Source organism: Hordeum vulgare, chromosome 2H (assembly GCF_904849725.1).
Source record: "Hordeum vulgare subsp. vulgare chromosome 2H, MorexV3_pseudomolecules_assembly, whole genome shotgun sequence".
NCBI classification, from domain to species: Eukaryota; Viridiplantae; Streptophyta; class Magnoliopsida; order Poales; family Poaceae; genus Hordeum; species Hordeum vulgare.
This window is the reverse complement of record NC_058519.1, coordinates 83,991,736-84,063,824: the sequence shown is the minus strand read 5'-3', so window position 1 is coordinate 84,063,824 and position 72,089 is coordinate 83,991,736. Positions and strand designations below refer to the sequence as shown.

General features: G+C 46.1%; 2 protein-coding genes and 1 non-coding gene across 3 annotated transcripts; 2 read left to right on the top strand and 1 right to left on the bottom strand.

Annotated features, from left to right (window-relative positions):
- Nucleotides 1-38,028: 38,028 nt before the first annotated feature.
- LOC123425608 (lysine-rich arabinogalactan protein 19-like) lies at nt 38,029-40,037 on the top strand. The gene is made up of 4 exons (XM_045109302.1): nt 38,029-38,051; nt 38,132-38,211; nt 38,300-38,542; nt 39,958-40,037. Exons 1-4 carry the CDS (start codon nt 38,029-38,031, stop codon nt 40,035-40,037), a joined length of 426 nt encoding a protein of 141 aa, XP_044965237.1.
- Nucleotides 40,038-52,484: 12,447 nt separating this feature from the next.
- Nucleotides 52,485-57,557, top strand: LOC123425210 (4-alpha-glucanotransferase DPE1, chloroplastic/amyloplastic). Its single transcript, XM_045108884.1, has 16 exons — nt 52,485-52,932; nt 53,491-53,553; nt 53,676-53,764; nt 53,846-53,906; nt 54,401-54,479; nt 54,782-54,918; nt 55,003-55,161; nt 55,259-55,335; nt 55,470-55,609; nt 55,730-55,761; nt 55,850-55,924; nt 56,322-56,394; nt 56,515-56,603; nt 56,715-56,759; nt 56,851-57,003; nt 57,108-57,557. The coding sequence occupies exons 1-16, from the start codon at nt 52,564-52,566 to the stop codon at nt 57,210-57,212; spliced, it is 1,746 nt and encodes a 581-aa protein (XP_044964819.1). The 5' UTR covers nt 52,485-52,563; the 3' UTR covers nt 57,213-57,557.
- Nucleotides 57,558-58,273: 716 nt separating this feature from the next.
- LOC123433660 lies at nt 58,274-58,375 on the bottom strand. The gene has a single exon (XR_006624999.1). It is a non-coding gene; the product is annotated as a U6 spliceosomal RNA (small nuclear RNA).
- Nucleotides 58,376-72,089: the final 13,714 nt, after the last annotated feature.

The following is a 72,089-nucleotide window of genomic DNA, read 5'->3' as shown; positions in this document are numbered from 1 at the left end:
AGCCTCAAAACCTAAAGGTTTGGCCGAAATTGGAGGTGGAGGAGTCCTACTCCAATCCTACTTGGAGTAGGATTCCACCTTCCCACTTGGAAACTCTTTCCACCTTGTGTTTTTCCTTCTCAAACCTTATGGGCCCTAGTGGGAACTTATTCCAGCCCACTAGGGGCTGGTTTATCTCTTCCCATAGCCCATGAGACCCCTTGGGGCGTGACACCCCTCCTGATGGTCCCCGGCACCCCTCCCGGCACTCCTAGTACACTACCGATGAGCCCGAAACTTTTCCGGTAATGCACGGAAACCTTCCGGTAACCAAATGAGGTCATCTTATATATCAATCTTCGTTCCAGACCATTCCGGAAACCCTTGTGAAGTCCGTGATCTCATCCGGGACTCCGAACAACATTCGGTAACCAACCATATACCTCAAATATGCATAAAACAACGTCGAACCTTAACTCTGCAGACCCTGCGGGTTCGAGAACTATGTAGAAATGACCCGAGTGACTCCTCGGTCAATATCCAATAGCGGCACCTGGATGCCCATATTGGATCCTACATATTCTATGAAGATGTTATCGTTTGAACCTCAGTGCCAAGGATTCATATAATCCCGTATGTCATTCCCTTTGTCCTTCGGTATGTTACTTGCCCGAGATTCGATCGTCAGTATCCGCATACCTATTTCAATCTCGTTTACCGGCAAGTCTCTTTACTCGTTCCGTAATACAAGATCCCGCAACTTACACTAACACACATTGCTTGCAAGGCTTGTGTGTGATGTTGTAACAACACTTGCCTATGTTCAGGAAACCTTGACCATCTTTGATCAACGAGCTAGTCAACTAGAGGCTTACTAGGGACAGTGTTTTGTCTATGTATCCACACATGCACTGTGTTTCCAATCAATACAATTATAGCATGTATAATAAACGATTATCATGAACAAAGAAATATAATAATAACTAATTTATTATTGCCTCTAGGGCATATTTCCAACAGTCTCCCACTTGCACTAGAGTCAATAATCTAGTTCACATCACCATGTGATTCCAACGAATCCAACACCCATATAGTTCTGGGGTCTGATCACGTCTTGCTCGTGAGACATGTTTTAGTCAACGGTTCTGAAACTTTCAAATCCGTGCATTCTTTACAAATCTTTATGTCATCTTATAGATGATGCTACTACGTGCTATTCGGAAATGCTCCAAATATCTACTCTACTATACGAATCCGTTTCACTACTCATAGTTATTCGGATTAGTGTCAAAGCTTGCATCGACGTAACCCTTTACGACGAACTCTTTAACCACCTCCATAATCGAGAAAAATTACTTAGTCCATCAGTTACTAAGGATAACTTTGACCGCTGATCAGTGATTCAATCCTGGATCACTCTGTGTAGCTCTTAACAGACTAGCTGCAAGGCACACATCAGGTGCGGTACTCAGCACGGCATACTTTAGAGTCTACGGCTAAGGCATAGAAGACGGCCTTCGTCTATTCTCTTTATTCTGTCGTGGTCGGGTTTTGAGTCTTACTCAAATTCACACCTCATAACGCAACCAAGAACTCCTTCTTTGCTGATCTATTTTGAACTCCTTCGAAAACTTGTCAAGGCATGGATATTGTTGAAACTTCCATTAAGCGCTTTCGAACTATCTCCATAGATCTTTGATGCTCAACGTTCAAGTAGCGCAATCCAGGTACTCCTTTGAAAACTCCTTTCAAACAACCTTGTATGCTTTACAGAAATTCTATATTACTTCTGATCCACAATATGTCAACCACATATACTTATCAGAAATTCTATAGTGCTCCCACTCACTTCTTTGGAAATACAAGTTTCTCATAAACCTTGTACAAACCCAAAATCTTTGATCATCTCATCAAAGTGTATATTCCAACTCCGAGATGCTTGCACCGGTCCATTGAAGGATCGCTGGAGCTTGCATACTTGGTAGTATCTTTAGGATCGACAAAACCTCCTGGTTGTACCACATACAATGTTTGCTCAAGGAAACCGTCAAGGAAACAATGTTTTGACATCCTATGTGCAATATTTCATAAATAATGCATCAACTACTAACATAATTCTAACAGACTTTTAGCATCGCTACGAGTGAGAAAGTCTCATCATAGTCAACTGTTTGATCTTGTCGGGAACATCTTTGCGACAAGTCGAGCTTTTCTTAATAGTGACTTATCACCATCATCGTCTGTCTTCCTTTTGAAGATCCATCTTTACTCGATAGTCCTATGACCATCAAGTAGTTCTTCCAAACTCTACACTTTGTTTTCATACATGGATCCTCTCTCGGATTTCATGGCTTCCAGCCATTTGTCGGAATCCGGGCCCACCATTGCTTTCTCCATAACTCGTAGGTTCACTGTTGCTCAACAACATGACCACTAAGACAGGGTTACCATACCACTCTACAGTAGTACGCGACCTTGTCAACCTACGAGGCTTGTAGTAACTTGATCCGATGCTCGATGATCACCATCATCACCTTTCACTTCAATTGGTGTAGGCGCCACAGGAACAACTTCCTGCGCCCTGCTACACACTGGTTGAAGTGATGGTTCAATAACCTCATCAAGTTCTACCACCCTCCCACTCAATTCTTTCGAGAGAAACCTTTCCTCGAGAAAGGATCCGTTTCTAGAAACAAACACTTTGCTTTCGGATCTGAGATAGGAGATGTACCCAACTGTTTTGGATATCCTATGAAGATGCATTTATCCGCTTTGGGTTCGAGCTTATCAGACTGAAACTTTTTCACATAAGTGTCAAAGCCCCAAACATTCAAGAAACGACAGTTTAGATTTCTCTAAACCTCAGTCTATACTGTGTCATCTCAACGGAAATACGCGGTGCCCTATTTAAAGTGAATGCGGTTGTCTCTAATGCATAACCCATAAACGATAGTGGTAATTCGATAAGAGACATCATAGCATGCACCATACCAAATAGTGCGTGGCTATGACGCTCAGACACATCATCACACTATGATGTTCCAGGTGGCATGAACTGCGAAACAATTTCCACATTGTCTTAACAACGTACCAGAGCTCGTAACTTAGATATTCATTTCTATGATCATCTCGTAGACAGTTTATCCTTTTCTTACGACGAACTTCACTCCGAAACAGAATTGAACTTTTCAATATTTCAGACTTGTGATTCATTAAGTAAATACTCTTGTATCTACTCAAATCGTCATTGAAGTAAGAACATAATGATATCCACTACGTGCCTCAGCACCCATTGGACTGCATACATCAAAATGTATCACTTCCAACAAGTTACTATCTTGTTTCATCTCAATGAAAACAAGGCCTTGCTCATGTGGTATGATTTGCATGTCACTAGTGATTCAAAATCAAGTGAGTATAAAGATCCATCAGCATGGAGCCTCTTCATGCAATTTATACCAACATGACTCAAGCGGCGGTGCCACAAGTAAGTGGTACTATCATCATTACCTCGTATCTTTTGGCACCAATATCATGAACATGTGTGACACTACGATCGAGATTCAATAAACCATTGGAGGTGATTATTCAAGCAAATAGAGTAACCATTATTCTATTTAAATGAATAATCGTATTGCAATAAACATGATCCAATCATGTTCATGCTTAACGCAAGCACCAAATAACAATTATTTAGGTTTAACACCAATCCCGATGGTAGAGGGAGCGTGCGACGTTTGATCATATCAACCTTGGAAACACTTCCAACACGTATCGTCACCTCGCCTTTAGCTAGTCTCCGTTTATGCCGTAGCTTTCATTTCGTGTTACTAATCACTTAGCAACCGAACCGGTATCCAATACCCTCATGCTACTAGGAGTACTAGTAAAGTACACATCAACATCATGTATATCAAATATACTTATTTCGACTTTTCCCAACCTTCTTATCTACCAAGTATCTAGAGTTGCTCCACCTCAGTGACCGTTCCCCTCATAACAGAAGCACTTAGTCCCGGGCTTGGGTTTAATCTGGGGTCTCTTCATTAATGCAGCAACTGCTTTGCTGTTTCATGAAGTATCCCTTCTAGCCCTTGCCTTTATCGAAACTTAGTGGTTTTACTAACCATCAACTATTGATGCTCCTTCTTGATTTCTACTCTCGCAGTGTCAAACATCGCGAATCGCTCAAGGATCATTGTAACTATCCTTGATATGTTATAGTTCATCACGAAGCTCTCACAGCTTGGTGGCAGTGACTTTGGAGAACCATCACTATCTTATGTGGAAGATCAACTCCCACTTGATTCAAGCGATTGTCGTACTCAGATAATCTGAGCACACGCTCAACGATTGAGCTTTTCTCCTTTACTTCGTGGACAAAGAATCTTGTCGGAGGTCTCATACCTCTTAGCAAGAGCACAAGCATGAAATCACAATTTCATCTCTTTAGAACATCTCTCATGTTCCGTGACGTTTCAAAACATCTTCGGCGCCTTGCTTCTAAGCCATTAAGTATTTTGTACTGAACTATCGTGTAGTCATCAGAAACGTGTATGTCGGATGTTCACAACATCTGCAGACGACGCTCGAGGTGCAGCACACCGAGTGGTGCATTAAGGACATAAGCCTTCTGCGCAGCAACGAGGACAATCCTCAGTTTTACAGACTCAGTCTGCAAAGTTTGCTACTATCAACTTTCAACTAAATTTTCTCTAGGAACATTTAAAAAACAGTAGAGCTATAGCGCAATCTACATCGTAATTCGCAAAGACCATTAGACTATGTTCATGACAATTAGTTCAATTAATCATATTACTTAAGAACTCCCACTCAAAAAGTACATCTCTCTAGTCATTTGAGTGGTACATGATCCAAATCCACTATCTCAAGTCCGATCATCACGTGAGTCGAGAATAGTTTCAGTGGTAAGCATCTCTATGCTAATCATATCAACTATACGATTCATGCTCGACCTTTCGGTCTCATGTGTTCCGAGGCCATGTCTGCACATGCTAGGCCCGTCAACCTTAACCTGAGTGTTCTGTGTGTGCAACTGTTTTGCACCCGTTGTATGTGAACGTTGAGTCTATCACACCCGATCATCACGTGGTGTCTCGAAATGAAGAACTGTCGCAACGGTGCATAGTCGGGGAGAACACAATTTCGTCTTGAAATTTTAGTGAGAGATCACCTCATAATGCTACCGTCGTTCTAAGCAAGATAAGGTGCATAAAGGATTAACATCACATGCAATTCATAAGTGACATGATATGGCCATCATCATGTGCTTCTTGATCTCCATCACCAAAGCACCGGCACGATCTTCTTGTCACCGCCGTCACACCATGATCTCCATCATCATGATCTCCATCAACATGTCGCCATCGGGGTTGTCGTGCTACTCATGCTATTACTACTAAAGCTACGTCCTAGCAATATAGTAAACGCATCTGCAAGCACAAATGTTAGTTTAAAGACAACCCTATGGCTCCTGCCGGTTGCCGTACCATCGACGTGCAAGTCGATATTAACTATTACAACATGATCATCTCATACATCCAATATATCACATCACATCATTGGCCATATCACATCACAAGCATACCCTGCAAAAACAAGTTAGACGTTGTTGTTGCATGTTTTACGTGGTGACCATGGGTATCTAGTAGGATCGCATCTTACTTACGCAAACACCACAACGGAGATATATGAATTGCTATTTAACCTCATCCAAGGACCTCCTCGGTCAAATCCGATTCAACTAAAGTTGGAGAAACCGACACTCGCCGGTCATCTTTGAGCAATAGAGTTACTCGTAGCGATGAAACCAGTCTCTCGTAAGCGTACGAGTAATGTCGGTCCGAGCCGCTTCGATCCAACAATACCGTGGAATCAAGAAAAGACTAAGGAGGGCAGCAAAACGCACATCACCGCCCACAAAAACTTTTGTGTTCTACTCGAGATTACATCTACGCATGAACCTAGCTCATGATGCCACTTTTGGGGAACGTCGCATGGGAAACAAAAAATTTCCTACGCGCACAAAGACCTATCATGGTGATGTCCACATACGAGAGGGGATTTCCGATCTACGTACCCTTGTAGATCGCACAGCAGAAGCGTTAGTGAACGCGGTTGATGTAGTGGAACATCCTCACGTCCCTCGATCCGCCCCGCGAACCGTCCCGTGATCCGTCCCACGATCCGCTCCGATCTAGTGCCGAACGGACGGCACCTCCGCGTTCAGCACACGTACAGCTCGACGATGATCTCGGCCTTCTTGATCCAGCAAGAGAGACGGAGAGGTAGATGAGTTCTCCGGCAGCGTGACGGCGCTCCGGAGGTTGGTGGTGATCTAATCTCAGCAGGGCTCCGCCCGAGCTCCGCAGAAACGCGATCTAGAGGAAAAACCGTGGAGGTATGTGGTCGGGCTGCCGTGGCAAAGGTTGTCTCAAATCAGCTCTAAAACCCCACTATACATAGGAGGGAGGGAGGGGAGGAGGCAGCCTCAAAACCTAAAGGTTTGGCCGAAATTGGAGGTGGAGGAGTCCTACTCCAATCCTACTTGGAGTAGGATTCCACCTTCCCACTTGGAAACTCTTTCCACCTTGTGTTTTTTCCTTCTCAAACCTTATGGGCCTTAGTGGGAACTTATTCCAGCCCACTAGGGGCTGGTTTATCTCTTCCCATAGCCCATGAGACCCCTTGGGGCGTGACACCCCTCCTGATGGTCCCCGGCACCCCTCCCGGCACTCCCAGTACACTACCGATGAGCCCGAAACTTTTCCGGTAATGCACGAAAACCTTCCGGTAACCAAATGAGGTCATCCTATATATGAATCTTCGTTTCCGGACCATTCCAGAAACCCTCGTGACGTCCGTGATCTCATCCGGGACTCCGAAAAACATTCGGTAACCAACCATATAACTCAAATATGCATAAAACAACGTCGAACCTTAAGTGTGCAGACCATGCGGGTTCGAGAACTTTGTAGACATGACCCGAGTGACTCCTTGGTCAATATCCAATAGCGGCACCTGGATGCCCATATTTGATGCTACATATTCTACGAAGAACTTATCGTTTGAACCTCAGTGCCAAGGATTCATATAATCCCGTATGTCATTCCCTTTGTCCTTCGGTATGTTACTTGCCCGAGATTCGATCGTCAGTATCCGCATACCTATTTCAATCTCGTTTACCGGCAAGTCTCTTTACTCGTTTCGTAATACAAGATCCCGCAACTTACACTAAGTCACATTGCTTGCAAGGCTTGTGTGTGATGTTGTATTACCGAGTGGGCCCCGAGATACCTCTCCGTCACACGGAGTGACAAATCCCAGTCTCGATCCATACTAACTCAACGAACACCTTCGAAGATACCTGTAGAGCATCTTTATAGTCACCCAGTTACGTTGCGACGTTTGATACACACAAAGCATTCCTCCGGTGTCAGTGAGTTATATGATCTCATGGTCATAGGAACAAATACTTGACACGCAGAAAACAGTAGCAACAAAATGACACGATCAACATCCTATGTCTATTAGTTTGGGTCTAGTCCATCACATGATTCTCCTAATGATGTTATCCCGTTATCAAGTGACAACACTTGCCTATGGTCAGGAAACCTTGACCATCTTTGATCAACGAGCTAGTCAACTAGAGGCTTACTAGGGACAGTGTTTTGTCTATGTATCCACACATGCACTGTGTTTCCAATCAATACAATTATAGCATGGATAATAAACGATTATCATGAACAAAGAAATATAATAATAACTAATTTATTATTGCCTCTAGGGCATATTTCCAACATTATCATGATGGCTTTGGTGACTACCGAATCCCGGAGGAAGGAGACCATGTTGACGACTCCGGTGACTGAATGAAGGAGGGACCTATTGAAAAGTCCGGATCGAGCCAAACTTCGGTAACGATACGAGGCCCGAAGTGAAGGTTGGGCAAGGATCAAAAGTTCACGATCACAGCATTCGCGGACGATGGCCTACCGATTGAACCCAAGCGGACCAAGGACGCATTTTCTGCTCAGTGCGGAACTATTGTCAGGGACAACATCCCGATCAGCATCAAGCAATGGAATAAGCCTGAGGGCGACGACGTCCGTGAAGGTGATTATGTCACCGATAGGCAGAAAGATGATCTTTGGACCACGCTGAAGAAAAATTTCACCCTACCGCGAGGGGAGGATCCGAATAAGCCAGTTATAGAGCCACTGGTCAAGGCGTGTGATCTTAAGAAGATGGCTAACCTATTCAGGAGGTGGAAGAATGAGTTCAAATCAAAGTTTGTCGACAAAGGGAAGACTTCAGAATTCGTCGGCCGATTTGAGAAGATGAGAGATCACTCGCCCGCATTTGTGGCCTACAAGACATCGGACAAGAGTAAGAAAATGTCACAGACAAACAAGAACAATGCTGCAAAGAAGAAGTATCACCATCACACGGGGTCAGGTGGCTACCTCAAAGGTCGTCTGTTGTGGGACAAAGCTGAGAATGACCTGATTGCTAAAGGGGTCCAACCACAGACATGGAACTGGCCCGACCGTTCAAGGAATTGGTTCTTCAGGGTTGGGGGAACTTTGGACCCTGAAACAGGGAAGTGTCGTTGGACGGACGAGCAACTTGCAACACCCATCAACAAGCTTCAGAAGTGTATCACCGCAGCGCAGGAAGGGACGTTCTTTCCCGACAAAGAGAAGGACGAGCTGACTGAGGCCCTAGGGAATGATGAGCACCCTGGACGAACACGAGGCACACCAGGCTTCGTTCAGTGGAAGGTTGGGTTTCCCTACGCAGCCGGTTACAGAAGCCAATAGAGAAAGAGGAAGGCGGAGCTGAGTGACATGCAGAAGATCAATGCAAGATTACAAATTCTAGAGGAACTTGAGAGCCAGCGAGCTACCGACCAACCATCTCAATGGCACAAAACTACCCCAGAAGTTACCCCACCATCTCAGCGGAGAAGCAGCGTGGCTTTCACGGAGCTCGTTCAGCCTAACTTCACGGCTCCTAGCTACCCCGTGGATACTATCACGGAGTCTCAACCTTGCGATCTTTTGATGAAATGACGGAACCTCACTTTCAAGGTTGCATCAGATTTGTTGCACCTCCTCAACCCAACGAAACTTTTCACTACCTTTCGATTCCACGTGGCTTTGCTGTTGTGATGGTGGATGAAGTAAAGGAGGGATTTGAGCAGCTCGAGCTTGACCACCCTACAGGTGAAGGGGAGAATAAGCTGGTTCATGCTGTGAGGAGTACATGTCTATGGCCGAAGGAGTGCATCAAGCTTCCAAACTGGACGCCTCCTCCTCCTTCTCCTCCGGCAAGTGATCAGGGCACTCCTAATCCTCCTCGGGTGAGTGATCAGGGCACTCCGGTTCCTTCGACGCGTGAGGGCACTCCGCCTCCTTCGCTTCCTCCTCCGCGCACGAGGGAACTTGATGTCTACTACGCAACCTTCACCTTGTAGACGTTGTTGGGCCTCCAAGTGCAGAGGGTTGTAGGACAGTAGCAATTTTCCCTCAAGTGGGTGACCTAAGGTTTATCAATCCACGGGAGGCGTAGGATGAAGATGGTCTCTCTCAAGCAACCCTGCAACCAAATAACAAAGAGTCTCTTGTGTCCCCAACACACCCAATACAATGGTAAGTTGTATAGGTGCACTAGTTCGGCGAAGAGATGGTGAAACAAGTGCAATATGGATGGTAGAAATAGGTTTTTGTAATCTTAAATTACAAAAACAGCAAGGTAACTAGTAACAAAAGTGAGCACGAACGGTATTGCAATGCGTGGAAACAAGGCCTAGGGTTCATACTTTCACTAGTGAAGTTCTCTCAACAAAGATAACATAATTGGATCATATAACTAGCCCTCAACATGCAACAAAGAGTCACCCAAAGTCACTAATAGCGAAGAACAAACGAAGAGATTATTGTCGGGTGCGAAACCACCACAAAGTTATTCTTTCTGATCGATCCATCATAGAGTTCATACTAGAATAACACCTTAAGATACATATCAACCAAGACCCTAATGTCACCTAGATACTCCATTGTCACCTCAAGTATCTGTGGGCATGATTATACGATATGCATCACACAATCTCAGAATCATCTATTAAACCAACACATAGAAATTCAAAGAGTGCCCCAAAGTTTCTACCGAAGAGTCAAAACGTGTGTCAACCCCTATGCATAGGTTCGCAATGTCACGAACCCGCAAGTTGATCACCAAAACATACATCAAGTACTCACATGAATCTACGTGTGCCAACCCATATGCATAGGTTCCCAATTGTCACAAACCCGCAAGTTGATCACAGCAGATAGACACGTGCAAGACATACATCAAGTGTTCTCAAAGACTCAATCCGATAAGATAACTTCAAAGGGGAAACTCAATTCATTACAAGAAGGGAGAGGGGGAAGAACATCATAAGATCCAACTATAGTAGCAAATCCCACGGTACATCGAGATCAAGACATCTCAAGAACACGAGAGAGAGAGAGAGATCAAACACATAGCTACTGGTACATACCCTCAGCCCTGAGGGAGAACTACTCCCTCCTTGTCATGGAGATCGCCGGGATGATGAAGATGGCCACCGGAGATGAATTCCCCCTCCGGCAGGGTGCTCGAACGGGCTCCAGAATGGTTTTTGGTGGATACAGAGGCTTGCGGCGGCGGAACTCCCGATCTAGGTTTCTTTTTGGGGGTCTCTGAATTTATAGGAATTTATGGCGGTGGAATTGCGTCAGTTGGGCCCACAAGGAGGTCACAAGCCCGCACGGTGCGACCAGGGGGGTAGGCTGCGCCCCATGGTCTTGTGACTCCCTCGTGGCTCTTCTGGCCTTCTTCCAAAGCTTCGGGGGTCTCTATTGGTCCAAAAAAATCATCGTAAAGTTTCATTCCATTTAGACTCCGTCTGAAAATGGGTCAAAAACACGGAAAAAACATAAACTGGCACTTGGCATTGAGTTAATAGGTTAGTCCCAAAAAATATATAAAATAGCATATTCATGCATATAAAACATCCAAAGTTGACAAGATAATAGCATGGAACCATCAAAAATTATAGATACATTGGAGACGTATCAACCATCCCCAAGCTTAACTCCTGCTCGTCCTCGAGTAGGGAAGTGATAAAGAATAAATTTTTGATGTGGAATGCTACCTAGCGTATTTGTCATTTGTAACTGTTGGAAATATGCCCTAGAGGCAATAATAAAATGGTTATTATCATATTTCCTTGTTCATGATAATCGTCTATTGTTCATGCTATAATTGTATTAACAGGAAACAGTAGTACATGTGTGAATAAATAGATCACAATGTGTCCCTAGCAAGCCTCTAGTTGGCTAGCTCGTTAGTCAATAGATGATCATGGTTTCCTGATCATGGGCATTAGATGTCATTGATAACGGGATCACATCATTAGGAGAATGATGTGATGGACAAGACCCAATCCTAAGCATAGCACTAGATCGTATTGTTCGTATGCTAAAGCTTTTCTAATGTCAAGTTTCTTTTCCTTCGACCGTGAGATTGTGCAACTCCCGGATAGCGTAGGAGTGCTTTGGGTGTATCAAACGTCACAACGTAACTGGGTGACTATAAAGGTGCACTACGGGTACCTCCGAAAGTGTCTGTTGGGTTGGTACGAATCGAGATCGGGATTTGTCACTCCGTGTGACGGAGAGGTATCTCTGGGCCCACTCGGTAGAACATCATCATGAGCTCAATGTGACTAAGGAGTTATTCATGCGATGACGTGCTATGGAACGAGTAAAGAGACTTATCGATAACGAGATTGAACAAGGTATAGGTATACCGACGATCGAATCTCGGGCAAGTTCTATACCGACAAACAAAGGGAATCGTGGAGCAAGTGGGAGCCACCATGGGTATCCAGACCCCGCTGATGGTTATTGGCCAGAGAAGTGTCTCGGTCATGTCTGCCTGTCTCCCGAACCCGTAGGGTCTACACACTTAAGGTTCGATGACGCTAGGGTTATAGGGAATTGTTATACGAGGTTACCGAAAGTTGTTCGGAGTCCCGGATGAGATCCCGGACGTCACGAGGAGCTCCTGAATGGTCCGGAGGTAAAGATTGATATATAGGACGGATGGTTTCGGACACTGGAAGTGTTTCGGGCGTCACCGGTAACGTACCGGGACCATCGGGACCACCGGAGGTGGCCCCGGGGGTCCACCGAAGGGGGGCAACGACCCCGAGAGGCTAGATGGGCCAAGTGCGGGAGGGAACCAGCCCCTAGGTGGGCTGGTGTGCCTCCCACACCCAGCCCAATGCGCTAGTGGTGGGGAGAGGGGGCAACCCTAGGCGCAGTTGGGCGTTAGGCCCACCAGGTGGTGCGCCACACCCCCTCCCACCCTAGCCGCCGCCCCCCTCTCCCATCTGGTCGCCGCCGGTCCCTAGGGAGGGAACCCTAGGGGTGGCGCAGCCCTCCCCCCTCCTCCTATAAATAGAGAGGGGTTTTGGCCATTGAGACACACGGCTTTCTCTCTCTCTCGGCGCAGCCCTGCCCCTCTTCCTCCTCCTCTCTGCCGGTGCTTGGCGAAGCCCTGCTGGGAGACCTTGTCTCTCCATCGACACCACGCCGTCGTGCTGCTGGAGTTCTTCCCCAACCTCTCCCTCCTCCTTGCTGGATCAAGGTGCGGGAGACGTCACCGGGCTGCACATGTGTTGAACGCGGAGGTGTCGTAGTTCGGCACTAGATCGGAATCGCTGCGAGTACGACTCCATGAACCGCGTTCTAGCAACGCTTCCTCTTAGCGATCTTCAAAGGTATGAAGATGCTCTTACCCCTCTCTCGTTGTTGGTCTCTCCATAGGAAGATCTGAATATGCGTAGGAAAATTTTGAATTTATGCTACGTTACCCAACAGTAACTTCTTTCATGTGACATGAATGTTCAGATCCATAAGATTCAAAACAATAGTTTGCTATTGACATGAAAACAATAATACTTCAATCAAACTAGCAAGGTAATCATGAACTTTCAAAATAACAAGGCCAATGAAAGTTATCCCTACAAAATCATATAGTGTGGCTATGCTCCATCATCCCCACACAACTAATTTAAATCATGCACAACCCCGGAATTGGCCAAGTAATTGTTTTTGCACTCTTACTTTCTCAAACTTTTTATAACTATCACGCAATACATGAGCGCGAGCCATGGATATAGTACTATAGGTGGAATAGAGTGTGGTGGTGGTTGTGAGACAAAAAGGAGGAGATGGTCACATTAACTCGGCGTATCAAAAGGCTATGGAGATGCCCATTAATAGATATCAATGTGAATGAGTAGGGATTGCCATACAAAGGATGCACTAGAGCTATAAGTATGTGAAAGCTCTAAAGGAAAACTAGTGGGTGTGCATCTAACCTGCTTGCTCACGAAGACCTAGGGCAATTTTGAGGAAGCCCAACATTGGAATATACAAGCCAAGTTATAAAATGAAGATTCCCACTAGTGTATATGGTGGTGAAAAAACGAGAGGCTCTCAATCATGAAGAACATGGTGCTATCATGAAGCACAAGTGTGGAAAAAGATAGTAGCATTGTCCCTTCTCTCTTTTTCTCTTTTTGTTCATTTGGGCTCTTAGGCCTCTTTTTTGTCTTTTCTTTTATTTTCTCTCTTTTTTGTTTTGGGCTCTTTGGCCTCTCTTTTTTTATTTCCTCACATGGGACAATGCTCTAATAATGATGATCATCACACTTTTATTTACTCACAGCTCAAAGATCACAATGATAATGACTCCATAGGAAATGCCTCGCGCAATGATCTAGCGTAGCAATGACATCAAAAAATGGACAAGCCATGAAAACATCATGCTAGCTATCTTACGATCATGCAAAGCAATATGACAATGATGGCACAAGTCAAGAGGCGGAATGGTGAAGGTTGCATGGCAATATATCTCGGAATGGCTATGAAAATGCCATAATAGGTAGGTATGGTGGCAGTTTTGAGGGAGGCATATGGTGGTTTTGTGCACCGGCGAGAATTGCGCGGCACTAGAGAGGCCAGCAATGGTGGAAGGTGAAAGTGCATCTATACCATGGGCTCACATTAGTCATGAAGAACTCACATACTTGTTGCGAAAGGTTTTATTAGTAATCGAAACAAAGTGCTAAATGCATACTCCGAGGGGAAGGGTTGGTAGGTGTTAACCATCACGTGATCCCGACCTCAACACGAAGGATGACAATCAATAGATCAATTATGCTCCGACTTCCTAACATAGCGGTTCACCATACGTGCATGCTACGGGAATCACAAACATCAACACAAGTATTTCTAGATTCACAACACCCTACTAACATAACTCTTAATATTACCGAATCCACATCTCAAAACTAATTGAGAGGAATCAAAACTACTCTTTCTATTCAATACACATGAAGATGGAGGTTTTTGTATCCTCTTTGGGTACCTATCACATTTGGTACTAATTTCATAGCATAAGCCAACTACCAAATCACGCACCGCCGTGCTCTAAATATATAAGTGAAGCACAAGAGCAAAAGTATCTAGCTCAAAAGATATAAGTGAAGCACAAGAGCAAAAGTATCTAGCTCAAAAGATATAAGTGAAGCACAATGAGCATTCTAGCAAAATCACGATAAGTGCATGTCTCTCTCTCTCAAAAATGTGTGCAGCAAGGATTATTGTGACCAAACAAAAAGAAAAGACTCCTAAGATACAAGATGCTCCAAGCAAAACACATATCATGTGGTGAATAAAAATATAGTCCCAAGTAAAGTTACCGATGGATTGAAGACGAAAGAGGGGATGCCTTCCCGGGGCATTGATACGTCTCCAACGTATCTATAATTTTTGATGGTTCCATGCTATTATCTTGTCAACTTTGGATGTTTTATATCCATGAATATGCTATTTTATATATTTTTTGGGATTAACCTATTAACTCAGTGCCAAGTGCTAGTTTCTGTTTTTTCCGTGTTTTTGGCCCATTTTCAAACGGAGTCCAAATGGAATGAAACTTTACGATGATTTTTTTGGACCAAAAGAGACCCCCGAAGCTTTGGAAGAAGGCCAGATGGGCCACGAGGGAGTCACAAGCCCTCATGCCGCCACCCCCCCCCCCCGGTGGTGGCGAGCAGGCTTGTGACCTCCTCGTGGGCCCAACTGACGCAATTCCACCGCCATAAATTCCTATAAATTATGAAACCCCCAGAGTGAAACCTAGATCGGGAGTTCCGCCGCCGCAAGCCTGTGTAGCCACCAAAAACCAATCTGGAGCCCGTTCCGGCACCCTGGCGGAGGGGGAATCCATCTCCGGTGGCCATATTCATCATCCCGGCGATCTCCATGACGAGGAGGGAGTAGTTCTCCCTCGGGGCTGAGGGTATGTACCAGTAGCTATGTGTTTGATCTCTCTCTCTCGTGTTCTTGAGATGTCTTGATCTCGATGTACCATGGGCTTTGCTACTATAATTGGATCTTATGATGTTCTTCCCCCTCTCCTTCTTGTAATGAATTGAGTTTCCCCTTTGGAGTTATCTTATCGGATTGAGTCTTTGAGAACACTTGATGTATGTCTTGCACGTGTCTATCTGCTGTGATCAACTTGCGGGTTTGTGACAATTGGGAACCTATGCATATGGGTTGGCACACGTGGATTCATGTGAGTACTTGATGTATGTTTTGGTGATCAACTTGCGGGTTCGTGACATTGGGAACCTATGCACAGGGGTTGGCACACGTTTTGACTCTCTGGTAGAAACTTTGGGGCACTCTTTGAAGTTCTATGTGTTGGTTGAATAGATGATTCTGAGATTGTGTGATGCATATCGTATAATCATACCCATAGATACTTGAGGTGACAATGGAGTATCTAGGTGACATTAGGGTCTTGGTTGATATGTATCTTAAGGTGTTATTCTAGTACGAACTCTATGATGGATCGAACGGAAAGAATAGCTTCGTGTTATTTTACTACGCACTCTTGAATAGATGGATCAGAAAGAATAACTTTGTGGTGGTTTCGTACCCGACAATAATCTCTTCGTTTGTTCCCTGCTATTAGTGACTTTGGAGTGACTCTTTGTTTCATGTTGAGGGCTAGTTATATGATCCAATTATGTTATCATTGTTGAGAGAACTTCAGTAGTGAAAGTATGAACCCTAGGCCTTGTTTCCACGCACTGCAATACCGTTCGTGCTCACTTTTACGATTTGCTACCTTTCTGTTTTTGTAATTTCAGATTTCAAAAACCTATATCTACCATCCATATTGCACTTGTATCACCTTCTCTTCGCCGAACTAGTGCACCTATACAACTTACCATTGTATTGGGTGTGTTGGGGACACAAGAGACTCTTTGTTATTTGGTTGCAGGGTTGCTTGAGAGAGACCATCTTCATCCTACGCCTCCCACGGATTGATAAACCTTAGGTCACCCACTTGAGGGAAAATTGCTACTGTCCTACAACCCTCTGCACTTGGAGGCCCAACAACGTCTACAAGGAGAAGGTTGCGTAGTAGACATCAAACTCTTTTCTGGTGCCGTTGCCGGGGAGGTTAGCGCTTGAAGGTATATCTTTAGATCTTGCAATCGAATCTTTTTGTTTCTTGTTATTTCGCTAGAAAACTACAAAAATGGAATTGAGGATGCCTCATATGCTCCATCTTTTCAATGTCTTTCGTGAGCATGATGGGAAGGAAAATTGTGCTCATGTGCTGAAAGAAGAATTACATAGAATGCTTGGCATAGAATATGTGAATGATGAGCATGATTGCAATGTTGTTAGCATGAATTCTATGAATACCCATGATGCTAATGATATGCAAAGCCACAATCTTGGGGATGCTATATTTGATGAAGATGATCTTTTCAGTTCTTCCACTTTGAATGATCAAAATTATTTTGATGAAAGCGTGCCCCCTATCTATGATGATTATTGCGAGGATACTTATGCTTTGAAGAAGAGGGATGATAAAGCTTGTCATACTCTCGAGAACCCCTTTGCGAAACCTTAATTTTTCATTGTGGACACAATTTGTAGTGCTCAAGTCTTTTACGATACTCCCACTACTATTCTTGAGAATAGATTTCCTTATGTGGAGAGTAGTAAAATTCCTATGCTTGTAGATCATGAAAAGAATGCTTTAGGTGCTGGTTATATTGTTGAATTCATTCATGATGCTACTGAAAATTACTATGAGAGAGGATCATATGCTTCTACTTATTGCAATAGTATCAAGCTTCCCCTCCATATGTTGAATTATTTGAAGCTATGCTTGTTTTGCCTTCCTATGCTAGTTGATTCTTGCTCCAATAAATTGTTTGATCACAAAATCCCTATGCATAGGAAGTGGGTTAGACTTAAATGTGCTAGCCATTCGCTCCATGATGCTCTCGTTGTGTTTCAATCCTTACCTTTTATGTGAGCATCATTCATTGGGTTGTCTCCCAACAAGCGCTATTGTTTAACGCCCTTAGCTAGGCATTGATTTCAATGATGCTCACATAAAAGGTAAGGATTGAAACACAACGAGAGCATCATGGAGCATATGGCTAGCACATTTAAGTCTAACCCACTTCCTATGCATAGGGATTTTGTGAACAAACAATTTATTGGAGCAAGAATCAACTAGCATAGGAAGGCAAAACAAGCATAGCTTCAAAAATTTCAACACATGGAGAGGAAGCTTGATACTATTGCACTAAGTAGAAGCATATGATCCTCTCTCATAGTAATTTTCAGTAGCATCATGAATGAATTCAACAATATAACCAGCACCTAAGGCTTTCTTTTCATGATCTACAAGCATAGGAATTTTGCTACTCTCCACATAAGGAAATCTATTCTCAAGAATAGTAGTGGGAGTATCATAAAAGACTTGAGCACTACAAATTGTGTCCACAATGAAAAAGCAAGGTTTAGCAAAGGGGTTTTCGAAAGTATGGCAGGTATCATCCCTCTTCTTTATAGTATAAGTATCCTCGCAGTAATCATCATAGATAGGGGCATGCTTTCATCAAAATGATTTTGATCATTCAAAGCGGAAGAACTAAAAAGATCATCTTCATCAAATATAGCATCCCCAAGCTTGTGGCTTCGCATATCATTAGCATCATGGGTATTCAAAGAATTCATGCTAAGAACATTGCAATCATGCTCATCATTCACATATTCTATGCCAAGCATTCTATGTAATTCTTCTTTCAGCACTTGAGCACAATTTTCCTTCCCATCATGATCACGAAAGACATTGAAAAGATGGAGCATATGAGGCATCCTCAATTCCATTTTTTGTAGTTTTCTAGCGAAAGAACAAGAAACAAAAAGATTCGATTGCAAGATCTAAAGATATACCTTCAAGTGCTAACCTCCCAGAAAAATGCTTCGTTGACGGGATGTTAGTGCCGCTTACCTAGCCTCCCTGGCAACGGCGCCAGAAAAATGCTTGATGTCTACTACGCAGCCTTCTCCTTGTAAACGTTGTTGGGCCTCCAAGTGCAGAGGGTTGTAGGACAGTAGCAATTTTCCCTCAAGTGGGTGACCTAAGTTTATCAATCCGCGGGAGGCGTATGATGAAGATGGTCTCTCTCAAGCAACACTGCAACCAAATAACAAAGAGTCTCTTGTGTCCCCAACACACCCAATACAATGGTAAGTTGTATAGGTGCACTAGTTCGGCGAAGAGATGGTGAAACAAGTGCAATATGGATGGTAGATATAGGTTTTTGTAATCTGAAATTACAAAAACACCAAGGTAACTAGTAACAAAAGTGAGCACGAATGGTATTGCAATGCGTGGAAACAAGGCCTAGGGTTCATACTTTCACTAGTGAAGTTCTCTCAACAAAGATAACATAATTGGATCATATAACTAGCCCTCAACATGCAACAAAGAGTCACTACAAAGTCACTAATAGCAGAGAACAAACGAAGAGATTATTGTCGGGTATGAAACCACCGCAAAGTTATTCTTTCTGATCGATCCATCATAGAGTTCATAATAGAATAACACCTTAAGATACATATCAACCAAGACCCTAATGTCACCTAGATACTCCATTGTCACCTCAAGTATCCGTGGGCATGATTATATGATATGCATCACACAATCTCAGAATCATCTATTCAACCAACACATAGAACTTCAAATAGTGCCTCAAAGTTTCTACCGGATAGTCAAAACGTGTGCCAACCCCTATGCATAGGTTCCCAATGTCACGAACCCGCAAGTTGATCACCAAAACATACATCAAGTACTCACATGAATCCACGCGTGCCAACCCATATGCATAGGTTCCCAATTGTCACAAACCCGCAAGTTGATCATAGGAGATAGACACGTGCAAGACATACATCAAGTGTTCTCAAAGACTCAATCCTATAAGATAACTTCAAAGGGGAAACTCAATTCATTACAAGAAGGGAGAGGGGGAAGAACATCATAAGATCCAACTATAGTAGCAAAGCCCACGGTACATCAAGATCAAGACATCTCAAGAACACGAGAGAGAGAGAGATCAAACACATAGCTACTGGTACATACCCTCAGCCCCAAGGCAGAACTACTCCCTCCTCGTCATGGAGATCGCCGGGATGATGAAGATGGCCACCGGAGATGGATTCCCCCTCCGGCAGGGTGCCGGAACAGGCTCCAGATTGGTTTTTGGTGGCTACAAAGGCTTACGGCGGCGGAACTCCCGATCTAGGTTTCTTTTAGGGGGTTTCTGAATTTATAGGAATTTATGGCAGTGGAATTGCGTCAGTTGGGCCCATGAGGAGGTCACAAGCCCGCACGGTGCGACCAGGGGGGTAGGCCGCACCCCATGGGCTTGTGACTCCCTCGTTGCTCTTCTGGTCTTCTTCCAAATCTTTGGGGGTCTCTTTTGGTCCAAAAAAAATCATCATAAAGTTTCATTCCATTTGGACTCCGTCTGAAAAAGGATCAAAAACACAAAAAAAACAGAAACTGGCACTTGGCACTGAGTTAATAGGTTAGTCCCAAAAAGATATAAAATAGCATATTCATGCATATAAAACATCGAAAGTTGACAAGATAATAGCATGGAACCATCAAAAATTATAGATACGTTGGAGACGTATCAACACTCCGCCTCCTTCTTCCACTCCTCCTCCGGCGCGTCGTTGCAGTCTGCCTCCTTATTCGGGTCCTCCTCCGGCACGTCGGAGCACTCCGCCTCCTTCTTCGGCTCCTCCTCCAGCGTGTTGGAGCAGTCCTCCTCCTTCGGCTCCTCCTCAGGCGCGTCGGAGCAGTCCTCCTCCTTCGGCTCCTCCTCAGGCGCGTGGGAGCATTCCGCCTCCTCTGCAACGGCGGAAGACAGACGTCATCGCCGCTCCGCCGAAAATTACACAAGTAAGAAAGATTTCGCCTCCTCCTCCTTCTCTCAAGAGGAAGACAGACTCTGCCCCCGCTCTGGCGGCTAGCAGTGATGCAAGGTTAGAAAAACAAAGAAGTGGGAAAACAATTCCCCAGCTCTGCCAACAGAAGAAGCTATCGTGCCCCCCGATCAAGGTGTCTAGCGATATCGTCGTTGCTAATGATCCGGGGTTGCTGCCCGGTACTAATCCTGGTGATTACATGAAGGATTCAGTAATTTTTGATATAGTTGAGGTAACAAATAAAGAAAAATAAGAATACGTGCCCGGGAAGCCCCTCGTCAAACCTGGTCATCGTCCCCTAACACCGAGGATGCACGAATTGCATGAGTGGTACATGAACATCTGCAGGGAGTCTGGGAAAGACGCTATCTATATGGCAGTGAAAAAAGATCACGATTTGATTGGAACTTCAGTGATGCTTGTTCAATTTGAGGAGTTATTTTAGTTATAAAATCAACTGCCCCTCGACAAACAACTCCTGACTTCCTACTGTTCGTAAGTATTACTTCTATAGTTAAGTCTCTAGCTCAGCTCGTTCATTGCATGTATATATAATTATCCTCACTATATATATTATGAAGATTGAAGATCATCGAATTAAAAAAAGCAGGAATCTTCGATGTTAGGTTCATTAGCCCAGAAGCCGTAAATGTATTGTCCATACGAAATGAATCCAAAGAGACCGAGGTTAGCTTGCTAAACTCGTTGCTTGCAAATCCAAACAAAAGGGAAATACTCTTTCCTTACAACTTTAAGTGAGTGTTGTTGTCTTCTCTATATAACCGGTTTCGCTTACTCGAGGTTAAGTAAATGTAATTGATGAGTTATATATGCGTGCGCAGTTACCACTTTATTCTTCTATCCATTAAGCTTGACGGGGCAAAAGTAACTGTCTTAGACTCGACACGTAAAGATCTCGAGGATTATGCGGACATGACTGCAATGCTCAAGAAATAAGTTCATTCAATACCGGGACCATACTGGCATGCCACTTTCGATAATTTCCTAATATCAAGTAATCATTTTCTTTTCCTGGCAAGGTTTGAAAGAAGTTCACCTCAAAGTCTCCCGGTCTAAACAAAGAGTTGCAATTTACGCACCCCCAGTAAGTAGTACTAGCTAGTTCCGCGCATCTCTAATTGATTCAAATTTTCATCAATATATCATTACCATGCTTTCTTGTCAGTTTGATTGAACTCTATTCTCATAAAGTTCTTGTACGAGGTAGCTGGGACTGAAAAATGTGCATACTATGTATGCGAGTTCATTCGCCTCTCGACCTATGGGCGGGGCATCTCTGACAAACAATTTGAAGTACTTAAATAATATTCACAATTTTATTTTATATATTACAATCAATTGTGTTGAGTTTTATTCATATATATATGCATGTATTGACCCCCTTCTTTAAATTAGATTTGGAAGAAGCGGGATGAACCCCTATCAGATGATGGCATACGAGTAATTCAAGAGGAATTGGCGGGATTCTTTCTTGACCACGTCTTACCTAAAGACGGAGAGTACCATGTGAGGTATTTGTGATTGGATCTTAGGTAGATGATGTTAGGCATTGTAAAAGATGTTATATTGCAAAAGATGGTAGGGATTGTAAATGATTTTCTTCATTTTCTTATTAGTTAGCGTCATGTTCTCTCTATATGTGTAGTAGATAGCGTCGACCAAGCACGGAGAAAGAGAGGAAACTTCTCTCTATTAGCTAGCTAACACAATATGAAACCACCAAATTAACCCTCCAAAACCCCCCAACCCCCCCCCATTCAAAAAAAACCTAGCTCCGGCCAGATGCAGACGTGTGGATGCCATGTTGTCCCGGTTGGTGTGACCAACCGGGACTAAAGGCCCTCCTACCCGGGCTCCCCGCAGCGGCCACGTGGAGACCCATCGGTCCCAGTTGGTAAGCGAACCAGGACTAAAGGTTTTGGGCTTTGGTCCCGACCCTTTAGTCCCGGTTCCGGAACCGGGGCTAATGAGCCTCTGGAACCGGGACAAATGGGCTTTTATCTACTAGCGAATGAGGAGCAGAAGGAAATGATAAGTAGTTTTCAGCAAGGTATTCTCTGCAAGTGTTGTAAATAACAGCGAGAGGTAGTTTTGTAGCATGGTCATTCATAACAAGCGACAAGTAACAATAGTAACAAAGGTGCAGCAAGATAGCCCAATCCTTTTTATTACAAAGGATAGTCCTGAAAGTACTCTTATATAAAGCAAGTTCTTCCGAGGACACATGTGAATTTCTTTACAGTCATGTTCATCATATTAAGTTCATTTGTGTTGGCTACTTTGATAATTTGATATGTGGATGGACCGGTGCTAAGGTGTTGTTCTTACTTGAACTAACAACCCATTTATGATTAACCCCTCTCACAAGCATCCGCAACTACAAAATAAGAATTAAGATAAATCTAACCATAGCATGAAACATGAGGATCCAAAGCAGCCCCTTATGAAGCAACACATAAATTGGGGTTTAAGCTTCTGTCACTCTCACAACCCATCATCTACCTGTTACTCCACAATGACTTCCTTTAGGCCCATAACATGGTGAAGTATCATGTAGTCGATGTTCACATGACACCACTAAAGGAAGTAACAACATACATATCATAAAAATATCTAATGAATGCCAACTCTATATGATTACATCTAACGAGACTTCTCCCATGTCCTCAGGAACAATGTTAACTACTCACACCTCATCAACATCTTCAACATATGATGTGTAACAAATATGATTAAGGATCTCAACATTATGTCTTCCACCAAGTAAAGATATGTCCTAATCCTACCCGAGTATGTGTAGAGTGAGTACGTTCTCCATGATCTACCCCATTCTGACACAAAATATCGACAACACCTCCCCACTGTTCTCCAAATACACGTCTCGGCAAAAAGCCGAGAGAATGTGCATCCGAAGAACAACGGGGAGGCGCTGCCAAATTTTTTTCTTGGAATTGGGTAGAGCATGGAGAACGTACCCAACCTACACATCCTTGGGCTGTCCATGGAAATCGCTGGACAATCTGAATGAGTTACAGTGATAAATATGCAAATGAATGCATATTTATCGATGCAACCCTTTTGGATGGGAGACGCCTAGGTTACGCGACTTAACATGAAAATGAAATCTACTGACATGATTAAAAGAGCATAGGAGGTGAAGGTGGATTTGTAGCTCACCCTCAGCTGTAGAGGAAGTAGTCGAACAACGATGATGACTCCAGAGCACACTAAATAGCACAAAGCCTGTAAATTGTAGCGAGTGAATATTTTTTAGTACATCACATCACATAAAGCATTGATAGTTCAAACTATGAAAAAAATCATATTGCTAATGACATCTCCTCTCCTCCTCCTCTTCTTTTCCTTCTTCTTCTTCTTCTTCTTCTCCTTCTTCTTCTTCTTCTTCTTCTTCTTCTTCTTCTTCTTTCCTTCTCCTCTTATTCTTCTTCTCCTCCTCTTCGTCCACTTCTTCTTCATCTTCTTTCCTTATCTTCTTCTTCTTATTCTTCTTCTTCTTCTTCCTTCTTTTCATTTTCCTCATCTTTCTTTGCCTCTTCTCCTCCACCACTTCTTCGTCTTCTCCTCCTCCTCCTCTTCTCCTCTTCTCCTCCTCTTCTTCTTCTTCTACTTCTTCTTCTTCTTCCTTCTTCTTCCTTCTTCTTCTAATTAACTAAACCTAGCACTAACCTACCACTAAATCTACTAACTAACTAAATCTACCAACTAAACTACCACTAAATCTACTAATTAACTAAACCTAGCACTAAATCTACCACTAATTAACAAAAACAACAAAAAGCAGCAAAAAAAGAACAAAAAAACCTAGCACTAACCTACCACTATATCTACTAACTAACTAAATCTACCAACTAACCTACCACTAAATCTACTAATTAACTAAACCTAGCACTAACCTACCACTAAACCTAGAACTAATTAACAAAAACAACAAAAAAACAGCAAAAAGGAACAAAAAAACCTAGCACTAATTAACTAAACCTAGCACTAAATCTAGTAAATAACTAAATCTACCAACTAAACTACCACTAAATAATGCAAAAAAGGAAAAGAACTCACTTGCATGGGCAGTGGGTGGCTGGGGCAGTGGGGGGCCGGGCCGGCGGGGGCCTGACCGGTGGGGCGCGGGGGCCGGTATGGACGCCGGGCGTGGTAGGGGCGTCGACACAGGGAGAGGGGTCTACGGGGTGGGGGGACGGTGCTGGGCGTAGAGGAGGAGGGGGCGCAGGAAGGAGGTGGTGCGCGGGGAGGAGGGCGGCGGTGGAGGAGGGGTTGCATGGTGGTGGAGGAGGGGGTCGCGGTGGAGGTGGAGGATGGGGTCGCAGGGAGGAGGGGGCCGGTGCGTGGGGGGAGAGAGAGCCGTTATGGGGAGAGAGGGGGTGTGGGATGGGGGCCGACGGACGTTAGGTCCCATACTCTTTGTCGTCTCCCCCCCGACGACAAAGAGGTATAAGGCAGACGGGAAAGAGGAGCACCTAACGACCGGTTAAAAAGTTGTCCAGTGAGCCTCTTTGCCGTCTACGTGACTTCTCTTTGCCGTGAGCTGGCAGATGGCAAAGAGTTCACTGATGGCAAATAGAACCTTTGCCAGCAGTTAGCTCTATGTTGTTTGCTTTCCATCTCTGTGTCGTCAGCTGTTAGACGACAAAGTGCTCACTAATGGCAAATAGAACCTTTGCCATCAGTCTGCTCTTTGTCTTCTAGTTTTTCTCAGTTGATGGCAAAGAGGCTCTTGGCTATCAGCCAGTAGACGGCAAAGAACAGGCTGATGGCAAATTCTCTGATTTCCACTAGTGTATACTTGTGGGTTATCATATACACATAGAGGAAAACAACCAGACAACTGGATTTCTGGACCAAAATTACAACATAAGAAAAAGTAATTTCCGAAGCTCCAAATGTAGCGGGGATTTTACCAAATGATTTCCAGAAAATATGAAGCCAGATGCTAGAAGAGGGGTCAGAGGGACCCACTAGGCCCCAAGTGGTCACCCCATGAGGGAGGGCCCTATGTCGCATCATGTGGTGTGTGGGTCCATGGTGGCTTGTCTTCTCATGTCCTTTAGCCATAAGTTTCCCTTTATCCTAGAAAAACATAGAAACTCATTGGGACTTTTCATCGCCGTCTGCGTGGAGGAACTGAGGTGGGGCACTTTTTATCTCCGACCGAGCAATTCTCTAGGGGAAATTCCCGCTCGCAGAGGAAAATCGAAGCCATCATCATCACCATCACTCTGTTCATCATCAGGATCATCATGTTCATCAAACATCTTCACCAATACCATCTCATCTCCAAATCCCTGGTTCATACCTTTTGTTCAATCTTTGTATCAAACCTTAGATTGGTAATTGGGAGTACTTGTATGTGTTTCTTATACTTTGTAGTAAAAGATTGTTGGGTTTAGATAGCTCGTCATGTATTTTTACCTACCGATCATGTTTGTATGATGTCTTGTGATCTGATCCATTAGTTCTTGAGGACATTGGAGAACTCTTGTTTGCTAGTAATCATGTGAATTTGACTATTGTTTAATGTTTTGATGATATGATGAGTGTTTCCTTCCTCTAGGGGTCTTATATGAACGTCGACTACATGACACTTCATCATTTTGGGTCTAGGGGAAGAGATTATTGAATTACTTTGTAGATGATGCTTGTGGAAGTGACAGAACCCAAAATCCAGTTTATGAATTGTTCTCTGAAGGTCTGTTTTGGATTCTATTTTTTTATGTTGCAGCTAGATTATGTTATTAATTCTCTTATATTTGCGGATGCTTGCATGGAGGGTACAATCATAAGTAGGTATTGTTCAAGTAAGAAATAATACCTTAGCTTGTGCCCACTCGTACAACACTTACTGAATCAATGAACGGTTTCTTAATGAGTCATGGTGAAAATAACTTGAAGAGATTCCTGTGTGTCCTCAAGAGCCCTTTAACTATTATAAGAAACACCATCAGCTTGGCCTTAACATACATAAGGATTGTGCACACTATTACTTTTGTTACTATTTATCTTGTCATAAATTATCTTCCTATCAAATTATGTTTACAACTATAGAGTGAAACCTTGTTGAAAATTAGTTGTTAATTCCTTCTTTTTGTTGTTGGGTTCGACATTCTTACTTATTAAAAAGGTTACAATAGATGGACGTGGATTTTTGGCTCTAGGGAGCATATGCTCCCTAATGAATCGTAAAATCAAAATAATTAGTAAATAAAATATATATTTTTTATTTTTTTGTGGATGTTCATATTAGTGTAGCAAGTGTGCTTGCCAATTTTCATGCCATATGGGATAGCGGCGCTTTGTCGGTGAAAAAACAAAATTAAGTGTATCATTTGAAGGTAATATTTGGCGTTTGACTTGTTTTTTTTTGCACGGTTCAAAATGCTTAAGATTTCCACCTATAAATTTGACTATACCATTTGGGTGTGACAATAGACACATCCATTTTTTTTTAAAAACATTGACATTTGTAAAATCCATTTTGACAAGTACTCCCTAGAGCTAGATTGAATATATGTATGATAGATCCCCTATACTTGTGGACCCTCATTCGTCCATTCCTAGCTCAGTGACGTGTTCACGTTTGTTGAGTACGATAAACCTGTGCAACTTTCAGAAGATATGGTTCATGCCCACCACCAAGTCAACAAGGAGGGGGTGGTGTTTGGGTTTTTGGCCTAGGTTGCAACCCCTTAGAGAATTTACAGCCGGTCCCCTCAAATTCTCCTTAAACATTCCCAGACGCGTCTGGTTAATCCCGGAACACGGGAGAGAAGAAAACATGTGACCTAACCATACCACTCATATATCATCCATATACGTCTCGATTGTCCGCAAACCCTTATATTCTTATCATATATGGGGAGGATATGAGGGATCATCGGCGCGCCCGGTCAGTTCGCCACGTATGACGCGAACCACCTGAGATCACCTTTCATTGTTCTTTAATGTTGCTCTCTCTTCATCTCCATTAATCACATGCATGTGACCGGGCATATAAGAAAGAAAACGAGAAGCATGGTTGCATGCATACACAAAATAGGGTCTCAAACCAAACACACCCGAACACTGACCGGACGCGTCGTGGGCGTTTGAGGAAACAAAATTGCCAAATTCGGTTGTACTACTTTAAACTTGTGCACAAGTAGCTTGGAGAATATATCACTGCTCAAAAAAAATGTCGACCATATTACTTATGAACTATGGAGAGATAACCTAGATCTGTTCCTTTTTTTCACGACCTCAACCAGTCGTAACAAGCTCGCATGAGGCACTTAATTTTCTAATGTGCGCCCCGACTACGTTAGAGGAGTGCTTGATGTGTGATGGTGCCCACGACAACTATAGAGGAGTGTTTGATGTGTGGTGGTGTTAGAAATATGCCCTAGACGCAATGATAAAATAGTTATCATTATATTTCCTGTTGCAAGATAATCGTTTATTATCCATGCTATAATTGTATTGAATGAAAACATAGATACATGTGTGGATACATAGACAAAACAGTGTCCCTAGCAAGCCCCTAGTTGGCTAGCCAGTTAATCAATGATAGTCAAGGTTTTCTGACTATATGAAAGTGTTGTCACTTGATAACTGGAACACATCATTAGGAGAATCATGTGATGGACTAGACCCAAACTATGAACGTAGCATATTGATCGTGTCATTTTATTGCTATTGTTTTCTGCGTGTCAAGTATTTATTCCTATGACCATGAGATCATATAACTCACTGGCGCAGGAGGAGTACCTTGTGTGCATCAAACGTCGCAACATAACTAGGTGACTATAAAGGTGTTCTACAGGTATCTCTGAAGGTGTCCGTTGAGTTAGTATGGATCAAGACTAGGATTTGACACTCCATGTGACGGAGAGGTATCTCGGGGCCCACTCGGTAATACAACATCACACACAAGCATTGCAAGCAATGTGACTAAGTGTAAGTCACGGGATCTTGTATTACGGAACGAGTAAAGTGACTTGCCGGCAACGAGATTGAAATAGGTATGCGGATACAGACGATCGAATCTCAGGCAAGTAACATACCAAAGGACAAAGGGAATGACATACATGATTATATTAATCCTTGGCACTGAGGTTCAACCGATAAGATCTTTGGAGAATATGTAGGATCCAATATAGGCATCCAGGTCCCGCTATTGGATATTGACCGAGGAGTGTCTCGGGTCATGTCTACATAGTTCTCGAACCCGCAGGATCTGCACACTTAAGGTTCGATGATGTTGTAGTATAGTTGAGTTATATGTGTGGTTACAGAATGTTGTTCGGAGTCCCAGATGAGATCACGGATGTCACGAGGCTTTCCTTAATAGTTCGGAAACAAAGATTGATATATAAGATGGTTTCATTTGGTCACCAGAAAGTTTCTGGCAATTCCGGCAGTGTACCGGGAGTGACGAATGGGTTTCGGGTGTTCACCGGGAGGGGCCCACCCACCCGGGAGTGAGCCCAAGGCCCTAGGGTGCCACCACAAGTACTTATTGGGCTGTTGGAGTCAGCTCAAGAGGTTGATGGCGCCACCTAATAAAATACCAAAATAAAAGAAGAAAAAAAAGGAAAGAGGGAGGTGGGAAGGAAGAGGAGGACTCCTCCTTCCCAAACCGAATTGGAGGAGGAGTCCTCCTCCTCCTGGCGGCCGGCGCACCTTGAGGCCTTGTGCCTCAAGGCTAGCCCCTCCCCCTCCACCTATATATAGTGGTGGTTTAGGGCTTTTTGAGACACAACTTTGCCACGTGCAACTCTAGCCTATTCCACATAGTTTTACCTCTAGATCGGATTTCTGCGGAGCTCAGGTGGAACCCTGCAGGAGTAGATCATCACCACCACCGGAGCGCCGTCACGCTGCCGGAGAACTCATCTACATCTCCGTCTTGATTGCTGGATAAAGAAGGCCGAGATCATCGTCAAGCTGTTCGTGTGCTGAACGCGAAGGTGCCGTCCGTTCGGCGCTAGATCGAAATGAATTGTGGGACGGATCGCAGGACGGTTCCTTGGACGGTTCGAGGGACGTGAAGACGTTCCACTACATCAACCGTGTTTCTTAACGCTTCCCGCTGTGCTATCTACAAGGGTATGTAGATCTAATCTCCACTCGTAGATGGACATCACCATGATAGGTCTTCGGGTGCGTAGGAATTTTTTTGTTTCCCATGCAACGTTCCCCAACAATGGTATCAGAGCCAGGTTCATGCGTAGATGTTATCTCGAGTAGAACACAAAAGGTTTTGTGGACGGTGATGTTCGATTTGCTGCTCTCCTTAGTCTTTTCTCGATTCGGCGGTATTGTTGGATTGCAGCGGCCTGGACCGACATAACTCGCACCCTTACGAGAGACTGGTTTCATCGATTGACATGCAACCTCGTTGCATAAAGATGACTTGGTGGGTGCCTGTTTCTTCAACTTTAGTTGAATTGGTTTTGACCGAGGCGGTCCTTGGAGAGGTTAAATAGCAATTTGCACATCTCCGTTGTTGTTTTTTTGCGTAAGTAAGATGCGATCATACTAGATACCCATAGCAGCCACGTAAAACATGCAACAACAAATTAGAGGACGTCTAACTTGTTTTGCAGGGTATGCTTGTGATATGATATGGCCAATGACGTGATGTGATATATTGGATGTACGAGATGGTCATGTTGTAATAGTTAATATCGACTTGCACGTCGATGCTACGGCAACCGACAGGAGCCATAGGGTTGTCTTTAGACTAACGTTTGTGTTTGGAGATGCGTTTACTATATTGCTAGGTAGTAGCTTTAGTAGTAATAGCATAGATAGCATGACAACCTCGATGGCGACACGTTGATGGAGATCATGATGATGGTGATCATGGTGTGGCACCGGTGACAAGAAGATCATGCCGGTGCTTTAGTGATGGAGATCAAGAAGCACAAGATGATGGCCATATCATGTCACTTATGAATTGCATGTGATGTTAATCCTTTTATGCACCTTGTTTTTCTTAGAACGACGGTAGCATTATAAGGTGATCTCTCACTAAAATTTCAAGACGAAATTGTGTTCTCCCCGACTGTGCACCGTTGCGACAGTTCGTCGTTTCGAGACACCACGTGATGATCGGGTGTGATAGACTCAACGTTCACATACAACGGGTGCAAAACAGTTGCACATGCGGAACACTCGGGTTAAACTTGACGAGCCTATCATGTGCAGACATGGCTTCGGAACACATGAGACCGAAAGGTCGAGCATGAATCGTATAGTTGATATGTTTAGCATAGAGATGCTTACCACTGAAACTATTCTCAACTCACGTGATGATTGGACTTGAGTTAGTGAATTTGGATCATGTACCACTCAAATGACTAGAGATATGTACTTTTGAGTGGGAGTTTATTAGTAATTTTATTAATTAAACTCTAGTTATCTTAAGCATAGTCTAATTCCACTTTGCAATATTTGTGTTGTAGATCAATGGCTCACGCAACTGTCACCTTGAATTTTAATACGTTCCTAGAGAAAGATAAGTTGAAAGATGATGGAAACAACTTTGTAGATTGGGCTCGTAATCTTAAGTTGCTCCTGCAAGCTGGGAAGAAGGATTATGTCCTTAATGCTGCGCTAGGAGATGAACCACCCGCTACGGTTGACCAAGATGTTAAGAACGCCTGGTTAACACGTAAGGAGGACTACTCAGTAATTCAATGGGCAGTCTTGTATGGCTTAGAGCCGGGACTTCAACGTCGCTTTGAGCGTCATGGAGCATATGAGATGTTCCAGGAGTTGAAGTTTATCTTTCAGAAGAATGCCCAGATCGAGAGGTATGAGACCTCTGATAAATTCTATGCTTGCAAGATGGAGGAGAATTCATCTGTGAGTGAACATGTGCTCAAAATGTCTGGGTACTCAAACCGTCTAGCTGAGCTGGGGATTGAACTCCCGCAAGAGGCTATCACTGACATAATTCTTCAATCACTGCCACCAAGCTACAAGATCGTTGTGTTGAACTATAACATGCAAGGGATGAACAAGTCACTCGACGAGTTATTCGCGATGCTAAAAGTCGCAGAGTCAGAACTCCGGAAAGAGCATCAAGTGTTGATGGTCAATAAGACCACTAGTTTCAAGAGAAATGGCAAAGGCAAGAAGGGTAACTCCAAGAAGAGCAGCAAGCCTGTTTCCAATCCGACAAAGAAACCCAAGGCTGGGCCTAAGCCTGAAACAGAGTGTTATTATTGCAAGGGATTGGGTCACTCGAAGCGCAACTGCCCCAAGTATTTGGCTGATAAGAAGGCGGCCAAGGAAAAATCAGGTATATTCGATATGCGTGTTATTGATGTGTACTTAACCAACTCTTGTAGTAGTGTCTGGGTATTCGATACCAGTTATGTTGCTCATATTTGCAACTTGAAACAGGAACTGTGGAATAAACGAAGGCTGGCGAAGGATGAAGTGACGATGCGCATGGGAAATGGTTCCAAGGTTGATGCAATCGTCATCGGCACAGTTTCACTTAAGTTACCATCAGGATTAGTTATGAACTTAAATAATTGTTATTTAGTGCATGCGTTAAGCATGAACATTATATCTGGATCTTGTTTATTGCGAGACGGTTACTCGTTTAAGTCAGAGAATAATGGTTGTTCTATTTCTATGAGTAATATCTTTTATGGTCATGCACCCGATGTGACAGGATTATTCATATTGAATCTTTATAGCACTAATACACATATACATAACATTGAGACCAAAAGAGTTAGAGTTAACAATGATAGCACCATGTTTTTGTGGCACTATCGCTTAGGTCATATTGGTGTAAAGCGCATGAAGAAACTCCATTTTGATGGACTTTTGGAGTTACTTGACTTTGAATCACTTGACACGTGTGAACCATGCCTCATGGGCAAGATGACTAAGACTCCGTTCTCCGGAACAATGGAGTGTGCAAGTGACTTGTTGGAAATCATACATACCGATGTGTGCGGTCCGATGAGTGTGGAGGCGCGCGGCAGATATCGTTATTTTCTCACCTTCACTGACGATTTGAGTAGGTATGGATATATCTACTTGATTAAGCACAAGTCTGAAACGTTTGAGAAGTTCAAGCAATTTCAGAGTGAAGTTGAAAATCATCGTAACAATAAGATCAAGTTCCTACGGTGTGATCGTGGGGGTGAATATCTGAGTTTCAAGTTTGGTGCTCACTTAAGACAATGTGGAATTGTTTCACAGTTGACACCGCCTCGAACACTACAGCGTCATGGTGTGTCCGAACGTCGTAATCGTACTTTGTTAGAAATGGTGTGATCTATGATGTCTCTTACCGATTTGCCGTTATCGTTTTGGGGTTATGCATTAGAGATAGCTGCATTCACTTTAAATAGGGCACCATCAAAATCCGTTGAGACGACACCATACGAACTGTGGTATGGAAAAAGACTGAAATTGTCGTTTCTTAAAGTTTGGGGATGTGATGCTTACGTCAAAAAGCTTCAGCCTGAAAAGTTGGAACCCAAAGTAGAAAAGTGCGTCTTCATAGCTTACCCAAAGGAGACAGTTGGGTACACCTTCTATCTCAAATCCGAGGGCAAAGTGTTTGTTGCTAAAAACGGAGCTTTTCTTGAGAAGGAGATTTTCTCGAAAGAATTCAGTGGGAGGAAGATAGAACTTGATGAGGTTGTCGAACCTCTAACCCCTCTAGATGGTGGCGCAGGGCAAGGGGAAACCCCTGTCATTGCGACGCCAGTTGAGGAGGAAGTTAATGATGATGATCATGAAACTTCGGATCAAGCTCCTATCGGACCTCGCAGGTCGACAAGATCATGTACTACTCCTGAGTGGTACGGTAATCCTGTCTTATCAATCATGTTATTAGACAACAATGAACCTCCGAATTATGAAGAAGCAATGGTGGGTCCGGATTCCAACAAATGGCTGGAGGCCATGAAGTCTGAGATAGGATCTATGTACGAAAACAAAGTGTGGACTTTGGAAGTACTAACTGAAGGCCGCAAGGCTATTGAGAACAAATGGATTTTTAAGAAGAAGACGGACGCAGACGGTAATGTGACCGTTTATAAAAGCTTGACTTGTGGCAAAGGGTTTTTCACAAGTTCAAGGAGTTGACTACGATGAGACGTTCTCACCCGTAGCGATGCTTAAGTCCGCCCGAATCATGTTAGCAATAGATGCATTTTTTGATTATGAAATCTGGCAGATGGATGTCAAGACGGCGTTCCTTAACGACTTTCTTAAGGAAGAGTTGTATATGATGCAACCCGAAGGTTTTGTCGATCCAAAGAATTCTAACAAAGTATATAAGCTCCAACGATCCATTTATGGACTGGTGCAAGCATCTCGGAGTTGGAATAAGCGCTTTGATGAGGTGATCAAAGCATTTGGGGTTTATACAAGTGGTTGGAGAATCTTGTATTTACAAGAAAGTGAGTGGGAGCTCTATGGCGTTTCTAATATTATATGTGGATGACATATTGCTGATTGGAAACAACATGGAGTTTTTGGAGAGCGTAAAGGATTACTTGAATAAAAGTTTCTCCATGAAGGACCTAGGAGAAGCTGCTTACATTCTAGGCATTAAGATCTATTGGGATAGATCGAGACGCGTGATAGGACTTTCACAAAGCAAATACCTTGATGAAGTTTTGAAGAAGTTCAAAATGGAACAGTCCAAGAAAGGGTTCTTGCCAATGTTACAAGGTATAAAATTGAGTAAGACTCTATGCCCAGCAAGTGCGGAAGATAGAGAACAAATGAGTTCTGTCCCCTATGCTTCAGCCATAGGTTCTATCATGTACGCAATGTTGTGCATTAGACCAGACGTCAGCTTGGCCATAAGTATGGCAGGCAGGTTTCAGAGCAATCCAGGAGTGGATCACTGGACGGCGGTCAAGAATATTCTCAAGTACCTAAAAAGGACTAAGGAAATGTTTCTCGTTTATGGAGGTGACGAAGAGCTCGTCGTAAAGGGTTACGTCGACGCAAGCTTTGACACCGATCTGGATGACTCTAAGTCACAAACCAGATACATATTTATTCTTAATGGGGGTGCGATAAGCTGGTGCAGTTCCAAGCAAAGCGTCGTAGCAGATTCTACATGTGAAGCGGAGTACATGGGTGCCTCGGAGGCAGCAAAGGAGGGTGTCTGGATGAAGCAGTTCATGACGGATCTTGGAGTTGTGCCGAGCGCACTAAATCCAATAACTCTATTCTATGACAGCACTAGTGACATTGCTCTAGCAAAGGAACCAAGGTTTCACAAGAAGACCAGGCACATCAAACGACGCTTCAACCTCATCCGCGACTACGTCGAAGAAGAGGACGTGAATATTTGCCAAGTGCACACAGATCTGAATGTAGCAGACCCACTGACTAAACCTCTTCCACGGGAAAAACATGATCAACACCAGAACTGTATGGGTGTTAGATTTGTTACAATGTAAATCGCATGGCGATGTGAGGACTAGATTATTGACTCTAGTGCAAGTGGAAGACTATTGGAAATATGCCCTAGAGGCAATGATAAAATAGTTATTATTATATTTCCTGTTACAAGATAATCGTTTATTATCCATGCTATAATTGTATTGAATGAAAACATAGATACATGTGTGGATACATAGAAAAAACAATGTCCCTAGCAAGCCTCTAGTTGGCTAGCTCGTTGATCAAAGATGGTCAAGGTTTTCTGACTATATGCAAGTGTTGTCACTTGATAACTGGATCACATCATTAGGAGAATCATGTGATGGACTAGACCCAAACTATGAACGTAGCATATTGATCATGTCATTTTATTGCTATTGTTTTCTGCGTGTCAAGTATTTATTCCTATGACCATGAGATCATATAACTCACTGGCGCCGGAGGAATACCTTTTGTGCATCAAACATCCCAACGTAACTGGGTGACTATAAAGGTCTTCGACAGGTATCTCCGAAGGTGTCCGTTGAGTTAGTATGGATCAAGACTGGGATTTGTCACTCCGTGTGACAGAGAGGTATCTCGGGGCCCACTCGGTGTCGTGGGTATAAGCCTGACAGTAGATGTGTAGGGTACGAATGAGATGGGCAGAGTCCTAGCTACGGCGAGGTTGTATGAGTTCAGGCCCCTCTACGGTGGAGGTAACAGCCCTACGTCTCAGTGCTCTCGGAGCTTGTTACCGAGTGTGATATGGAGTACAAAGATTTGCTAACCCTTTTACCAGTGGGGGAGGGTGTCTTATATAGAGTGCGCTGCCCTCCACAACGGTTCTGATTCAAGGGTGGAGTAGTGGCGATTGAATGCATACGTTACAGGTAACGTATGCTCTAAATGCTAGTAAATGCACCTGGAAACGTATGGCAGTTTCTCTCCACAGAGGTTACGACGCACCGAGTGTATCCAGTCGGTAGGCCCGGTGCTCTCCGAATGTTAGTCTCCGACTGGATGATTCTGGGCCAGTTACCGACTGGATGATGGGAGTACCTTAATATAGTCGGGGCATACTTAAGGTCCTGTCCTTTGTGTGGGGTAGTCTTTGGGTAGGACATGTAGGGCAGGCCTATGACCCTACCCTAGGACTATGACCCCATCATTAGTCCCCGAATGGATTGGGGTTGAAACGTCGAAGCAGTGCTTGAGGTTCAAATCTGACTGGACTAAGTTCGGCTTGGGCGTTGCTTGCCTCTATCCATTTTATCTCCTCTGACCAATGATCCGAGTGGAGGTGTTTTGTGAAACAGACTGTCGGGAACCGAGTGCTTTCGCGGCATCTTTTGATGCGACCGGACAACTGACAGCGGCGGATTTTCCGGGATCTCAAATTTCGGGTTCCGCGCGCTTAGCGGGGGCGACGTCAGCGCGTTCGAGTAGCGCCTGACTCCTCGATCCTCGCGCCTTCAACTCCTCCACTGATATCGCCGCAGCTGGTTGGGAAGATAAGATTCTGGGCCCGCTCGTCAGCGACCCAGTCGGTGCTCTATTTAACCCTGGACGACGAGATCTTTCGGTTACGCTCGCCGAATCCTTTGTTCTTGCTTGCTCCGTCTTCCTCGCCACCTCCTGCGCCTGTACGCCCTTCCCTTCCCCTCTTTCTCGAGAGCTCGCCGTCGCCGCCATGACCAAAGGTCAGACCAGCAAGATGGAGGCAAGGAAGAAGAAGAACAAGGCGGCGGCTGCTCAGCGGCGGCAGCGGCCGTTGCCGGCGGGGTGGATCCAGGGAGACTTTCTCCCCTCCACGGTGACGGAGGGGGACCTGCTGGAGCTGGTAGAGCATGGTCAGCTCATGCATAAGTCCTGGAGGCTGCCGGGGGACGATGAGGTCGAGCCGGCACCACGGGAAGGGGAGCGCGTCTTGCTCCTCAGCCATGTTCACAGAGGTTTCTCTCTGCCTCCGCATCCTTTCTTCAAAGGTATCATGAATCATTTTGGTGCTCAACTCCATCACTTCCCTCCGAACGCCATCGCCCACCTTTCTGCCTTCATTGTTTTGTGCGAGTGCTTTATCGGTTGCCCCCCCCATTGGGGTTTATTCAAACATATCTTCTCCGCCCGCTCTCAAACCATCAAACGTCTTAGTCAGTCGGATGATAAGACGCATCTCCTCCAGCTCTGCGGGGGTTTAGGGTTTCAGAAAAAGAGTCGGAGTAGCTACCCTGCTCTCCAGTTGAGCGAGTCGGTTAGGAACTGGCAGTCGACGTGGTTCTACTGCCAGGACATAGCCTGTCCGAACGCGTCGACTGGGCTGCCTCCATTTAGTCTAGACCGCCCCGCTCCACCCAAGCAACTCGCCCTCTCGAAAGCCGAGAGGAACGACATCCAGCCTTTGGTCGAGGCACTCGTGGATGTTGTCAGGAGGGGGTTCACCGGTATTGATCTGTTGGAAGTCTTCATCGGTCGGCGAATCCAGCCTCTGCAAGCCCGCCACCATGCTATGTGCCACTACTAGGGCCCGAGGATTCCACTCGGACCAACGTGGAGGGCATTCTCGAGGAGAAGGTGACCTCATGGGTGCTCCAAATCACGGGTCCCTGTGAGAACCCCAAAGGAGCCCGCCGAGTGACGCCCTACAGCGCGGACAACCCTCCACCGAATCAGGTGAGCAGCATTAGCCGAGTGCGTTGAACTGTCTTGATTTCAGTCGTTTATTTATATCTCCGTGTGATGCTTTATGTTTCCGACTGAACCTCATGCAGGAGTGGACCAACTGGTCTTCCCCCGTCTCGAACGGGAATCCGGAGGAGGAGGAGGAGGAAGGCAGCCAGGAGGGGAGCGTGGAGAGCGCCGAATACGTCTCCGACAGCGGGGATTCGAAGAAGAAAACAGCGAGGAAGAGGAAGAGGACGAAGAGTCAGATTCGCCACCTCCGCGGCCAGAGCATCAGAGTAAGCGTCGGCATGAGCCTGCCGTCCCTTCAGCCCCTCCTACGTCGTCGGGTGCTCCGCCTGCTGCCCCGGCGGTACCGAGTGTTAGAGGCACCAAGAGGGCCAGGGACGCAGCCGCTGAACTTGCACGTCAGTCCTCCAGGGCGCCCAAGCCAAGTGGGCCCAAACCTAAGAAGGCTCTGCCGTGGATGAGGATGGCCGTCCCCGTCACCTCTACGTAAGTGAATCTAGCTTTCGGCTCTTTCTGTTGACCGAGTGAACTCCTGTTTTACAAGTCGAATGGACTTCACTCGACAGGGTTGCCACTTCTGCGACCTCGCCGGCCCGCCAAGGGGACGACCCCATGGACACGGACGACGTCGTTTCGTCTCAACCAGGTATGCTGTGGGAGAGTCGGGTATTTTATTTCTGTAGACTGCGCCATCCTTTTCTTTTTCTGAGGCGTTATGTTATTTGGCTTGTCAGGGGCGATCTGCCTGGACGAGGGTGACCACGGGAGAGCTGACCCCATCGTGGAGCCTGCCCAAGAGCCTGTCCTGGAGCCTGTCCTTGAGGCCGCTCTTCCTGCTGCCGCCCCCGCCGCCAACGCTCCCCCGACCGAAATGCCTCCCCCGACTGAAGTGCCTCCACCGACTGAACCGGTGCCGGTGGGTGAAGAACCTACTAGGGCGAACCTTGGGATGCCCCATGAACTTTCCACGATTCCTGGTTCGTCGAATGCTGAATTCAGCATTCGGCGTGTCCCAGAGGAGCAGGTGGGGGCGGCCAAGGGGGCCATGATCCAGGTGGAGCTGATGGCCGGAGAGGCCAAGAGGGCTTACGACTCCGTTGCGGCCTTGTATCGGCAGAGCTTGGAGCTGCGCGATGACATCCGAGTAAGTAGCCTAGTAAGTACTTACTTTTCTTCTGTAGCCCACTGGGTGGTATTGTTGTTGCAATGGGTTCACTCCGAGTGAACCCAGTGGGTGTAGTCCCCGAGACTTCTGTCGAGTGCTTGCATCGACAGTTGTCTTTATATATTTGGTCTTTATTGTAGTTGTGTCCGTAGACAAGATTTCCGAGTGCGAGTACTTAATGCAGTCGGAGCGCTCTTGCGGTAAGAGTCTCCGAGAGTAAGTTGTACACAGGTAGAGTAGTATTAGCCCCTGAGGCGTAGGTGAAAACATGCATCTCAATAGGGCGGGCCTGCTTGAGGTGTATGCCAGTGGGGTCACTCTTAGTGAACCCGCTGGGTGTAGTCCCCGAGACCGCTGTCGACTGCTTGCGTCGGCAGGGGTCTTAAGAACTTAGCCTGTGAACTGATAAACTTGCTTATTACCCTTTGTTTCTTGATGCAGAAAACTTGTGAAATGGGAACTGCTTATGAAGCCTTGAGAGCGGAGAGGAACCAGTACGCTGGTGAACCAGAAGCTGCAATGCTCGCCATGGCCGACATGAAGAGTGCACTGGAAGTACGAGAGAAGTCCTTGGAGGAGGCGCTGGAGGCAAACAGGGTCTTGGTGGCGGAGGTGGAAAGGCTGAAGAAACAGAGGACCGAACTGCACAATCAAATGGCTGTTCGGAACAAACGATGGACAGCTCAGGAGAAGTATGTCAACGACTGGGCTGTCCAGATGATGTCTCGTCTGGCAGGTAAGTCTTATGCTTTGTCGAGTGGTTGTACCGTGTGACCAACACTCGGTTTTTACTGTCTATTTGCTCGTTTGGTGCAGATTTTTGTACTGATGCCGAAGCTGAAGCAGCGGCTGTGGAGCGGTCCATGAAGGACAATGTGCCACTCAGCGAGGATGCCAACCGGGATCTGCTCCGTGCGCATATCCGCGTAGGCAAAGTGGGTCCTTTCATCAGCCGATTGAGAGAAGTCTTCGGCCGCATTGAGAAAGAGCTTTGGCCTGAAGACAAGTCGCGCCAGGAGATGGGGAGTCTGTTGGGGTGACTAGATGAGATTCCGGCCCGAGTGCAATCCTGGAAGAAATCGGCAGCACGTTGCGGTGCTCACGTTGCGCTGTCTTTGGTCCGAGTCCATTGCAAGGAGGTGCGGGAAGATAAGCTGAAATCATTGAAGGTCGCCAACACGAAGAAGCTTCAATTCAAAGACTTCATGGAGACGTTCCTTGAGACAGCTACCCGCATCGCGGATGGAATCGACTTGGACACTTTTGTGGAACCCTCCAGTCCAGACACCGGCCTAGCTGACGCATGATCGAACTTTATCCTCGGTATGCCGAGTGTTTACCTGTAATATACTCTTGCCACTTCTGTTGGCGGTCGTACTTTTAAATCGGTGTGGGTAAGCTTGATCCGCACCGAGTCAGCCATCATTTTTGAACTTATGTTGTCGGAATGAAAACATTTATTCTTTTGTTTGAATGCTGTTTCGAGTGCAACACTTAGTGCGTACTCGGAGAAGATTAAGACTTAGGTGATTCTTGGTCACGTCTAAGTCCCCGAGTGCAACGTATAATGCACACTCGGAGGAGGTTAATACTTAGACGATTCAGAATCGTAGCTAAGTTCCCGAGTGTGACGTATAGTGCACACTCGGAGGAAGTTAATACTTAGGCGATTCAGGATCGCAGCTAAGTCCCCGAGTGTGACGTAGAGTGCACACTCGGAGGAGGTTAATACTTAGGTGATTCAGGATCGCAGCTAAGTCCTCGAGTGTGACGTATAGTGCACACTCGGAGGAAGTTAATACTTAGACGATTCAGGATCGCAGCTAAGTCCCCGAGTGTGACGTATAGTGCACACTCGGAGGAAGTTAATACTTAGGCGATTCAGAATCGCAGCTAAGTCTCCGAGTGTGATGTATAGTGCACACTCGGAGGAAGTTAATACTTAGGCGATTCAGGATCGCAGCTAAGTTCCTGAGTGTGACGTAGAGTGCACACTCGGAGGAGGTTAATACTTAGGCGATTCAGGATCGCAGCTAAGTCCCCGAGTGTGACGTATAGTGCACACTCGGAGGAAGTTAATACTTAGACGATTCAGGATCGCAGCGAAGTCCCCGAGTGTGACGTATAGTGCGCACTTGGAGGAAGTTAATACTTAGACGATTCAGGATCGCAACTAAGTCCCCGAGTGTGACGTATAGTGCACACTCGGAGGGAGTTAATACTTAGGCGATTCAGGATCGCAGCTAAGTCCCCGAGTGTGACGTATAGTTCACACTCGGAGGAAGTTAATACTTAGGCGATTCAGAATCGCAGCTAAGTCCCCGAGTGTGACGTAGAGTGCACACTCGGAGGAGGTTAATACTTAGGCGATTCAGGATCGCAGGTAAGTCCCCGAGTGTGACGTATAGTGCACACTCGGAGGAAGTTAATACTTAGGCGATTCAGGATCGCAGCTAAGTCCCCGAGTGTGACGTATAGTGCACACTCGGAGGAGGTTACTACTTAGGCGATTCAGGATCGCAGCTAAGTCCCCGAGTGTGACGTATAGTGCACACTCGGAGGAAGTTAATACTTAGGCGATTCAGGATCGCAGCTAAGTCCCCGAGTGTGACGTATAGTGCACACTCGGAGGAAGTTAATACTTAGGCGATTCACGATCGCAGCTAAGTCCCCGAGTGTGACGTATAGTTCACACTCGGAGGAAGTTAATACTTAGGCGATTCAGAATCGCAGCTAAGTCCCCGAGTGTGACGTAGAGTGCACACTCGGAGGAGGTTAATACTTAGGCGATTCGGGATCGCAGCTAAGTCCCCGAGTGTGACGTATAGTGCACACTCGGAGGAGGTTAATACTTAGGCGATTCGGGATCGCAGCTAAGTCCCCGAGTGTGACGTATAGTGCACACTCGGAGGAAATTAATACTTAGGCGATTCAGGATCGCAGCTAAGTCCCCGAGTGTGACGTATAGTGCACACTCGGAGGAGGTTACTACTTAGGCGATTCAGGATCGCAGCTAAGTTTTTTTTTGTGTGTGAGAACTCTGAATCTGCACAAAACTGAATCTGCTGAATATATTATTTCTTCAAACTTGTTCGTTACACTGCTTCAGTCGACGATCACGTGTAAAAACGCTTGAGGAGATCTCCGTTCCATGCGCGCGGCTCATCTATCTCCCTCTGAATATTGTAGAGTCTGTATGCTCCGTTGTTCAGCACCTTGGAAATGATGAAAGGCCCTTCCCAGGCCGGAGCCAACTTGTGTGGTCTTTGCTGATCCACTCGGAGCACCAAATCGCCAGCTTGGAACGTGCGACTCCTGACGTGACGTGCGTGGAAGCGTCGCAAATCTTGCTGGTAAATTGCCGAACGAGTGAGTGCCATCTCGCGTTCCTCCTCTAGAAGATCGACTCCGTCTTGCCTTGCTTGTTCAGCTTCGGTTTCGGAGAAGAGTTCAACTCTCGGGGCGTTGTGAAGCAGGTCACTCGGAAGGACCGCTTCTGCTCCATAAACGAGGAAGAACGGTGAACGCCCCGTTGATCTGTTCCGAGTGGTACGGAGGCCCCAAAGCACTGAAGATAACTCGGTGACCCATGCACCTGCAGCATGTCCTACCTCGCGCAAGAGTCGGGGCTTCAAACCTTGAAGGATAAGTCCATTCGCACGCTCAGCTTGTCCATTGGATTGCAGATGTGCTACAGAAGCAACATCCACTCGGATACCCTGACTCGTGCAGAAACCTTTGAACCTGTCCGAGTCGAAGTTTGTCCCGTTGTTCGTGATTATGCTGTGAGGCACTCCGAATCTGGAGATGATGTCCCTGACAAACTTAACGGCTGTGGAGGCGTCGAGTTTCTTGATGGACTTGGCTTCTATCCATTTTGTAAACTTGTCGACTGCCACCAACAGATGTGTGTAGCCCCCTTGGCCTGTCTTAAATGGTCCGACTGTGTCTAATCCCCAAACTGCAAATGGCCACACAAGTGGGATTGTCTTTAGTGCAGATGTTGGCTTGTGGGACTTGTTGGAGTAGAACTGACAGCCTTCACATCGGTCGACCATAGCTTTGGCCATCTCGTTAGCCTACAGCCAGAAGAATCCAGCTCTGAATGCCTTGGCGACGATTGCTTTCGAAGAAGCGTGATGGCCGCAGGTACCCGAGTGGATTTCCTCTAGGATCAATTGTCCTTCCTCCGGGGAAATGCAACGTTGGAAGACGCCTGAAACACTCTCCTTGTACAATTGACCGTCAATGACAGTGAATGCCTTCGACCTGCGAACTATTTGCCGGGCTTGGACTTCATCTTATGGAAGTTCCTGTCTCAGGATATATGCCATGACCGGCACAGTCCAATCGGGAATGACTACCAGAATCTCTGTGACTAGATCAACCACAGCAGGCACATCGACTTCAGTCGGATCTGTTGTGCTCTTAGGTTGTACTGGTTCTTCCGTGAAGGGATCTTCTTTGACTGAAGGAAGATGAAGGTGCTCGAGATAGACATCGCTCGGGACTGGTCTCCGAGTGGATCCGAGTTTTGCCAACTCGTCATCTGCTTGGTTCTTCAGTCTTGGAACATGATGAAGTTCTAGACCTTCAAACTTATTCTCCAGCTTCCTGACTGCATTGCAGTATGCCATCATGGTGGGGTTCCTTACGTCCCACTCTTTCATTACTTGATTGACCACCAAATCCGAATCGCCGTAGACCATCAGGCGACGGACGCCGAGTGAGATGGCCATGCGCAATCCGTAGAGGAGAGCTTCATACTCTGCCTCGTTGTTGGAGGAATCAAAGTGTATCTGGAGCACGTATTTGAGCTTGTCGCCTTTGGGCGATATGATCACAACACCAGCGCCGGATCCATTCAACATCTTAGACCCATCGAAGAACATTGTCCAATGAGCCGAGTAGATGTGAGTCGGTTGCTGTTGTTCTACCCATTCTGCTATAAAGTCAACCAGGGCTTGTGACTTAATAGCTTTCTTGGCCTCGAACTTGATGTCACAGTACAGCATCTCCATCGCCCACTTCACCACTCGGCCCGACGCGTCTCGATTGTGGAGAATTTCCGACAAAGGAGCATCAGAAACGACAGATACCGAGTGGTCTTGGAAATAATGGGCAACCTTCTTCGCAGTTAAATAGATCCCATAGATAAGCTTCTGATAATGGGGATACCTCTGCTTGGAAGGGGTCAGGACCTCGGAGACGTAGTACACTGGCCGCTGAACTTTGTAAGCTTTGCCTTCCTCCTCTCGCTCGACTGTAAGAACAGTACTAACCACTTGATTTGTGGCCCCGATATATAGAAGAAGGGGCTCTTTACTGAGCGGAGCAGTAAGAACCGTCTGGGTGGAAAGTAGGACTTTGAGGTCGTCGAATGCGATTTGGGCTTCGTCTGTCCACTCGAAGGTATCTGACTTCTTCATGAGTCGGTACAGAGGAAGTGCTTTTTCGCCGAGTCGACTGATAAACCTGCTCAAAGCCGCTAGGCAACCTGTGAGTCGTTGAACATCGTGTATTCTGACCGGCCTATCCATTCGGACGATGGTCCCGATCTTTTCGGGGTTAACATCGATCCCTCGTTCGGAAACGAAGAAACCGAGTAACTTTCCGCTAGGAACGCCGAATGAACATTTGGCTGGGTTTAGCTTGATATCATACCTACGAAGGTTGGCGAATGTTTCTGCCAAGTCAGTCAGCAGGTCGGAACCTTTGCGTGACTTGACTACGATATCATCCATATATGCCTCCACATTGCGACCGATCTGGTCGAGGAGGCATTTTTGGATCATGCGCATAAAGGTAGCTCCTGCATTCTTCAAACCGAAAGGCATGGTGATGTAGCAGAAGCACCCAAACGGGGTGATGAAGGCTGTTTTCAACTCATCGGGACCATACAGACGGATCTTATGATAACCCGAGTAGGCATCAAGGAATGACAAACGCTCGCATCCCGCAGTCGAATCGACAATTTGATCTATGCGGGGGAGCGGAAAATGGTCTTTCGGGCAGACCTTATTGAGATGCTTGAAGTCAATGCACATTCAGAGTGACTTGTCCTTCTTGGGCACCATGACGACATTGGCGAGCCACTCGGAGTGGTGAACCTCGCGAATGAAGTTGGCAGCCAGCAGCTTGGCCACCTCTTCTCCGATTGCCTTCCTCTTGTGTGCGGCGGACCTACGCAGGCGCTCTCGGACGGGTCGAGCGACGGGATCCACATGCAGTCGGTGCTCAGTCAACTCCCTGGGAACACCCGGCATGTCAGAAGGCTTCCATGCGAAGATGTCCCAGTTCTCACGGAGGAATTGGGTGAGCTCGGCTTCCTATTTAGGATCGAGGGTGGTGGAGATGTTCGTCGGGGCGGCAGCGTCGTCCGTCGGATGGATGCTGATTTTCTTTGTCTCTCCCGCCGACTGGAACGCAGACTCAGAAGCTGGTTTCTTCGAGCGCATCAAGTCGGCAAGGTCGACTGTCTTCTTGTATTCGTCGAGCTCGAGCACCGCCATCTGATGGTCGGCGATTCTCAATCCCTCTTGCAGACACTCCTCGGCTCGCTGGCGGTTGCCGATGATGGTGATAACGCCTTTTGGGCCCGGCATCTTCAGCTTCAAGTACACATAGCATGGGCGTGCCATGAAACTCACGTACGCCGGGCGGCCCAGAATCGCATGGTAAGCGCTCTGGAAATCCACCACCTCGAATGTGAGCTTCTCCTTGCGAAAGTTTTTGTCAGAGCCGAAAGTGACGTCCAGCGCGATCTGGCCGAGTGACTTGGCCTTCCGCCCGGGGACGACTCCGTGGAACTGCATATTGCTCTCGCTGAGTCTGGACATCGGAATGCCCATTCCCTTGAGGGTGTCGGCGTACATGATGTTTAGTCCGCTACCGCCGTCCATGAGGACTTTGCGCAGACGGACTCCCTCCACCACCGGGTCGACGACCAGAGCCTGTCTTCCTGGAGTGGGGACATGCGTTGGATGATCCGACTGATCAAAGGTGATCGCAGTCTGAGACCATTTCAGAAACTTGGGAGCAGTCGGAACGGCCATGTTGACCTCTCTGTTCACTACCTTCAGACGACTCTTGCTTTCGACATCAGCAAAAATCATGAGGGTTGCATGGACTTGGGGGAACGGATCCTCCTTGTCTTCCTCGTCCTTCTCGGGATTCTTCTCACTCGATTGTCCTTCGCTGAACCCCTGGATGAGGAGACGACACTACCGAGTGGTATGCTTTGCGTATATGGGATTGCCTTCTTCGTCCATCTTCGTGTGTATTGGACAAGGTTGATCCAGGATGGGATTGTTGAACGGCTTTCTCTTGGGGGCAGACTGCGCTTTCCCCTTGCCCTTGAACTTGGCGGTGGTCACAGCTGCAGCTTCTGCCTGCGGTGTGGGTGGAACTTTCTGTTTCTGCTTCCGAGTGTTACCTCCGTCAGCATCGCCGACTGTCTTGTGTTTGCCGCTCCGGATGCGGTCTTCTTCCTCGCCATTTGCATAACGAGCAACTATCTCCATCATCTTGCTCATGGAGATGTTGCCTGTCCGGCCGAACTTTAAGTACAACTCTCTGTACCGTACGCCTGCCTTGAATGCGCAGACCGCTTGATGCTCGGTGACGCTCTCCACCGTGTGGTAAAGAGTCGTCCATCGCTGGATGAAGTCGCGCAAGGGCTCATTCGGCTTCTGGACACAATGTTGAAGCTCCACAAGGCCTGTAGGGCGTTTGCACGTCCCTTCGAAGGTCCTGATGAACACTCGGGCAAGATCTGCCCAACTGTAAATGCTTGAGGGGGCTAACTGGTTCAGCCAAGCTCGCGCCGAGCCATCGAGCATCAGAGGGAGATGCTTCATAGCGACATAATCGTCCCCTCCTCCGATCTGGACTGCCACTCGGTAGTCGTCTAGCCATGTTTCAGGCTTGGTTTCCCCCGTAAATTTGCCGATTCCCGCTGCCAATCGGAAGTTGGGCAGGATGTCAGCCGAGCGGATGGCTCGACTAAAACACTCGGGGCCGGACACGATGGTCCTGCCGTCACTTGGACGATCCAGATTGTGGCCATCGCGGTGGGCTCGACCCCTGTCGACTCTTCGCTGGGCGATTCGCCCTCTTGCGTCGGGTCTCGGGTCGTAGGTGTCGCCGACTGAACGCCGATCATCATGATGTCGGGACCCATAGGGCCTACCCCGCGGAGGGGTGCGTGAACGGCGGCGATCTTCACGGATCATGGAACGACTGCCTCCCCTGTGGTGCTGATAGGAGCCGGGGCTGTGAACCGACCGATGCGTGTTTGCATGGGCGGAACTGTTGTGGATCCGATTGTGTGACTGGGAGACCGCCGAATTCTGCTGCTGCGCCATGTGCAACAGAGCACGGATCTGCTCGATTCCTCTTCCTGCCTCTGAATCAGTCGGCTGGAGGGAATCGGCGATCTTGGCTGCCGCAGCCAAGTTGAGGAGAGGTGTGCGGAACAACTCTATGTTGATCTGCCGGGTGTGCCGACTGGCAGAACGGCGAGGCGGACGACGTGCACCGGATGCTTCACCGACTTCGCGCTCGTTCCAGCCGGCCTGATGGGGATCTTCATGGGTGTTGGCCATGTGAACTTCTGCTGCAGGCCCGCGGCCCACGTACTCGGAAGGGAGCTCAGTCGGAACCGAGCCCGAGCACTGGGGACGCGGGGCAACCACAACAGACTCCAAAACCGCCACTTGAGAGGACGCGAACTGGCGCGCTCGGGCATGCTGCACCCAACGTTGTAGACGCGGACTGCGAGATTGCCTGCTGCGGCGCGTGATGAAGGTGCAAGCCGGCAATGGAGCCGATTGTTGAAGAAGAAGAACGTCGCGAGCGCCAGCACGGAAGTGCGTGGCCCCGCGACGGGGAAGCGCCTCGACGTCAAGAGGTGCATCCCGAAGCCACGTCGAATCGTCGACGATGAAGGAGAGAGTGCCGAAGAGGATCTGGTGACCCATGCTCGAACCTCCACCGGACGACATGACGAAAGGAAGTAGTCGCAAACTCGCCGGAAGTCGCTTAGACGCCTGGCCCACGGTGGGCGCCAACTGTCGTGGGTATAAGCCTAACAGTAGATGTGTAGGGTACGAATGAGATGGGCAGAGTCCTAGCTACAGCGAGGTTGTATGAGTTCAAGCCCCTCTACGGTGGAGGTAACAGCCCTACGTCTCAGTGCTCTCGGAGCTTGTTACCGAGTGTGATATGGAGTACAAAGATTTGCTAACCCTTTTACCAGTGGGGGAGGGTGGCTTATATAGAGTGCACTGCCCTCCACAACGGTTCTGATTCAAGGGTGGAGTAGTGGCGATTGAATGCATACGTTACAGGTAACGTATGCTCTAAATGCTAGTAAATGCACCCGGAAACGTATGGCAGTTTCTCTCCACAGAGGTTACGACGCACCGAGTGTATCCAGTCGGTAGGCCCGGTGCTCTCCGAATGTTAGTCTCCGACTGGATGATTCTGGGCCAGTTACCGACTGGATGATGGGAGTACCTTAATACAGTCGGGGCATACTTAAGGTCCTGTCCTTTGTGTGGGGTAGTCTTTGGGTAGGACATGTAGGGCAGGCCTATGACCCTATCCTAGGACTATGACCCCATCACTCGGTAATACAACATCACACACAAGCCTTGCAAGCAATGCGACTAAGTGTAAGTCAGGGGATCTTGTATTACGAAAGGAGTAAAGAGACTTCCGAGTAACGAGATTGAAATAGGTATGCGGATACCGACGATCGAATCTCGGGCAAGTAACATACCGAAGGACAAAGGGAATGACATACGGGATTATATGAATCCTTGGCACTAAGGTTCAACCGATAAGATCTTCGGAGAATATGTAGGATCCAATATGGGCATCTAGGTCCCTCTATTGGATATTGACCGAGGAGTGTCTCGGGTCATGTCTACATAGTTCTCGAACCCACAGGGTCTGCACACTTAAGGTTCGATGATGTTGTAGTATAGTTCATTTATATGTGTGGTTACCGAATGTTGAGATCACGGACATCACGAGGGTTTCCAGAATGGTCTGGAAACGAAGATTTATATATAGGATGGTTTCATTTGGTCACCGGAAAGTTTCGGGCAATTCCAGCAGTGTACCAGGAGTGACGAATGGGTTCCGGGTGTTCACCGGGAGGGGCCCACCCACCCGGGAGTGAGCCCAAGGCCCTAGGGTGGCGCCACAAGTCCTTATTGGGCTCTTGGAGTCAGCCAAGAGGGCTATGGCACCACCTAAGAAAATACCAAAAGAAAAGGAGAAAAAAAAGGAAAGAGGGAGGTGGGAAGGAAGAGGAGGACTCCTCCTTCCCAAACCGAATTGGAGGAGGAGTCCTCCTCCTCCTGGCGGCCGGCGCACCTTGAGGCCTTGTGCCTCAAGGCTAGCCCCTCCCCCTGCTCCTATATATAGTGGTGGTTTAGGGCTTTTTGAGACACAACTTTGCCACGTGCAACTCTAGCCTATTCCACATAGTTTTACCTCCAGATCGGATTTCTGCGGAGCTCGGGCGGAGCCCTGCAGGAGTAGATCATCACCACCACCGGAGCGTCGTCACGCTGCTGGAGAACTCATCTACGTCTCCGTCTTGCTTGTTGGATCAAGAAGGTCGAGATCATCGTCAAGTTGTTCGTGTGCTGAATGCGGAGGTGCCGTCCGTTCGGCGCTAGATCGGAACGGATCGTGGGATGGATCACAGGACGGTTCCTTGGACGGTTCGAGGGACGTGAAGACGTTCCACTACATCAACCGTGTTTCTTAACGCTTCTCGCTGTGCTATCTACGAGGGTATGTAGATCTAATCTCCACTCTTAGATGGACATCACCATGATAGGTCTTCGTGTGCGTCGGAAATTTTTTGTTTCCCATGCAACGTTCCCCAATAGGTGGTGCCCTGAATTAACGTTGCATGAGGTGAAGACGGTGGATAGCAACACCGATGATGGACAACGACGATGCTAAACCGAACGGTGATGTCGCGGGAAAGAAAGAAGGGAACTCGTGAGCCTGTCGGAGACATTGATAGCACGAGGTGGGACAAAAAAAGATGAACTATCAAATGAGAAAGAAGGGTGGCGAGGAAGAAAGCTTGTGTAGTTGAGTCGAGCTAAAGGGGAATCAGATGAAGTCGTGTGGGGCGCACACAACTCTGTGGTGAAGGACATCCATATGCGTTTTCATGGGAGGAAATAGTGCTTTGTAAACTCTGCCTTGTACATTTGTTGTACTTTATACATTCCCTTATGCAAGCCCACTGTAAGATTTTACTTTTATATAAGTACATCTATATAAGGCTACTGCTAACAGTAACCGAGGCAAATATTAGTGGTGTTTTCTTATAGTAGAAACTTATTTAATACTTACATGTAGGTAGACATAACGACACTTGGAGCAACTCTAGGAGACCCTGCATCCCGCCGGCCTGCAAAACGTGTTTGCAGTTCGCGCAAAACAGCTTTTGCGGGCTGGCACAGATGCAGACCCCCCAAACGGATCCGTAAAAAAATATATTCGCGGAATATTCTTTTTTACGGGTCGGATTTGCGGGGTTTGCTCTTTGCGCCGCTGCTTCCCGCATATCATCAGCCCGCAAATATCAAATACAACATAATTCAATAGTCAAAAACAAACTGAATTATTCAAATGAAACATAATACAATAATCATCCGCATTACAAATAATTATTTAAAACTTGTCACGAATACAAATACAAATGAATACAAAAATAAGTCATTGTCCAGCCTTTTGCCAATGATGTTCAATGAGATCTTTCTGAAGTTGAAAGTGGGTGTCTGCATTTTCAATCTCCTTATATGTCTGAAGAAAAGCTCTAATGCGGTTTGGGTCTCTAGCTGGTTTGACACGGCTACCCACATTGTTGTAAAAGAACTCTAAGTTCAATCCTCTCTCATCTTCAAGAATCATATTGTGCAGGATAACACAACATGTCATGATGTTCTTCAAGGTTTTCTTATCCCAAAAACGAGCAGGACCATGGACAATGGCAAACCTAGATTGCAAAACACCGAATGCTCTTTCAATGTCTTTGCGGGCTGCCTCTTGCACCTTTGCAAATTCACATTGTTTTTTTGTTTTGGGTTCTTTGATGCTCTTGACAAATGTGCGAGGGTATACACCATCTGCAAGATAGTACCCCTTTGTGTATTCATGCCCATTGATAGTGTAGTTGCAAGCAGGAGCATCACCACTAGCAAGTCTAGCAAACAAATGAGACCGTTGCAACACATTGATATCATTGAGAGTGCCCGGCATACCAAAAAAGCAATGCCAAATCCATAAATCCTCGGATGCTATGGCCTCTAGCACAATTGTTGCATCAGAGACTTGCCACAATACATTCCTTGCCAAGCCTTGGGGCAATTTTTTCAATTCCAATGCATACAATCAATGCTACCTAGCATGCCAGGCCAACCTCTCCTCTCATTAGATGTCATCAATTTCTTTGTGTCATCTTCATTGGGTGCCCGAAGATACTCAGGACCGAAGACACGGATGATCACTTTCGCAAATCTACGCACAAACTCAATTGTGGTATCTTCACCAATGCGAAGAGGGATCGACGCATTCGGTTCCTTCTCTAGAAGAGCTGCGGAGGATATGTAGGATTCTCCGCGAAATAGTCTTGCATCAACATCTCGTTCCCAAGATGGCGATTCCGAGGAATGCACAAATGCCCGACAGTCGATCCTTGCCTCCTCTTTCGGTTCTCGTATGCATGCTCCTTCACGGAAAGCGCCATGACTAATGTTTGCTGACGAAAGGTCGCAAGCATGGTCTCAACATCCGAGCCATCCGAATCGGACGAATCGGATAGTAGGAACTTCTCGCACGGGGTCAACTCCATCTTCTCGCACAGCTCGCAAAAACTACAAAAAGGTACTAACCGGTGGCGGGTGATCCCGGGCGGCGACGAGGCGGTGGTCGATCCCCGGCGGCGGCGACGACTCTTCTTGCCGGATCCGGAGGGGCGGTGCAACGGCTCACCTGCAGATATGGCCGGAATCGCCGGTGGCGGGCGGGTGGAAGCAAGGGCGGGGCGACGGCGCAAGGAGGGGGAAAATAGCGCGGGCTGAAATGTCCCTCCCGCCAACTGCTTCACTGTGATGCAGGGTACCGCAACCGCGAGGGGGAAACCCGCATTTTCCCAGGTTGGGGTCGGGAATTTGCCGCGTGCCCTAAATTTTTTTGTGGACCGGGACGGGATGCGGGGTCTGATCGGGCAGACTTTTTCGCCCCGACCCGCATTTTGGCGGTTATTTTGCGGGTCGGGGGCAGATGCGGGGTCTGCTAGAGTTGCTCTTAGCTTCTTTTTTTTATTTCTTGCTTACATACATGTGACGATATTAATGATTTCGGTTAACAAAAAAATTAACTTACAAAATAATAATTAATTTTATCTTGATGCCTGTAATTTGGGTTTGTGACTTTGTATAAGAAAATGGCTGCTGTAAGTTTTGACGAGAAGAAATGGTGTCGACTGGAAAAAGGGGGAAGGGAGTTGAGTATGGACTGTGGATAACGTAAGGTAAGGAAGTGTGTCCCTTCGAAGAAGACGTCTTTCGGAAGCACGCAGATCCCCACAGTACGCACGGCGTGTCAACGGCGGCACGTCATCCCACCGGACCGGAATAGGCCTTGACCTCGTGATCCGGCGCCTCGTCTCACGCGACGCCATCCACCCCGCGCCCCCGACAAGTGGGGCCCACGTTCACCCCGCGCGCCCATATCTCCCTCTCCCTCTCCCCTCTTCCTTCTTCCTCCCCTCCCCGCTCCGCCACCCCCTGCCGCATGGCGCTCGCGCGAACCGTCCCGCTCCCGCAGCTCGCCTCGGCCTCGCCCCTAGCCCGGCACCGCCGCTGCCGCCTCCTCCTCCCCGCAATGCCGAAGGAGCGCGGGCTCCCCGCGCGAGGGATCGCCTGCCGCGCCGCGACGACGGCGACGACGACGCCGGCCGCGGTGGCGGCGGTGGGTGTCGGGGAGGACCTGCCCGAGGGGTACGAGCAGATGATGCCGACCGTGGATGCCTCCCAGCGGCGGCGCGCAGGGGTTCTGCTGCACCCGACGTCGCTCCGCGGCCCGCACGGCATCGGCGACCTCGGCGACCAGGCGCTCGCGTTCCTCGACTGGCTCCACGGCGCCGGGTGCACGCTCTGGCAGGTGATTACTGTCACGCATTGCCCTTGGCGTTACCAAACTGCTGGCCTGTTAGGTGCCATTGGCGTGCAACAGTGAACACTCGCTCATCGATTTCCTTTTTCTGGTGTGGATTTGGGTTGTCACTTGTCACATATAGGGACGATAGAAACACTAGACTGTTTAGAAATTTGATTGACGAATCACAAATAAGATGGAGGGGTTCAACCATTTCTACTGTGGTTACAAACATACTACATTGTGGTACAGTTTAAAATTCCTGCTGCAAGTTGCAATGCTGATTGATTTTTTTAATATTCTCTGCACTGCGATAAACGGTGATGGTGTGTGAAACCTTGATGGGGCTGTATGATGAAATAAGCTGAAGGACATGAAACAACACAAAAGCAATTTCTCTCTGTTCTCTCTGACCATTAAAATTAATTCAGTGATTTTGTTGCTGTTGCAACATGTCTGGGTTTTCCTATGCTATTTTGGTGTCGTGGTTGTGTTATTTTAATTGCCTTCTGCATTAAACTTAGTTTCTGAAATGCTGATTGTCGGTTTGATCCATGTCCACAGGTTCTTCCACTTGTCCCCCCCGGAAGAAAATCCGGGGAGGATGGTTCTCCTTATTCAGGACAGGTGATGCTTTATGTTAATTAGAATTTTGTTTGCCTATTTCAGAGTTAACTTTGTACTAGGTACTTTAACCTATTTATGGCAGTAATTCAATGGTAATAGGGAACATTCATTGAAATTTGCAGGATGCAAACTGTGGTAGTACACTATTGATTTCTCTTGAAGAGCTTGTTAAAGATGGACTGTTGATGGAAAACGAACTTCCTGATCCTTTGTGAGTTTGAGTTTCTTCAGTCACTTGCAAAGACACCTATAAGTTTGCCGTTGACCCTTTGTGTGTTTAAATTAATGACAGAGATATGGAATATGTTGAATTTGACACTGTTGCTAATCTGAAAGAACCACTTATTGCCAAGGTTAGTTATTAATGGTTGTTATATCAGTCATGTCCTTTCCGCCAGAAAAAAAACGCGTCATGTCCTCTCTGTTTAATGTGCAAGCTTATGCATACTTCTGTTTTTCTCCCTTGAATTTGCCATCCTACCAGCCTGGTACAATATGTATATGTTTGGATGACTTATTGCATTTGTAGAATTGTTGGCTGCTTCTACATTTTGAGAACGCCAGAATAAAGTTATTTTTCATGATATTACCTTGGCCTATCAACAGCCTGAGTACTACTGTATGGTAGCATGTACAAATAGTTGCTTCATTTCATTTTTAGACGGGCCATACAAATCATTATTTTTCATTCTGGCTACATGGACATTCTTTGGTGATAAAGTTTAATATTCTTGGTTTGAGAACATATTGTAAGAACAAAATTAGTGCTCATCGACAAAAGAAAAACACTTCTCTATCATGAAGATTGGTTTCAGTGAACAGTTTATAGATAAATCTTTTATTCTAGGCAGCAGAGAGGCTCCTACAGAGCCCTGGAGAGCTCCGAAGGCAGTATGACGAATTCAAGAAAAATCCAGATGTTTCAGGCAAGAGATCTCTATTTGCTGTCGAAACAATGCTTTTGCGTCTTTCATATTCTTATTGGGAAAGACACATCTGCGTCTACTGTTAACATAAGGTTGAAATTTTCTAATTATAAACCATAAACTACTCAATTGAAATGTTGGGCAAGCACCAAGACTCAGATGACAGTCTTAATTCAGCTGGATTCCGCTTACAAATACATGCCTTTTCTGTTTAAAAGGGAATATAGCAATGGCGTTGATGTCTGAAGTGATAACATTAATACATAGTATAGTCTATAGTGCTTATCTCCTCTTCCTGCCAGGTTGGCTTGAAGATGCTGCACTTTTCGCTGCTATCGACAATAGCATCAATGCAGTGTCCTGGTCTGAGTGGCCTGAACCGCTGAAAGATCGCCATCCTGGAGCCTTGAAAGATATGTATGAAAACCAGAAGGACTTTGTGCGTAGCTCAAACTATTCATTTTGCAATTCAATTATGTTGTACAAAAATACTGGCACATTTATATATTGAAGTGTTATGCAGATAGAAAATTTTATGGCACAACAGTTCTTATTTGAAAAGCAATGGAAACGGGTTCGTTCACACGCACAGAAGCTGGGCATCAGCATAATGGGTGATATGCCTATATATGTTGGCTACCACAGTGCAGATGTTTGGGCAAACAGGAAATCATTTTTGCTGGTATACCTCACTGGTTTCTCCTAACGAATATACTTCTACTGATGAAGAATATAAAATTTCGAAGTTGTTATTTTTTTATTGTTCTCTGGTTGTAAAGGACAAGAATGGTTTCCCCACATTTGTTAGTGGTGTTCCACCTGATGCATTCAGTGAAACTGGTCAGTTATGGAACAGGTAGACGCTTCAGTTCCTGTCAATTTGATTTTTCCTAGTTCTTGTCTGTTGTGTTTCCAGTAACCCTACACTCCATGTGACATGAGAAAAGGTTGAAAATACTGTTTCCTTTGCTAAACTTGCTATGTTTGCAGCCCATTGTATGACTGGAAATCTATGGAAGCAGATGGCTTTGCATGGTGGGTAAAGAGGATTAAACGTGCCCTTGATTTGTATGATGAGTTCCGTATTGACCATTTCCGGGGGCTTGCTGGTTTCTGGGCAGTTCCTTCGGGTAAGCTAAGAACATCACTGCGGTTACCTGTCTGCATAATAAATATTATACTATAAGTAAATTTGTTTTTTTGGAAAAATGGAGTTCATTATGCTAATTGATTACGCTTGGACAATGTAGGATCAGAAGTAGCGATGTTTGGAAGCTGGAGGGTGAGCATTGACTTCATGAATGATACCGTTTCCTTTTCTTCACAAAATCTTTGATGCTGATCTTATCTCCCGTTTTCTTTGTCAGTAGGCTGGACCAAGGAATGCCTTTTTTGATGCGCTCTTCAAAGCTGTTGGTAAAATAAATATAATCGCAGAAGACCTGGTAAACACTGGAGCCTTTTCTTTTAACTGCTGAAAGTGAAATCTGGAATCAAATGTATAGGGTTTTTTGGTGGATTTGTGCAAACCTAGAAACTAAAAGAAGTACTAGGCATGATTTAGTCATAATATTAGTGGATTATTAAAATTGGATCTGAGAGCGGTTGAAGTATAGTTGCAGTCAGCTGATTCGCTTATGTTGTGCTCACTGGCGGTGCAACCCTGTGGGTCAAATAAACAATTATCTATAAATTTACACTGTGTTTAGTGTTAATCTCATGAAATTTGATAACTATAATGTGGTTTTGCAAAAAAGCTGTCTGGTCAGCTGGCCCCATAATCTTAATGTGGCAACCATTTTCATGCTTATGGTTCTCTTTTCATTCCAAAACTAATTGTAGGGGGTGATAACTGAAGATGTCGTTGAGTTAAGGAAGTCTATTGGGGCTCCGGGGATGGCAGTTCTTCAGTTCGGTAATAGTCCAATTGCAATATGAACATGCTTTCTTTCTACAAGGAACTATTGCTCTGTGAGTACACGTGAAATACTGACTCAGATCCGAATGGTCTAATTTCCATTTGTATACTGGACAGCTTTTGGTGGTGGTCCTGGCAACCCCCACTTACCTCATAACCATGAATTGAATCAAGTTGTATACACAGGGACACATGATAACGATACAGTTAGTACCCTAAACCTTTCCAAAACTCCTTTATTCACATCTTTTGTAATCATTATTTACAGTTTTGGAAGTTAAATTTAGTCGTGACGCTTTGAATCACATCTTCCTCAGGCTGTTGGCTGGTGGCAAAGTTTACCAGAGGAAGAGAAGCACACTGTCAGTGTTTCCAAACATTCTTGAACTAGCGTATCATGACACGATGTCCGCTGCCATATCTTCCTAATATTATCCCATGTGCTTCTTTCAGGTGTTCAAGTATCTACCGCAGGTCAGCAACTCGGATGTCTCTTGGGCGTTAATTGCTACTGCCCTCTCTTCCGTTGCGAGGACTTCCATGGTAACCATGCAGGACATACTCAGCCTTGGCAGCTCTGCTAGGATGAACACTCCAGCTACACAGGTTATCGGCTGCACACTGCTGCTTGTAAAAGAGCTAATTTACAGCTAGAATAAACAACTAATAGTCTCGCGAAGCTTATTCTCTCTTCTCCTTCTCATCCACAGAAAGGAAATTGGAGATGGAGGATACCAAGTTGTGTCAGCTTCGACAGCCTTAGCCTCGAAGAAGCCAAGCTGAAGGAGTTGCTTGGGCTGTACAACCGGCTGTGAAGTACCCCGTTCTCCAGCACTCTTGTGCTCTCTGTCGCTTGAGGCTTGGAACTGCCAGACGGTACTGCCATAAACTAGCAGCCAAACATGAAGGATCTGGCTGCTATTGTTCATTGGGATGTTGGCACCTGTTCCCGAATAATAGGCTTCTGTTGGTCAGTTGCAAATTAGCATGCTTGAACTGAAGCGTCTTGCATGTTTACAACTTGTTAGTATGGTATAGTCATATATTTGTTCAAAAATGGTATAGTGCTATATGTTCCCATTTTGGGTATGTACTTATGATATAACTCACGAGTCTTTCAAACTCTTAATAAGTGGGATATGTGTATCAACTTCTCTTTACATTTCAGTAATCTCTCTAGTTTGTATTTATTGTGTTGTGCTGCCCTCAGCTGGAAGGAATTACAAAAGGTCTATTTTACTTTGCCAGGATAATCTGCATTTAGGCGAAACTTGTTGCTTGAATGTTGCCAAATGCAGATAAATTTGGCAATCTTGGTTATACGGTATGCTTGCTCCCTGTTGTGAAGAATGCATTTGAACTGCAGCATTCGAATGGAAAAGATGAAAAAAAGGACGTAGAACAAAAGGTGCAAGCACAAAGCGGATCACTGTCCTCAAGGGCGAAGGCTTCATTAGGAGGAAGGGACCTGCTTGTTAGAAAAAAGGAGTAATTAGATGACACATGAGGAAAGCCCGGGCATACATATACAATGTACTCCCCCTGTTCCTAAATATAAGACCTTTTAAATATTTTACTATGGACTACGTGCGAAGTAAAATGAGTGATCTACACTATAAATTATGTCTATATACATATGTATGTAGTACCTAATGCAATTTCCAAAATATCTTATATTTAGGAACGGAGGGAGTACTAGGGACCAGGGCGCAAAATCTTCAAAGAGCACCGTCCTCTAGGTGAAGGACCTCGTTAGAAGGACACGGAGCAGCGGAAGGATCTAACCGTAAGGAAAAAAAGGAGCAATGAGAGGACATAAGAGGAAGGCTGAGGGCCTATCTCTAAGATACCAAGGACCAGCGCGAGAAATTTCAAAAAAAAATTGAACCATTTCTCGATTTGTGTGTGACATCCTTGCGCAGGGGCATGCTAATCTTCTCTGTACCGTCCCAATTTTATCGGATGTCACCAAAGGGACAATGATGGTGCAAGCGTCGAGGTTATAAACCGATCGGAACCTCTCATGCTAAGCGATGTGGTACTAAACATAGAGGGGTAGCGGTCGTGCGTGCGTGCATCCCGCGAAAACGAAGTAAATGGTAAGTGGGCCGCATCTGCATTTAGTGTGGGTGTTCCTCTTGCCGGTCCACCATACGAAGCGGCCTGAAAACATATAGACGGGAGAGCAACTAGTCAGCGAATGCTCCTTCCGAACAATACAAGGGAACGTTTCGGAAACGCTCCACGCGCGACAAGTGTCAAGCGCGGATCGATCCCACGACCACAAAAAACAGGCGCGCGGAGTGTCTGGTTTTTCCTTTCCGGTTTCCGGTTTTGTACCTTTTGCAAGTCGACCATCCTACTATTTGTGCTTTCTGTTTTTCCCTTTCCGTGAGATACAAAACAAAAAATGCGTGAAGTTTACCTTGTGTCTAGGTTTCTTTTTTCCCATTATATTTCGGGGAAATGGAGATTTCTCGGGTAATTACGGGTGGGGCTTTTAACACAATAAAATGTCAACTTTCAACTCAGAAAAATGAACTATTTATAACATCACACGACGCCTACGACGCGTTGCTCTTGCTCGCCTCCGGTGACGCAACCCCTGCTCGCCTTCGGCTTGGTTAGCATTCGTATACATCTTGAAGGGCATAGGTCGAAGAGCGTGTTGGTCGTGCATCGTGTTTGGTCGTGCAGCGTGCACACCTCCGATGGCGCAGCCCCTACCCGCTTTTGACTCGGTTAGCATTCATATACATCTTGAAGGGGGGGGGCATAGGTCAAAGAGTGTGTTAGTCATGCAACGTGTTTGGTCATGCAGCGTGCAAACGACACCTGTGGCGCCCCAATCCTGGCTCGCCTTCAGCTCGGTTAGCATTCACATACATCTTGAAGGGGGGGCATAGGTCGAAGGGTGTGTTGGTCGTGCAACATGCAAACGACATCTCTGGTGGTGCAACCCGTGCTCGCCTTTGGCTCGGTTAGCATTCATATACATCTTGAAGGGAGGCATAGGTCGACGAGTGTGTTGGTCGTGTAGTGTGTTTGATCGTGCAACGTGCAAACGGCGCCTCCGGCGGCGAAACCCCTGCTCGTCTTCAGAGTCATGGTGTATGAGTGTCCAGAGTCATGGGTGTGATGCTTGCAGAGGCATAGCGTCGAGGCGTACATAGAGGAATGTGTTTGAATCTTTTATAAGCACAGTTCATGAATCTCCATAGGAATGTGTGTGAATCTTCTAGAGGCACGAGTTCATGAGTCTCCAGAGGCATGTGTGTGAATCATCTAGATGCACATATTATGAGTCTCGAGAGTCACGGGTGTGATGCTTGCAGAGGCATAGTGTCGAGGCGTCCAAAGAGGAATGTGTTTGAATCTTCTAGAGGCACGGTTCATGAGTCTCCACATGCATGTGTGTGAATCGTCTAGAGGCACGGTTGATGAGTCTCCAGAGTGATGGGCATTATTCTTGTAGAGGCATAGTATTGAGGCGTCCACGGAGGAATGTGTTTGAATCTTATAGAGGCACGGTTCATGAGTCTCGAGAGGCATGTGTGTGAATCGTCTAGAGGCACGATTGATGAGTCTCAAGAGGCATGTGTGTAAATTGTCTAGAGGCACGGTTTATGAGTCTCCGAAGTCACGGGCATGATTCTTGCAGAGGCATGGGATCCAGGTGTCCACAGAGACATGTGTGTGAATCATTTAGAGGCACGGTTCATCAGTCTTCAGACGCACGGTAAGGTCAGAGATGCACCGTCGTACATAGACATAGAGTGGTGCACAATATATATGAAATGGACTTCCGTTGTTCTAGATGTTTTTACTGACATGTTTACACATTTACGATAGAGTCATTGGGAGCTACATTGGGAAAACATATATGATGACAGTTTAACTATGTTGACAGGTAAACTGTTGGCAAAGTTTTAGTCTTCATCCTTGTTTAAGATCCTTATAATCTGTTGAACCATCTCATCGGGTTTCACTTCATTTTCTTCATTGAGTAATAGCATGTGTAGTTCTTCGGCCTTCCAGTTTTCCAGTTCATTCTATGAAAATTCACCAACAAAAGAGAAATAATACGTAATCTTTACACTAGTGCATACAATTGTATATGTAGCAAGAAGTAAAAAATATTTCATTTTTATATACTGTGCCTAGTAGAGTGTCAAGGAACACTTACGTCAAAATGATCTATGTCTTCAACGAATTTTACGCCATCTTACAGGAACGCAAGCTTCAGAACAACATATGCAGATTCACCTTTCTCATCCTTGGGAACATTATTTACAAAATTGACCTACCAATTACCCTTCACCTTGCTTTCCATTTTTTGTGATGTACTACGTCGTAGACTTCTTTAAACCTAGGTACCTTCAAACTTCATTTTTTTGGTTTCAAAGAAACCATCAAGTGGAATTCTTTGAAATGATTTTTTTGTATTTAGGATACTTACAACTTGCAGTTTATGATTGTGGTAGGTGTCAAAGTCCAATTGTCGGGACCCCGATCCTAAGCCATAGGATTCCAGCCTGTAACACATCGCATCCCTTTGTGGTCTCACGCACGGTTAACTCCACGGCTGCAGCCTTACCTTAGCCGGGACCGTTTGCGTCTTTTGACTCACGTATGCGATAGTGTCGCTAGCATTCCAATGTCAAAGAACCCGGATCGACATGTCTAGTCATAAACCAAAGTGACAGTTCTGCACAAGGACAGGCATACATGACCCAACAAAGCAGGTGTCGATCATCAACGAACGTAGACGAGTCGTAGCAAGCTACAAGGACTCCATTACGTCGCGTGACATTTCCCCAAAGGGGACAGACACAGCAGCTAAGAAGGACACATGCCGGTCAACCAATGTGTCCGGAGCAGTAGCGAACTACCAAGGCTCGTTGGATCACAAAGGGGCATTTCCTTGTAAGGAGTGCTACTAAAGTTCACGACTAGGTATTCGAACCCCATACATATCAAGTAAGACACACGTACGCATGGCATACCGATATGTATAGATACATCGATGGCATCACAACATAACCATAACATACAAGCTTTATTTAAGAGGCTCGGAAGAGCCACACACGTATTATTACACATTAAGGGTCTCACGACCCATAATAGCAGTCATACAATACAAGCCAGCGGAAGAGTTATAAACTGTCTGGGTACAGACAGAGCAACTAGAAGGCACATGGCCTGACTATACTACAGAGCCGACGTAGGGCCAGATCGTAGCTGGGACACCAGCTACTCGTCGTCGTCGATGTCTACGAAGAACCCTCCATTAGGGTCATTAGCAACCTCTGCAACATTTATTAAGCAAACATGAGTACGAAGGTACTCAGCAAGACTTTAGGATGACTAACTACTCATGCAAGGTATCAAGAAGGTATTGTGGGGTTTCATGCGGAAAGCCAGCATTTGACTCGTGGCTAGACAACTTGCTTTTGAAATTAGTTTTGACAACTTGATTTCTCGCACACGAGTCCACTAACACCACAACAATACACTATCGTGGAATCATTCCGTCTCCATACGGAAATGCCGTCCACGACACTCACACTTATCTTGACAATTTTATGAGTAGCCATTGAAGTTATCTATGAACAACATATGTCTCCAAGTAGTCCATATCCGCGGACGCGGCTATTCGAATAGATCATAACCCTGCAGGGGTGTACTTCGTCACACACGCTCCGCCACTTATCGCCATGTGCACGTCATGCACCTCGGCAACCTTCAAGCGGAAGCCCAGCGAGGGAGTCGGCCACGACCGTTAACCACACTAGTATCTAGTCCAGGTTTATCGCCTATCTGAGAGTAACCCGTACGGAAGTCCGGCCGAGGTTTCCACCACGGCCTCAAACGATGTGCGCAGGGTTCCCAAGCCCACCATCCGGGTGCCACTTGGTACACCGTGCCACTGCCTACCGCATCACGGTCCACCTCTCAGGTCAGCACCATGCACGGCCTCCAGCATTACTATAAACACCAGAAACTACTTGCAACTCCTGGACCGAGTACTACGCGATTAATAGGCCGAGCGGGGTCATATTTCAGGGCCCAGCATGTGGTAGTATCTAGTCTTGGATTACATACACGGAACTCAGTTCCTAAGGACGGTTCCAATGAAACAACCCGCCATGTACTCCTACACAGCCTTTCACTGGTACCTTTACCAAATCAAGTTCATCACACGACCTTTGCTCACCGAACACATTCCACATTTCTGTTCATCTCCCAGATGACAGACCATACACAACTCTAAGCATAGCATGCATAGTAGGATAAGGCACATCATAGCTCAAGCAACTACCAGGTATGCTAGGTTGCAAGGTACGGCTATTTACTGTGACAAGGTTAAGTCATGCAAAGGAAGTGGGTCCAACTATCGTGGCAAAAGCAGTTGACGCATTTGATCCTAATGCAATAATTAGGTGCAGGAGAAAGAACATGGGATTTATCGGGATGATCAAAAGGGTTGCTTGCCTTGTTGCTCAGAGGAGGAACGATATCCGTCGGACGGATATTCGGTGGAATCCGGGGGTGCGGAGCCTACCGAAATGAATGGCAACATTCAATAACAATCATATGCAATCAAAATGATGCATGAGCATGGCATGAGAATGCAGGTGATAAGTTATTATAATCAAGATGTTTTAGGTTTAGAGTTGATTTGAAACACATTCGAATAGCAATTCAAACGGGTATTTTCGGATACCGGTTTAATTGATTCGACCTGATGCTCAGATCAACCTAATGTTAACATGCATGGAATGTCATGTTATGGTACTGGTTTATATCTAGGACAGTGTGTGATCATTGCATTTATAATGAAATTTGGATATTTTTGCAAATTCCATTTATAAAATGATTAAAAGAATTGAATTATTCCTTATTTCACAATTTAGGGTTCTGTAACTTTTTCAAACATAGTTGAAAATAGCATAATCAGAATCCTTGAATTTTTCTGATACTTTTTCATATATAAATTATTTTCATTGGAGTTACAGATTAATTTCTATGATTTTTGCAATTTTTAGCAATTTCCTGAATTATTTTTATACTGGAAATTCCATTTATTGCCTCAGGCTGACGTCAGCAGGTCAGCCGACCTGTGCAGGTCAAACCTGACAGGGGGGGCCCCACTGGTCAGCCTCTCTGGGGCTAAACCCGCGCTGACCAGCCCCTAATTGGGGTTTGACCAGGCGTGGGGCCCTCTGGCAGCGACTCAGGGGAGGGCGATTAGGCCCTAATGGTCGGCCACGTCGACGGCCACCGGAGGGTGGTCGCCGGCGACCAAACCCGCGGCGGAGGCTCGCCGGAGGCGACCTAGACGGCGCTGCACGGCACGAAAACGTACGCGGTTGGCAGCTACCGCAAGCCCGCGAAGTGGCCGATCTGACAGGACCATCTGGGGAGGCTAGGGTCGCCGGAAGAGGCGTCGGCGACGAGCCAGAGCGGCGGCCGAAGCTCGGGCGTCGTCGGGGGCTTTGAAACAGAGGGATCCACGCTTAGATCTTAGCTGCTACGGCATCTACGCGTCGTCCTGGAGCTGCTGGTGCTCTCGGGAGGACGAGCTGGACATCGGAGGGCTACCGGCGACGAGCGGCAGCGGCGGTGCTCGTCGGGCTCCGGTGAAACTAGGGCTAGAGGAGGGGATCGACGGGGAAAACTTAGGGAAAACCACCGCATGCTCACAGGGAGTGCAGAGAAGAGCTCAGACGGCTCGGGGAAGGCCCGGAGGCGACGAATCGACGGAAGAGGTCCGGCGGCTGGAGGAAGAAGACGACGGCGTTGCGGGCATTGCAGGGCGCGAGGAAGCTTCGGCTTCTGCAGGAACGACCAGGGCGACGAGGCGGAGCTAATGGCGTGCTCACGGAGGGGATCCTATGGCCAGGGGCACGGCCAGCTCGAGCTCGAGCTCGGCTCTAATGGCGGCAGCAGGGAGAAGGAGGGGATCCGGGCGGAGGAGGAGAACCGAGGCGGGGAATGGATAGGGGAGGCTCTGGGGAGCTTATCCCCGTCGTCGCCAGCGCGAACCGGCGGCCAGGCAGGCACGCAGGTGCGTGGCCGCGCCGGAGGAGGCGGCGGCCACCTCCTGCTGCCTACTGGCGCGGGGAAGGGGACGAGCGGCGAGATGGGCTGGGCCTGGCTTGGGCGTCAGGTAACTCTTTTCCTTTTTCTTCTGAGTTTGTTTTTCTGTTTTGCTATTTATTGCTTTGCTAATTATTTCAGCTCCAAAACAAAAAGTAAAATTAATTTTGACCTCCTGAAATATTTGTTATAATATCCCCACTCAATTCCAAGACTTTCAACATTTTTGGAAAATTATAGTTTCTGATTTCAAATTTTTAAATTTGAAACCAGTGGCTCTTGCATTTATTTAAAATGCTTAAAGTGTCAAGGAAATAGTTTTCTCCAATGCTCATTTACTTTCATGATTTATCAGAAAGTTTGAACATTTCTTGAGGCCATTTTGGGTTCATTGATTTTGAACTAGTTAAAATTTCCTTTAATTGGAATGGTGGTTAGGGTTTTGAGTTTTTCCTTTGCCACTTGATTGTTTTTGTTGAAACTTCTTGGATGCAAATGCAAAGAAGACATGAGCACAATGCTATCTAGCTTAAGGTTTAGGGATGTGACACCAATGCCCTTTTTTATGTCTTTCATAAATAATGTCAAGAAGCTTATTTGCTTCCTCAATAGTCATGTCTTGTACCCATGGATCATTTTCTTCTTCTATTTCCTTGCAAGATAATTCTTGAGGATCGATGATGTGAACATTGCTCGTATATTTGTCCAGCATATATAGGACGTAACGACTTTCCTTCTCCATTATATGAATATCTGCGTATACAGAAGTTCTTATGTTATTTAATGCTATATAAAGGAATTTGTTTAAACACATATTTTGATTTTGTTTTACACTACTAGAATTCAGTTATTTGCCGTCAGCCCCTGCTTTGCTGTCAGCCAGCGGACGACAAAGACCCTATTTGCCGTCAGTCAGCAGAAAACTGACGACAAAGAGCAGACGGATGGCAAAGATACTCTTTGCCATAAGTCTTGTCTTTGCCGTCTGTTGGCGGACGACAAAGAGCAGGACGGCAGACGACAAAGAGTCCACCGTACACCCCCTTCCACCCCATAACGGGCGCTCCCTTTGCCGCCTGCCCTCCTTCTCTTTGCCGTCAGGGGGCGAACGGCAAAGCGAGCCCCCCCTAACGGTCGTCTCCCCACCCCGTCCCCCCTATCTCCTGCTCTTTGCCGTCGGGGGGCGGACGACAAAGAGAGCCCCCCTTAACGGCCATCTCCCTCTCCCTCTCACTCTCACTGGCCAGTCTTCTCCGCTCCGACAGTTTCTCTCAACCGCTCGTCCCCCGCCCGCCGACCGCCTCCCCTCCCGCCGGCCGCCTCCTCCCCCACCCCCTCCTCCCCTCCCGCGGCACCCCTCCTCCCCGCCCACCGGCCGCCTCCCCTCCCGCCCCTCCTCCCCGCGGCCTCCTCCCCGCGCCCGCCCACGGCACCCCTCCTCCCCGCCCGCCGGCCGCCTCTGCTCCCGCCTGCAGGCCGCCTCCCCTCCCCCCGCCGGCCGCCTCCCCTCCCGCCCGCCGGCCGCCTCCCCTCCCGCCCCCTCCTCCCCGCGCCCTCCTCCCCGCGCCCTCCTCCCCGCCCGCCGGCCGCCTCCCCTCCCGCCTGCCGGCCGCCTCCCCTCCCGCCCGCCGGTCGCGTCCCCTCCCGGCAGCCGGCCGCCTCCCCTCCCGCCCCTCCTCCCAGCCCCCTCCTCCCCGGCTAGGTGAGTTTTTTTATTTAATTAGATTTAGTTAGTTGATTTAGTTATTTGATTTAGTGGTAGTTGATTTAGTTAGTTGTTTTAATTAGATTTATTTAGTTGATTTGAATAGTAGGTTTAGTTAAATAGTAGGTTTAGTTAGTTATTTGTGTTGTTATTTTAGAGGTAGATTCTATTTTGTTAATTAGTAGTAGATTCTTTTTTAGTTAATGATTGGTAGATTCTGTTTTTGTTATTTTTTTTGCTGATTAGTGCTATATAGGTTTAGCGATAGGTTTAGTGATAGGTTTAGATTCTACATAGTCATAATTGAAATAAGTAGAAAAAAGATGAAGAATAAAAGAAGAATAAGTAGATAAGGGAAGAAGAATAAGAAGAAGAGGAGGAGGAGGAGGAGGATAAAAAGAAGAAGAAGAAAAAGAGGAGAGAGGAGAAGAATAAAGAAGACGAAAAAGGAAAAGAAGGAAGAAGAAGAAGAAGAGGGAAATGGAAAAGAAGGAAGAAGAAGAAGAAGAAGAAGAAGAAGAAGAAGAAAAGGAAGGAAGGAAGAAGAAGAAGAAGAAAAGGAAGAGGAGGAAAAAAAGAAGATGAAGAAGAAGAAAATGACACCCTGACACCTCGACACCCCGACACGATGCCCGAAACCCCGACACGACATCCTGACGACACCCTCGCAGAATACGCCGCCCCCGACGCCACTGACCCCCAACCCCCGACCTCCGACACCTCTTGGGCCTCTTGTTGACCGCAAAGTCCCCCGACCACCGACCACTGACGCCACTGTGTTGGGGAACGTCGCATGGGAAACAACAAATTTTCTACGCGCACGAAGACCTATCATGGTGATGTCCATCTACGAGAGGGGATGTTCGATCTACGTACCCTTGTAGACCGCATAGCAGAAGCGTTAGTGAACGCGGTTGATGTAGTGGAACGTCCTCACGTCCTTCGATCCGCCCCGCGAACCGTCCCGCGATCAGTCCCATGATCTAGTGCCGAACGGACGGCACCTCCGCGTTCAACACACGTACAGCTCGACGATGATCTCGGCCTTCTTGATCCAGCAAGAGAGACGGAGAGGTAGAAGAGTTCTCCGGCAGCGTGACGGCGCTCCGGAGGTTGGTGGTGATCTTATCTCAGCAGGGCTCCGCCCGAGCTCCGCAGAAACGCGATCTAGAGGAAAAACCGTGGAGGTATGTGGTCGGACTGTGGTGGAAAAGTCGTCTCAAATCAGCCCTAAAACCTCCGTATATATAGGGGGAAGAGGGGGAGCCTTGCCTTGGGGCTCAAGGAGCCCCAAGGGGGTCGGCCGAGCCAAGGGGGGAAGGTCTCCCCCCCAAACTGAGTCCAACTTGGTTTGGTGGGTGGAGTCCTTCTTCCCTTTCCCACCTCCTCCTTTTTTTTCTTTTCTCTTTGATTTTCTTCCTATGGTGCATAGGGCCTTATTGGGCTGTCCCACCAGCCCACTAAGGGCTGGTGTGCCACCCCAAGGCCTATGGGCTTCCCCGGGGTGGGTTGCCCCCCCCGGTGAACTCCCGGAACCCATTCGTCATTCCCGGTACATTCCTGGTAACTCTGAAAACCTTCCGGTAATCAAATGAGGTCATCCTATATATCAATCTTCGTTTCCGGACCATTCCGTAAACCTTCATGACGTCCGTGATCTCATCCGGGACTCCGAACAACATCCGGTAACCAACCATATAACCCAAATACGCATAAAACAACGTCGAACCTTAAGTGTGCAGACCCTGCAGGTTCGAGAACTATGTAGACATGACCCGAGAGACTCCTCGGTCAATATCCAATAGCGGGACCTGGATGCCCATATTGGATCCTACATATTCTACGAAGATCTTATCGTTTGAACCTCAGTGCCAAGGATTCATATAATCCCGTATGTCATTCCCTTTGTCCTTCGGTATGTTACTTGCCCGAGATTCGATCGTCAGTATCCGTATACCTATTTCAATCTTGTTTACCGGCAAGTCTCTTTACTCCTTCCGTAATACAAGATCCCGCAACTTACACTAAGTCACATTGCTTGCAAGGCTTGTGTGTGATGTTGTATTACCGAGTGGGCCCCGAGATACCTCTCCGTCACACGGAGTGACAAATCCCAGTCTCGATCCATACTAACTCAACTAACACCTTCGGAGATACCTGTAGAGCATCTTTATAGTCACCCAGTTACGTTGCGACGTTTGATACACACAAAGCATTCCTTTGGTGTCAGTGAGTTATATGATCTCATGGTCATAGGAACAAATACTTGACACGCAGAAAACAGTAGCAAGACACGATCAACATGCTACATCTATTAGTTTGGGTCTAGTCCATCACATGATTCTCCTAATGATGTGATCCCGTTATCAAGTAGCAACACTTGCCTATGGCCAGGAAACCTTGGCCATCTTTGATCAACGAGCTAGTCAACTAGAGGCTTACTAGGGACAGTGTTTTGTCTATCTATCCACACAAGTATTGTGTTTCCAATCAATACAATTATAGCATGGATAATAAACGATTATCATGAACATAGAAATATAATAATAACTAATTTATTATTGCCTCTAGGGCATATTTTGAACAGTCTCCCACTTGCACTAGAGTCAATAATCTAGTTCACATCACCATGTGATTCCAACGAATACAACACCCATATAGTTAAGGGGTCTGATCACGTTTTGCTCGTGAGAGAGGTCTTAGTCAACGGTTCTGAAACTTTTAGATCCGTGTGTTCTTTACAAATCTTTATGTCATCTTATAGATGCTGCTACTATGTGCTATTCGGAAATACTCCAAATATCTACTCTACTATACGAATCCGTTTCACTACTCATAGTTATTCGGATTAGTGTCAAAGCTTGCATTGACGTAACCCTTTACGACGAACTCTTTAACCACCTCCATAATCGAGAAAAATTCCTTAGTCTATTTAGTTACTAAGGATAACTTTGACCGCTGATCAGTGATTCAATCCTGGATCACTCTGTGTACCTCTTTAACTGACTTGCCGCAAGGCACACATCAGGTGCGGTACTCAGCATGGCATACTTCAGATTCTACGGCCAAGGCATAGAAGACGACCTTCGTCTATTCTCTTTATTCTGCTGGGGTCGGGTTTTGAGTCTTACTCAAATTCACACCTTACAATGCAACCAAGAACTCCTTCTTTGCTGATCTATTTTGAACTCCTTCAAAAACTTGTCAAGGCATGCATCTTGTTGAAACTTCCATTAAGCGCTTTCGATCTATCTCCATAGATCTTTGATGCTCAACGTTCAAGTAGTGCAATCCAGGTATTCCTTTGAAAACTCCTTTCAAACAACCTTGTATGCTTTACAGATATTCTATATAACTTCTGATCCACAATATGTCAACCACATATACTTATCAGAAATTCTATAGTGCTCCCACTCACTTCTTTGGAAATACAAGTTTCTCATAAACCTTGTACAAACCCAAAATCTTTGATTATCTCATCAAAGTGTATATTCCAACTCCGAGATGCTTGCACCAGTCCATTGAAGGATCGTTGGAGCTTGCATACTTGCTAGTATCTTTAGGATCGACAAAACCTCCTGGTTGTATCACATACAATGTTTACTCAAGGAAACCATCGAGGAAACAATGTTTTGACATCCTACATGCAATATTTCATAAATAATGTAGCAACTACTAACATAATTCTAACAGACTTTTAGCATCGCTACGAGTGAGAAAGTCTCATCATAGTCAACTGTTTGATCTTGTCGGAAACTTCTTTCCGACAAGTTGAGCTTTTCTTAATAGTGACTTATCACCATCATCGTCTGTCTTCCTTTGAAAGATCCATCTTTACTCAGTAGTCCTATGACCATCAAGTAGTTCTTCCAAAGTCTACACTTTGTTTTCATACAGGGATCCTCTCTCGGATTTCATGGCTTCCAGCTATTTGTCGGAATCTGGGCCCACCATTGCTTTCTCCATAACTCGTAGGTTCACTGTTGCTCAACAACATGACCTCCAAGACAGGGTTACCGTACCACTCTGTAGTAGTACGCGACCTTGTCAACCTACGATGCTTGTAGTAACTTGATCCGATGCTCGATGATCACCATCATCAGCTTTCACTTCAATTGGTGTAGGCGCCACAGGAACAACTTCCTACGCCCTGCTACACACTGGTCGAAGTGAAGGTTCAATAACCTCATCAAGTTCTACCACCCTCCCACTCAATTATTTAGAGAGAAACCTTTCCTCGAGAAAGGATCCGTTTCTAGAAACAAACACTTTGCTTTCGGGTCTGAGATAGGAGATGCACCCAACTGTTTTGGATATCCTATGAAGATGCATTTATCCGCTTTGGGTTCGAGCTTATCAGACTGAAACTTTTTCACATAAGTGTCGAAACCCCAAACTTTCAAGAAATGACAGTTTAGATTTCTCTAAACCTCAGTCTATACTATGTCATCTCAATGGAAATACGTGGTGCCCTATTTAAAGTGAATGCGGTTGTCTCTAATGCTTAACCCATAAACGATAGTGGTAATTCGATAAGAGACATCATAGCATGCACCATACCAAATAGAGACATCATAGCATGCACCATACCAAATAGAGTGTGGCTATGACGTTCAGACACATCATCACACTATGATGTTCTAGGTGGCATCAACCGCGAAACAATTTCCACATTGTCTTAACTGCGTACCAAAACTCGTAACTCAGATATTCATTTCTATGATCATATCGTAGACAGTTTATCCTCTTGTTACGACGAACTTCACTCCGAAACAGAATTGAACTTTTCAATATTTCAGACTTGTGATTCATTAAGCAAATACTCTAGTATCTACTCAAATTGTCAATGAAGTAAGAACGTAATGATATCCACTGCGTGCCTCAGCACCCATTGGACTGCATACATCAAAATGTATCAGTTCCAACAAGTTGCTATCTTATTTCATCTCAATGAAAACAAGGCCTTGCTCATGTGGTATGACTTGCATGTCACTAGTGATTCAAAATCAAGTGAGTATAAAGATCCATCAGCATGGAGCCTCTTCATGCAATTTATACCAACATGACTCAAGCGGCAGTGGCACAAGTAAGTGGTACTATCATCATTACCTCGTATCTTTTGGCACCAATATCATGAACATGTGTAACACTACGATCGAGATTCAATAAACCATTGAAGGTGATTATTCAAGAAAATAGAGTAACCATTATTCTCTTTAAATGAATAATTGTATTGCAATAAACACGATCCAATCATGTTCATGCTTAACGCAAGCACCAAATAAAAATTATTTAGGTTTAACACCAATCCCGATGGTAGATGGAGCGTGCGACGTTTGATCATATCAACCTTGGAAACACTTCCAACACGTATCGTCACCTCGCCTTTAGCTAGTCTCCGTTTATGCCGTAGCTTTCATTTCGTGTTACTAATCACTTAGCAACCGAACCGGTATCCAATACCCTCATGCTACTAGGAGTACTAGTAAAGTACACATCAACATCATGTATATCAAATATACTTCTTTCGACTTTTGCCAGCCTTCTTATCTACCAAGTATCTAGAGTTGCTCCGCCTCAGTGACTGTTCCCCTCATTACAGAAGCACTTAGTCTCGGGTTGCGGTTTAATCTTGGGTGTCTTCATTAGTGCAGCAACTGTTTTGCCGTTTCACGAAGTATCCCTTCTAGCCCTTGCCTTTCTTGAAACTTAGTGGTTTTACAAACCATCAACTATTGATGCTCCTTCTTGATTTCTACTTTCGCAGTGTCAAACATCGCGAATCGCTCAAGGATCATTGTATCTATCCTTGATATGTTATAGTTCATCACGAAGCTCTCACACCTTGGTGGCAGTGACTTTGGAGAACCATCACTATCTCATG

Excerpts from the sequence above, each read along its gene's own strand:
- LOC123425608 (XM_045109302.1), top strand. The coding sequence starts at position 38,029 with ATGGCCGTCCCCGTCACCTCTAC. Across the intron at positions 38,052-38,131 it reads GCCGTCCCCGTCACCTCTAC|GGTTGCCACTTCTGCGACCT; the intron begins GTAAGTGAATCT and ends TTCACTCGACAG. Across the intron at positions 38,212-38,299 it reads CGTCGTTTCGTCTCAACCAG|GGGCGATCTGCCTGGACGAG; the intron begins GTATGCTGTGGG and ends TTGGCTTGTCAG.
- LOC123425210 (XM_045108884.1), top strand. The coding sequence starts at position 52,564 with ATGGCGCTCGCGCGAACCGTCCCGCTCCCGCAGCTCGCCTCGGCCTCG. Across the intron at positions 55,925-56,321 it reads ATATAATCGCAGAAGACCTG|GGGGTGATAACTGAAGATGT; the intron begins GTAAACACTGGA and ends AACTAATTGTAG. Across the intron at positions 57,004-57,107 it reads TGAACACTCCAGCTACACAG|AAAGGAAATTGGAGATGGAG; the intron begins GTTATCGGCTGC and ends TCTCATCCACAG.